A 72,089-nucleotide genomic window follows, 5' to 3' on the forward strand; every position below is an offset into this window, starting at 1 on the left:
CTGCCATAATCATTGCTAGCAAAGCTCTCTTTCAGGAGCTTTGATTAGTTGTTGCATTATTGGAATATGCCCCATCAGAGTATTTGCATATTTGATTTTTTCAGTTTTTTAGCAATATCTAATAATCATAGTATTAATTATTCTGAAAAATAATATTATGAATACATTTAATATTTAGGAGAAGCTTCTGTGTGCAGTGCAGAACTAGAATTATGTAATTTGGTTAAAAATGCGACCTGTGCCTCAATTCTTATACAAAGTAACTAGCATAAGTGAATCACTTAGAATGTCTCTATAGCATAAGTGAATCACTTAGAATGTCTCTAAGCCTCAATTTCATCTGTAAAAGTAATTCTAAAAACAATAATGTGTCAAGTATTTTTTATAAAAATTAACAGGCTGGGTGCAGTGGCTCATGCCTGTAATCCCAGCACTTTGGGAGGCTGAGGCGGGTGGATCATGAAGTCGGGAGAACAAGACCATCCTGGCTACCGCAGTGAAACCCCATCTCTACTAAAAATACAGGCGTGGTGGCGGGTGCCTGTAGTCCCAGCTACTTGGGAGGCTGAGGCAGGAGAATTGCCTGAACTTGGGAGGTGGAGCTTGCAGCGAGCCAAGATTGCACCACTGCACTCCAGCCTGGGCAACAGAGCAAGACTGTGTCTCAAAACAAAACAAAACAAAAAAATTAGCAGAGATAATATGTGTAAACTCAGTTTCGTGAAACACAGCAAACTATTCAAATATTAACTATGTTTTCCCCACATGTTTTGATACTTTTGGGGCAATACTGAGCCTTATATTTTTGTACACTAACTGCATCACACTGAACTTTAGAGATTTTTAATAAATCCTTGTTGCATTAACATATTTATAGCAAAAAGTAGTAATTTCCCTTTAGTTTGAATTAAATGTATTTTTTATTATTTAAATTTGGATTTTTAAAGTCACTTCATTTAATAACATTCTAAATGCCTAATTTTTTGACAATCAATTTTCTTGTCTACATCACACTTTCCCTTTTCTATTCCAGGAAAATGAAAATATATTTTAAAGCATACTAAAATAAAGACCTCAATATAAACATTTTTGAACATTTATACTGACTCATCATTGCTTATCTAGATGTTTAGAAGAGCTAACTATAAGAACAAATAAAAAGAAAACTAGATTAAAATATAGGAAAAATATAGATACCTGTCCAATTCTAGTGAAAGTTTTTTCTAAAAATAAAGCAGGCCAGGCATGATAGATCATGCTTGTAATCCTAGCTCTTTGAGAGGCTGAGGCGGGAGAATCGTTTGAGCCCAAGAGTCCAAGGCTGCAGTGAGCTATGATCACACCACTGTATTCCAGCCTGGGCAACAGAAAGAGATCTTGTCTCTAAATAAATAAATAGAAAAGTAGGTAAAAAAATAAATAAAAGCAAAGGAAATGTTAGCATCTTATATAACCATGGTATATTAACAAAACTAATGATTTAACATTGGTACAGTATTAAACTACAGACTGCTTTCCTACTGCATCACTTTTTTCGCTAGCACTTTTTTTTCTGTCCCAGAATCCAACCCAGGTTATCATGGTGCCTTTAGCTCTCACTGGCTCGTTAGTGTGCTGCAATCTGTGAAAGGTACTGTGTCTTTACTTGTCTTGGCTGACTTTTGTGCTTTTGAAGAGTACTGGTCAATTATTTTCTAGAATGTCTCTCAAATGGGCTTCCCTGATGTTTTCTCATGACTGAACTGGGGTAATAGGTTCTAGGGAATAAATATCACAGAGCTCATGCCCCATCTCACTGCACAAGATCAACAAGATTATTGCATGTGATGTTAACTTGTTCACTGAATAAGGTGCTGTTTCCACTGTAAAAATAGCCTCTTCATTATAATACATTTCTCAAGAGTCATTTCTCATTATACCTTCAAAATCATCCCAGATTGTTCCATAGATAAGGGTCATATCTCCCATGTGCCAGCTAAAGGGCCTAGAGTGAGAAATAATTTTCATTAAAACAAATAAATTCATTAAGATTATGAAACTCATGGTTTACAATGCGTTGGCCAACAGAAACAAATACACCATCAGAAAAATTTTTCAGAACACAATTTCCAAGAGTTTTCCAAATTTATAGAACTGTATAATACATTTTGAAGAAAAATAATAATCAAGCCACAAGGGATCTTAAGGAAGAAAATCTGATAGACAGTTTAAGAAAGTGTTGGGCCTGAGATTCTACTTCTAGGAATCTAATCTGTAGAAAGAGTCCAATGTGTGTAAATATATAAGCACATGGTTAGTTAACATAGCATTGTGCAATACACACATTTGTTAAAAACAGAAAACAAAAATAAGATTGGAAAGATCTCCAAGACATTACTAAATAAAAGACAGGAAAATGTAGATCAAGATGTGCTGTGTGATCCATTAAAATAAATAATATTTAAAAAGTATATATTAAACAGGTGGAAGGTAATACAACAAATTTAACTTCAGTTATTGAAGATGGGTGTGGGGTAAGAGAATGAATGGAAATTTTATGTTTTGCTGTCTATACATTATATCGTTTAAATCTTGAAGAACAAAAATATATCTATGGGTTACATACATTTAAAAAAATGAATGGAAGTTGCCAAGTATACCTATTGCAGAGATTTTTAAAACACATTTACCTTATATTTATATATCATTTTCATAACAACATTTTTCACAATTGCCAAAATGTGGAAACAACCCAAGTGTTCATCAGTGGATGACAAACAAAATGTGTTATAAACAAGATCAGATTTTTACAAGCACTACATTAGAAAAACAAATGAACTAAACTTAGTTCAGACTGGAGGTAGGCGTATAATTAATGCAGGCTGAGATAAGGGCCATAGCTTGAATTGTACCAAATATAATAAACTTCTGTTTGTTGATTCAACAGACTCTCAGTATATTTGCGCAATATTTCCTTTCAGCACAAAATTCAAAGTTAATAAGCACTTGGGATTTGCCTGCTGGAGCAGCAGGGCACTTTTGCAGCAGTACTCTTCAATGAGTCTTTGTACAAGAGATGTCAAGGTCTAGTGCCATTGTAAAGCTTTTGAACTGGCACTTTTCCCACACTTTCACTAGCAAATGATGCTGGGCATATTTTCATCATCTTCCCTAGTTTCTTGCCTCAGGTATAAACAGACTCATTTAATTTATGTTTACAGCCTACAGTCCCTACATTATGCTCTACATAATTAGCTCCATAAAGAAAATAATGGCAAAAATACCCAAGCCAATTAAAATGCACAGTATAAAAACTTCAATAAATAAGTAAACAAGAAAAGATTGTGAAGACAAATAATGACTTTAAATGTGTGTGTGTGCGCGCGCGTGTGTGTGTAGGGCTAATATCCTTAATAAATTGATTATAATTAATAAAAACAAAAGTACTTAATAATGAAAAGTACATCTAAAAATTTATAATTTTAATTTAAAAATGAAACGTATTATTAGAACTCCTGATTGAAGCACACAAAATTTAGAACAACAAAAATTAAAATTTATTTATTAAATTAGAAAAAATGAAGACAAATTTTATCAACCAGAGATGGAAACATTTTGGAAGATATAGACCTTCATATTTTATAAGTAGGAGTGTGATTTAGTATAAATATTTGAAAGGTCATTTTGGCATTATCCTCAATCTCTGAAGATATTTACATTCTTTGACAAAATTTTCGACTTCTATGATTATCAGAGACATATGCAAAATTTTAAGACAATTATTTTTCAATTGCAGTGTTATTTCATGATGGGAAAACTATAAGCACCCTAAGTGCCCCTAATAAGGAATTGTTTGATATCAACTATCATGTGTGTATATATCTATATATGTGTGTGTATATATGTAGAATAAAAATACTGCAACCATTAATATGTAATACATACATAATTATATGTGAAATGTTTTATTAAATGTAATAGACATGCTAATTCAGGGTTTAACTAATAAGATATGTCCAAAGTGATGTGCATACTTGTGTGTATACTTATAAATATTTAAAGTGGTAGGTTATTTAGATTTTTATTATTAGTTTTTATTTCAATAGCTTTAGGAGGAGTGATTTTTGGTTACATGAATGAATTGTATAAATGTATATACGTTTATTTATTTTTTTTTCTTTTGCTTTTGGAGTCTTAGTCATAAATTCTTCACCTGTGCCATTGTCTGAAAGTTTTTCCTAGATTTTCTTCTAGAAATCTTATGATTTCAGGTTTTAGATTTAAGTCTTTAATCTATCTTGAGTTGATTTTTGTACACAGTGAGAGATAGGGATCCAGTTTTATTCTTCTACCTGTGGCTATCCAGAGTTTCCAACATTATTCATCGAATAGGGTATTCTTTCCTCAGTTTGTGTTTTTGTATGCTTTATTAAAGATCAGTTGGTTAGCATTTGCTTTAATTCTGGGTTCTCTATTGTGTTCCATTGGTCTATGTATCTACTTTTATACCAGTACCATGCTTTTTTGATAACTATAGTTTTGTAGTATAACTTGAAGTCAGGTAATGTGATGCCTCTAGATTTGTTCTTTTTGCTTATGAATGCTTTGTCTATTCAGGCTGTTTTTTGTTTCCATGTGAATTGTAGTATTTTTTTCTAATTCTGTAAAAAATGATATAGGTATTTTGATAGAAATTGCATTGAATCTATAGATTGCTTTGGGCAGAATAGTTATTTTTATGATACTGATTCTTCCAGTCAATAAGCATGTGATGTATTCCCATTTGTTTGTATCATATATTATTTCTTTCAGCAATGTTTTGTAGTTCTCCTTGTAGAAATACTTTTACCTCCTTAGTTAAGTATAGTCCTAGGTATTTATTTTTCACAGCTGTTGTAAAAGGGATTGAGTTCTTGATTTGATTTTCAGCTTGGTACTAATTTATGTATTTTGATTTTGGAATTGAAGACTTTAATGAATTCATTTATCAGATGTAAGCATTCTTTTGGAGGATTCTTTAAGGTTTTCTAAGATGTATGACAATGTCATCAGCAAACAGAGAGAGTTTGACTACGTGTTTTCCAATTTGGATGCCCTTTGTGTTTTCCTTTTGCCTGATTGCTCTGGTCAGGACTTCCATTATTATGTTGAATAGAAGTGGTGGAAGTAGATGTCTTTGTCTTGTTCTAGTTTTTAAGGGAAATGTTTCAAATTTTCTCCATTTAGTATTATGTTGGCTGTGGGTTTGTCATACATGGCTCTTATCATTTTGAAGTATGCTCCTTCTATTCCTAGTTTGTTGAGCAATAAAGCAATGCTCGATTTTATGGAATACTTTTTCTGCATCTGTTGAGATGATCATATGTTTTTTAAAATTTTATGTGAAAAATCAAATTTATTGACAGCCATATATTGAACCATCTCTACATGCCTGGGATGAAACCTACTTCATCACAGCGAATTATCTTTTTGCTCTGCTGTTGGATTCAGTTTGATAGCATTTTGTTGAGGATTTTTGCATCTCTATTCATCTGAGATATTAGTCTGTGGTTTACTTTTTTTATTATGTCCGCTCCTGGCTTTGGTATCAAGGTGATACTGGCTTCACAGAATGAGTTAGAGAGAATTTCCTCTTTTTCAGTCTTTTGGAATGGTTTCAGTAGGATTGGTACCAATTCTTCTTTGAATGTCTGGTAGAATTCAGTTGTTAATCCACCTGGTTCTGGGCTTATTTATTTATTTATTTATTTATTTTGGTGACAATTTTATTTTATTTTTATTTCTATTTTTTAAAATTTTCTTAATTTCAATTTTTATTTTATTATTATTATTACTATTACTATTATTATTTTTGAGACAGAATCTCGCTCTGTTGCCCAGGCTAGAGTGCAGTGGCACTATGTCGGTTCACTGCAAACTCCGTCTCCAGTGTTCACCGCTCTTCTCCTGCCTCAGCCTCCCGAGTAGCTGGGACTACAGGAGCCCTCCACCCCACCCAGTTAATTTTTTGTATTTTTAGTTGAGATGGTGTTTCACCGTGTTAGCCAGGATGGTCTCAATCTCTTGACTTTGTGATCTGCCCACCTCAGCCTCCCAAAGAGTGTTAGGATTACAGGCTACAGGCGTGAGCCACCGTGCCCGGTTTTTTTTTTAAACTGATTCAATCTCATTGCTTGTCATTGGTGTGTTCAGGATTTCTGTTTCTTCCTGATTCAAGCTAAGAGGGTTGTGTGGTCCCAGAAATTTATCCATTTCCTGTAGATTTTCTAGATTGTGTGCATAGAAGTATTCATAGTAGTCTCAAACGATCTTTTGTATTTCTGTGATGTCAGTTGTAACGTACCCATTTTCATTTCTATTTGACCTCACCTGAATCTTCTCTCTTCTTAATCTAGCTGATAATCTATCAATTTTGTTTCTCTTCTTAACAACGTTTCATTTCATTGATCTTCTGTATTTTTTTTTTCAATTTCAGTTAGTTCTCCTCTGATCTTTGTTATTTCTTTTATTCTGCTAGATTTGGATTGTTTTATTCTTGTTTTTCTAGTTCCTTGAGGTGGGACATTAGGTTGTTGATTTGTAATCTTTCAGACATTTTGATATAGGCATTTAACACCATAAACTTTCCTCTTAGCACTGCTTTTGCTGTATCCCGGAGGTTTTGATAGCTTGTGTTTCTATTATCAGTCATTTCAAATAATTCTTTATTTCCATTTTGATTTCATTATTAATTCCAAAATCACTCAGGAGCAGATTGTTTAATTTCTATGTACTTTTATAGTTTTGAGGGTTCCTTTTACAGTTGATTCCTAGTTTTATTCCACTGTGGTCTGAGCAGATATTTGATATAATTTAATGTTTTTCAGATTTATTGAGACTTGTGTTGTGGATTACCATGTGATCCATGTTGGAGAATGTTCCATGAGCTGATGAGAAGAATGTATATCCTGCAGTTCTTGGGTAGAATGTTCTGTAAATATTTATGAGGTCCATTTGTGCTAGAGTGTAGTTTAAGTGCAGTGTTGCTTTGTTGACTTTCTCTTTCAATGATCTGTTGAGTGCTATTAGTGGAGTGTTGAAGTCTCCCACCATTATTGTGTTGCTGTTTTATCTTTTTTTATTTTTTTTAGGTTTAGTAGTAATTGTCTTGTGAATCTGGGAGCTTCAGAGTTAGGTGTATATATATTTATAATTATTATATCTTCTTATTGAATTGAACCCTTTATCATTGTGTAATAACCTTTTTGTTCTTCTTACTGTTGTTGCTTTAAAGTCTGTTTTATCTGATATAAGAATAGCTACTCCTTCTTGCTTTGGGTTTTCATTTGCATGGATTCTCTTTTTCTACCCATTTACCTTGAGTCTATAAGAATCCTTATATGTTAGATGCATTTCTTGAAAACAGCAAATATTTGGCTTGTGATGTATTTAATCCATTGTGCCAATCTGTATATTTTAAGTGTAGCATTTGTACCTTTTACATTCAAAATTAATACTGAGATGTAAGATATTATTCCAGTTATTGTGTTGATTGTTACCTAGTTACATTGTTTTCTTCCTTGTGCCATTGTTTTATAGGCCTGTGAATTTTATATTCTTAAGAGGTTCTATTTTGGTGCATATCAACCTTTTGTTTCATGAATTAGAACTACTTTTAGCATTTCTTGTAGGATTTTGCTGGTATTGACAAATACTCTCAGCATTTGCTTGTCTGAGAAAGACTTTATTTCTACTTTGTTTATGAAACTTAGTTTTGCTGGATACAAAATTCTTGGCTGACTTATTCTGCTTAAGGCAGCTAAAGATCAGACCTCAGTCCTTTCTGGCTTGTAAGGTTTCTGCTGAGAAGTCAGCTATTAGTCTCATAGGTTTTCCTTTATAGATTATCTGATGCTTTAGTCTCACTGCTCTTAGAATTCTTTCTTTCATGTTGACTTTAGACACACTTACAACTCTGCCTTGTTGATTTCCTTTTTGCAATGAATCTCCCAGGAATTCTTTGAACTTCTTGTATATGGACGTCTAAATCTGTAGCAAGGCCAGGGATGTTTTCCTCAATTATTCCCTCTAATACATTTTCCAAATTTTTGATCTTTGTTTTCCCTCATGAACACCAATGATTCTTATATGTGGCCATTTTACATAATCTCCTATTTCTTGGAGACTTTGTTCATTTCTTTTAGTTCTTTATGTTTTGGTTAGTCTTTATCTCATAGTTGATACAAGGATTGCATAAACTTACCATGCACGACATGATATTTTGATATATGCATACATTTTGGAATGTTACAATTGAGCTGATTAACATACATATTACCTCACATGCTCATCATTTTGGTGATAAGAACACTTACAATCTACACTTTTAGTGATTTTCAAAATACATCGTTGTTCACTGAAGTCACCACGTTTTATAATAGTTCTCTAAATACATGTAATAACTGAAATTTAAGCCATGCATGAGATGGCCCAAGGAGAGAATAAAGGCTAGCAAGGCTGACTACTACCAAACGTTCAGAAGAGAAAACCCACAGAGGAGAAAAAAGGAGGGATCAGAGAAGAGAGGGTGAAACTGGACAAGGAGAAATCAACAGAAAGGAGGCACAGACAAAATAAGTGTATGTTTCTTAAAGGTCAGATGTTTTGAATCAGTAGTTCGATCAAGGATCATGAAAAGAGAAAATGTTGGTTTTGGCAACACTGTTGAATTTGGAAAGCCTCCATGGTCGGGTGAGCAGGGATGGGGTGAAGCCATGGACAGTGAGTATTGGCGACTCTTTTGAGAGGTGGCTATGAAGGACAAGGAGTCTGGAGCCGGAGGTGGGAGTGCTTTCAGGGACCACAAGGTCCCCTTTCTCCCCAGTATTGATAGCCTTTTATTTTCTCACATGTATAACAATGACTAGGTATTTTTAACATTAGAATACACAATTGTTTTCCAAAAGTTATAAACGATGATACTATACAAAGTATCTACTCCTAAATTAAAGAGGTATGCAAAATAAGAAAGAGGTAGATAATAAATATGAGATACTTTGCAAATGCTGGCAGAACAATTTAGGAATGGGAGGCACAGGGATAATATTATAAGACAACCTTTGCAAGTATGCAGAATGAAATTAAAACTTTGTTCTATATGTAACAATTCAATAACTTTGTTCTGTTTTCTCATTTGAAAAACAGGTATAATATTGAGTAGGAGCCTCAAAAGTGCTCAGAAACTACAGGATTTTATTTAATGTTTATCCTCTGAATGGGAGACAAAAGAAAACATGAGTAGGGCCTCTCCTTATGAACTCTCTAGAGGGATGGATCTAACCAAAGAGGCCTGAGTCCTAAGACACGGTGCAGAGATTCAGTAATGTCCCATGCCCCTTCTTGGGGCCATCTGATGGACTCAGCTGTTAGCCCAGCCAACAGGGGGCCCATGGGGCCTCAGTCCTAAGGAGGGTGAATGCAAGACCCGGCAATAAGGCTGGACAGGACTCCACCCTCAGAGGTCTGGCTGGCTCCAGTCTATCCACAGTACTTAAGGGATATTAGAGGACGAAAAGTTGTCCATAGAAGATTGACCAGGCCATAGGAGTTTTACAACATGATTTCTAAACAAACGTTTTAATTACTTGAGGGATAAGACAGCTATTGCCTTCAAACAGAGGAAGTGCTCGAATACTCCACATGATTCCAGAACTCAGAATTAGGACCAATAAAAAATGATGTCCAACTACTGGAAGAATCGGTAAATAGGACACACTGCATAGCAAAGACCTCAAGCCTCTGTCACATTAAAAGCCAAAGCAGAAACTGGAGGATGGCCAGGCAGAGAAGGTAGAGATCTGACAACATATCGCATGGCCTAGTGAACTCTACTGCACTTCCTTCCAGTTCTGAGATTGCACCTGCAAGTCCGCAGGCTGCAAGTAAACACACGTCACACAAAAGACAGGTGTGCATTCTGAAACTCTGAATCAGGAGGAAAATCTCTGTAGCAGGCAGTTATAAATACTTAAAACATTGGTCTACTTGCTTCTGATGACGTTATGAAGTGAAATCAATAAATATGTGGGCGATCTGTTCATAGTTAGTGCAGTACACACTCCAGGGGTGGGACAATCAGTCTCATTTAAATATGAGATCAGTGGCTTAGTCTGAGAGGAAATACCCCCCCTGACTAACCTCAAAGACACAGAGAGTTATAGTACTTATGCCTGCCGGAGCTGCCATTGCCATAATCAAAAGCCAGCCCATACATGCTGTGAATTTCTGAGAAGTGATGGCCAAAAGCATCCCACATCATTTCAATCTCCTTGACCAGGCTTAGATATGATACTTGCATCTCTGCACTTGAAAGACCTGATCCACATCTGTCGGGGAGTTAGAAACAAGTGATCAAAAACTCAACCACGAGGAAACATGATTATAAGCATTTTCATCTTCCAATGCCTGTACTTGTAATCTCTCACTAGTTCAGAGTCTGATTTGAGTGGATTACCTATCGGGTTTCCGTAAGGTAAGTGCAGTCAAGCACGGAACGCAATCTTTCATATTATTTGCTGCCTCTGCGTCTCTTGTCTTCTCTCTTTTGATGCGTGCTTGTGAGCCGGAATGAAATGAAATGAGATAACTAAGAGGCAAATCCTACTTTCATAAAAATGTTTTCTTCTGAGTTTATTTGCCCACAGAAATTGTTTCTGTTTTAAGTATTTATGGTTAAATATATTTAATTGTCCATTTTCCTGAAATGTTGCTTGGCCTGAAATGTTGTCTTTCCTGAAATGTTGCCTGGATAACTGTAAGTGCTTCTCACCTGGTTGCCCTTTTCCTCTGTTCACTTTCACAGAGGAAGTCAGATGACATCAGTCCTCTGTGCACACCCTGCCATAACTTTATTTCCTGCAAGTGAAAGCTGGAGAACTCACCATGACTTACTGTCCATTGGGATCTGGCCCTAGTCATCCTTCTACCAAATTGCCTGCTACCCCAACCCTTGCTCCCTTCATCACAATACCAAACTAGCCTTTGGTCCTCCCTCTTTGGGGTCTTTGAGTGCCTTTCTTCACTGCGAACTGTCCTCATCTAAACATTCTCAGGGCTGAATCCCTGTCTTCACTGCGAGCCATCCTAATCCGCACATCCTCAGGGCTGAATCCCTGTCTTCACTGCTAGTCGTCCTCATTTGCACATCCTCAGGCCGAATGCCTGTCTTCACTGCCAGCCATCCTCATCGGAACATCCTCAGGGTGGAATTCCTTTCCAGCTTGGCACCTATGCCCAGGCAGCCTCTTCACACTGAGGCACTGCCACCTGGCCCCTTGTCTATGGGTTTGCTTTGCCATATCGATCGTCCTCTTTTATCATTTTGTATGACTAATGTAATGTTATTGAATACTTCCTACCCCTCTCCATTAGACTAAGAGCCTCACGAAGAGAGAGAGAGAGATCTTCTGTTTTCTTCATGAATGTTTACCAAGCTCCTAGAACAATGCATGCCCATAGCGAGCACTCAAAAACTGTTCTAAAATTAATATATTGATTACTAACTGAGAAAAAAATCCTGTTTGATGACATATCATGTTCCTACCACAGGACAAGGAATTTTGGGTGTGATGAAAGATGATAATTATGTGGATAAAATTTAGTTTATCTACATAAGCCTCAATCAAAAACAATAAAATGTGATGGAAACTACACATTACAATTGTCTGTAAGTGGGCCGAGTGTGTTTGCCTGCTCTTCACATGCAACATAAACATCTGGTAAAATTCTCCAGCAAAACCACTGCGGCCCAAATGAGCTTTTTAGCACTTGGCAGTGGTGAAAACCCTGACTCTCCACTTGGCCTTCTCTGGCCCTGCCGGAAGCCACTGAAACAATGTTTCCACATGGTCTCCACAGACACCATGAATAAAGTGGCTCCATTGTGGCTAGAGGGGAGGAAGGCTTGGATCCCCACTTGGCCTTCTCTTGACACCATCCTGGCAGGAGGTCTTGGATCCCTTGTTGCAGCCTAGCATGGGAGATATCCAGCGTCCCCACTCCTCTTCCACTCTTGTGCCTGAGTGTGTAGTCACAGTTTAGTTGCAGTGGAGCAGTTGTTATCTAAAGTGCTCTGTGTTTCTGGGCTGCCCCTTGCCTTCTCCTTTAAAGATGAGGCTTTGTTGGGGCTTTCTTGTCTGCACCCAGTAGTGTTACAACAACAACAAAAACAGAATTCACCACCAGCCATTTATAGGGTCCTGAGGTCCCTAGCTTGCCTATCTTCTTCTCTCCACCTTTCAGAGTCTTCGTTCATTGGTTTTATATAAAATTTCAAGAGTTGAAAGTTGTTTTTAGTGGTAGGAAGAGTGAAAAGTACATTCGTGCCATCATCCTGTACGGAGGAATTCCCAAACCTTTTTGCTGGAAAGATCTGAGAATATATTCTTGATACATTCTGGTAAATAGAAACACATTTTTAAAATAAAATACAAAACTACTAAAAATAAACTACCGATATATTGAAAAACACAAGAGAATGTCTGCTTGTAAAAAATATAGTTTTAGTAAAGTGAAAGATAACCTACACAGTCAGAAAATGATTTTGTAGTGTTTATTGACAATGATAACTCATAGCTGGTATGTAAAAAAGAACCACAACCAATCAGTAAGAAGAAGTTAATATATCCCATAAGAAAATAGGCCAATGGCCTAGCTCAGTGCCTTATGCCCATAATCCAAGCACTTTAGGAGGCTGAGGCAGGAGGATCCCTTCAGACCAGGAGCTTGAGACCAGCCTGGGCAACATAGCAAGATCCCATGTCTATAAAAAACTTAAAAAAAATAACTGAGCATCATGGCATATGTCTGATCCCAGCTATGCAAGAGGCTGTAGCCCGAGGAACACTGGAGCCCAGGAGTTTGAAGCTGCAATGAGCTGTGATTGTATCACTGCATTCCAGCCTGGGTAACAGAATGAGACAGAAATAAGAATAAAAAAGAAGAAAAAGAAAAAGAAAATAGGCTAATGACATAAACAGGCACTTTATGAAAAGGAAAGCCAAATAATTAATAAGCATATAAACACAATCTTCATGGATGTACCAATAAAACGACAAATACCTCTACATCCTTTTCAGAGTGATACATGCTTAAATGTTATACAATACCAAGTGATGGCCAAGATTTAGAGAACCAGATGCTCCTGTAGATTGCTACTGTGAGAAGAATTTGTTGAACCACTTTGAAAGCAGTGTGTTATTAGTTATTAGATTAAAGACATCTGTACTCTATGCCTGGAGATTCAAATATTAGGTTCATTCTTTACAAAGGCTGATTTTACCTGTGGTAGGATACATGTGTAAAAAGACTCATAGAAACACTCTTCAGAGTTTCTCAAAATGGAAAAACACCACATAGTCACCAACAATAACACAGATCATTAAAATTTTATATTTTTATGTAATAGAATATTATATATCAATGAAAATGAATGAGCTACAACTATAAGTAAAAACGTGTAAATCATACAATCACATCAGAAAAGAAAAAGGAGATCAAAAGGGATATATAGAGTATGATAATATTTATATCAACTTCAAAAACAAGCAAATCTAAGCTATATTGTTCAGGGATATAGCCATATGTGATGGTTAACTTTAGGTGTCAACTTGACTAGCTTAGGGGAGAGCCAGGTAGCTAATAATCCGAGATTGCTGGGTATGTCTGTAAGGCTGTTTCTGGAAGAGGCTGATGTTTGAATCAGTAGACTGAGTACAGGAGATCCATCTTCAACAGTGTGGGCAGGAAACATTCAATCAGCTGAGGGCCCAGAGAGAACAAAAAGGTGAGGGAAAGGCAAAGTTTCTCTCTTTTCTGAAGCTGCCCTTTTTTTTTTTTTTTTTTTTTTTTTTTTTTTTTTGAGACAGAGTCTTGCTCTGTCGCCCAGGCTGGAGTTCAGTGGCGTGATCTCGGCTCACCGGCAAGCTCCGCTTCCCAGGTTCACGCCATTCTCCTGCCTCAGCCTCCCAAGTAGCTGGGACTACAGGTGCCCGCCACCACACTCAGCTAATTTTTTTGTATTTTTGGTAGACACAGAGTTTCACCATGTTAGCCAGGATGGTTGCGATCTCCTAACCTCGTGATCCGCCCACCTCGGCCCCACAAGGTGCTGGGATTACAGGCGTGAGCCACCGCATCCAGCCCCTTCTTCTCTTAACCTTGTAGACGAGCACTCCAGGTTCTCTGGTCTTTGGACTCTGGGAGGAGCATCAACAGGCCCCAGGTTCTCCAACCTTCAACCTCAGTCTGAGAGTTACACCATTGGCTCCCTGGGTCTACAGCTAGAAAACGGTCTGTCATGGAACTTCCCAGCCTCCCTAGTCATGTGAGCCAATTCTGTTAATGATTTCCCTTCCATATCATCTATATCACCTGTCTACCATCTATATCTATAATCTATATCTATATTATCTAGATATCTATATCTACATCTATATCTGTATGTATATCTATAAGTATAGCTATCATCTCTATATATCTACATTATCTATATCATCTATATATATATATCTATATCCATATCTACATCTACAACTATATCTTTGTGGCTATCTCCTATTGCTTCTGTCTCTAGACAAGGCTGACAAATACATCACATGCAGATGGTTAAACTGTGAGGAAAATAGGGGAAATATTTTCTGTGAAAGTAATAAGAATTACTATATTTGTACTGATGAATAAATTGAGATTGGAAAAGGAAACAAGAATCTTCTCAGGAGCTTAAACTATTGTATTTTACCATGTGTGAGTGCTATACAGGTGTCAGTTTATAAATATTTGTTAAACTCTGTGTGTATGTGTGTATAAATTCACTTTTGTCAATGTTTCATGTTTCACAAACACACACAAAAGTGAACTGAAGGAAGGAAAGACTAAAAACAATAACACAAAATTAGGAAGCTATAGTCACAACCCAGTCATCAACAAAAATAGTGCATGAGCCTGGAGAATTGGATGTCAAATATTTTAAATATACCTCATTGCAGTTTTAGCAAGAACATCTTAATATTACAAGAAAACTAAATTTGCTGTATTTTTTTTTCTACTTTGATTTAGTGTGAATCACCATTATCTTTAACAACAGTCCCAGTTCAAATTAGCAAAACCAATCCCATTTACCTAAGCCTTTTGGTAATTCTCTTTTTATAAATTGAGAGGAAACTTTTCTTCTAGATTAACTAAACTTAATTTCTCATCCACAAGTCCAGGGCCTGAAAGCTGTTGCCCAGTGTGATCTTTACAAAACCTTCCAGTGAGACTGTGGATTAAAGTGGAGATCTTCTTTTAAAGAGATTTTTCTTTAACAGTGATGACTACCCTCACATCAATGTGACCCCAAATTTTAGTTATAACTAAAGATCCCCAAACAATTTTGAGATAAAATATGTATCATATTAGTGACCAATTTATATCATACCATCTTATTTCCAAAGGAAATTAGCACAGATATACTAAGTGATATTACACTTTGCAATTTGCAAAAATTATTTGTAGGTCATGTGAAAGAACTTTACTTTTCTATTTAATTATGAAGTAATATATGCCTACAGACAAGGGTACAGAACAAAAATCAAAAGCTTAAAGATTTTCCAAGAAGCAAGCACTTCTGTAATCATGAATTAAATAAAAAAATAGAATATTTGATAGCAACACAAAACTCCTCTGTAACCATTCCTAAGCCACCCACAAAGGCACCACTACCTGGCATCTTTGTTAACACTTTCTTGCCCTCTTAATTCTTCTTCAATTGTTCTTCTTCATAAGGGATTGCATAAAAGTGTATTCCCTGCAGTGATGTATGACAATCAAATTTCTTTCCTACACATCAGGTCGCCTCTTCAAGCCATTCTGCAGGGTATATATACTGGCACCTCAATGTAGTATGATTTAACTTTTCTCTGATTACAGCTGAGATTGAGCACCTTGTCAAATAGTTATTGATCCCTGGCGTGTAATTTCTTTGTGTTAATTTTCTATCTAAGTCTATGCCCCCCCATTTTTGTGTATTGAGTATTTTGTCTCTCCCTGTTGATTTGTAGGACTTTTGTTTTGGTCCTTTGTCTCTTATACGAGTTACCATTGTTTTCTTCCAGTCTGCATCTTTCCTTCTTGCTTCCTTTTAATGAGTAGAAATTCTTAACGTTAACATAGTCTAACATATCAATCTTTTCCTTTGCAATTATAGATTTTGTGTCTTTGTTTTTGTTTTTGTTTTGAGACGGAGTCTTGCTCTGTCACCAGGCTGGAATGCAGTGGTGCCATCTTGGCTCACTACAACTTCTGCCTCCTGGGTTCAAGCGATTCTCCTGCCTCAGCCTCCCGAATAGCTGTGATTACACACATGTGCCACCATACCCAGCTAATTTTTGTATTTTTAGTAGACACTGGTTTTCACCATGTTGGGCAGGATGGTCTCGATCTCCTGACCTTGTGATACCCCGACCTTCACCTTCCAAAGTGTTGTTACAGGCGTGAGCCACCGCGCCCGGCCGATTTTGTGTCTTTTTAAAAAGTCTTTCATATCTGCAAATGACGGGTGTATTTTCACATTGTCTTTGAGATGCTTTATTGTTTTGCTTTCATCTTTAGATCTGCAATCTCAGTGGAACTGTATGCATGGTATGAGATTGGAAACATATTTTCATTTCTTTCTTCTATATAGATATACCGTTATATCAGCAACATTTATTTGAAATAACTTCCATACCACTGATCTGCAAGGCCATCTTTGTCATAAATCTAGCATCCGTATATACATATGCATGAGTCTCTGTGTTAGTTTTCTACTGTTGCCATAACAAGTGACCAAAATTCACTGGCTTAAAACAACACCCATTTGTTATCTCATAGTCCAGTAGGTCAGAAGTCCAGGTACAGTGTGACTCAGCTGCTGTGTCTTCCTGAGTCTCAAGCTATTGAAATCAAGGTGTTGGCGCAGCATTCTCTTCTGCAGTCTCTGGGGAGAAATTCATTTTCAAGTTGATTCAGGTTGTAGGCCCACTCAGTTTCTTGCAGCTGTAGGATAAAGGTGGTTGTTGCTAGCTGATAATCAGGAGGGGTCCAGTCTTTGCTCCTAGAACCTGCCTGATTCCTTCTCATGCTTTCTGTGTGGCTATGATCCTGTAACAGCAGGTCGAGTCTCTCACTTCACATCTCTCTGACTTCACCTTCTGCCAAATCTCTCTGACACCAGCTGGAGAAATTTATCTGATTCTAAAGACTTATGTGATTAGATAAGAGTCCAGCTAGATAGTCCAGGAAAATCTATTTTAAGATCTATAACTTTACTTATATCTCTAAAGTTAATTTTGCCATGAAAAGTAATATATATACACAGATTTTAGATTTCAGGACCTGAATATTTTTAGGAGAGGGTTGTAAACTTCTGCCATGTTCATAAATGAGGACATATGCCTTCTAATACTATTGTTGTCAGATTTTCTTGTCACATTTATGCTGACCTCATAACACCTTCAATGTTTCTTTTTGACAGCTTCTTTTTTTTAATGTTATTTCTTCTTTAAATGCTATCTATGCAGTTTTCAGAGTTATAAACTTTTATTTATATGAAAAAATAATAATGTATGCAATTATCTTCATTAAGTTTTCAAGTATTTCTTATGTCACTTTGACAAAGTTTTAATATTTTAGAACTTTTTCGATTTTAACTGAATTTTCATGCATATTATCTTATCATTTAAACAGCTGAGGGATGTACACTGATGTCCTTTTGTTCTTTCTGAATGTTAGTCGGTGTTTGCCAGTGGAGAATGCTCTTAATTTCTGAAAAGATATCTGTTTCACATTCTTCATGGAGGACATTTTTTATGGATATAGATATACTAAATTGACAGTTATTTGCTTTCAGCACTTTAAATTTCATTTATCTTTATACTTGTAATATTTCTGTTAAAAAGGAAGTAGTAATTCTAATCACTACTCATTTGAAGATAATTCTTTTGGTTTTTCACATCTTCTGCTTGCTTTCAGGACTTTCCTAATTGTCTTTGGTTATCAAAAGTTTTACTTTGATGAATTGTGAATAATTAAAAAATGTATATTGCTTGAATCTTCAGCTCTCTCCTCTCTTTCAAATTCTATGTTTCTTAACATGCTTATTCTATGTTTCTTACTTCCTCTTCTTAATTTTCCATTCTTTTTTATCCTTGTGAGTTTTTCTGAATATTTTTGTGATCTGTTTTCCAGTTTACTAATTCTTCTTCCAGCTTTGTTCCACCTGCTATAAACCTGTCCATTAAATTCTTAATTTCATTTCATTTTCATAGCTTCCAGTTATCTACTAAAACTCTTAAAATTTTCCCTGTCTCTTTGTACATAGGAAGCATGCTCATATTAAAGCCTTTATTGGCAATCCCTATACCCAGAGTAGCTTGCGGTTTTTTTAAATTTGGTGTTTCTGCAGGGTATGTTGATGTTCCCCTTATACTTTATTACTTTTTATTTTTAGATGAGATTGTATTTGTAAAACAGGCTTCATATATGTTAAACTAGCATAAAAAACATTTTCCCGCAAGCAGTCAGTAACAAGAATTCTCATCATCAACTCAATCTTATTTTAGCAACTGGAATACAGTAGTTCCCCCATCAACACAGAGTATGTCTTAAGACCCCCAGCAGATGCCTGCAACTGTAGAGAGTATAGAACTCAATATATACTTTAGCTTTTTCTATACATATGTATCTATGACCAGGTGTGATTGAAAATTAGCATCAGAGGAGGTTAACAACAATAACTAACTGAAGAATCATAATCATGTACTCTAATAAGACTTATGTGAATGTGGTCTCTCTCTCCCTCTCTCTGTTTCTCTCTAAATATGTATTGTACTGTGCTCTCCATTTTATTTTGGTGATTATACTAGGTAATAAAATGCCTGTGTGATGTGAATAAGTGGGGTGAATGTTGCATGTACTATGATGTGGCATCAAGCTACTATTGACCTTCATAGGATATGTCAGAAGCAGGATAATCTGCTTAGGGAGATCCCAGATCATCAAGCTGTGATGATGTGGATGACTGGATGTCAGACACAGATGAGGTCAATGAAGAATGGGCAGGTAGCACACACAGCACAGACACACTGGACAAAGGATGATTCATGCGTAGGGCTGGACAGAGCAGCATGAGACTTTATTACGCTACACAAAATGGTGCACAATTTAAAACATATGAATTGTGTACAGCTGGAATTTTCCATGCGATATATATATATAGAGAGAGACTGAGTCTCGCTCCGTCTCCCAGGCTGGAGTGCGGTGGCACGACCTCGGCTCACTGCAACCTGCGCCTCCCAGATTCAAGCTATTCTCCTGCCTCAGGCTCCTGAGTAGCTGGGATTGCAGGTGCATGCCACCATACCCAGATAATTTTAGTACTTTTAGAAGAGATGGAGTTTCACCGTGTTGGCCAGGATGGTCTCAATCTCATGAGTCACTGGCCTCGGCCTCCCAAAGTGCTAGCATTACAGGCGTGAGCCACAGCACCTGGCCCCATGCGATATTTTTAAACCAAGTTTGGCTACGGGTAACACACTACTGAAAGCAAAGCTGTGCATTAAAGGGGATTCTGGTGATAGAAAGCTGAACTGTGGTTCCTAAAGGAGTGACTTGGCCTCTTCTTCTCAGCTCTCTCTCAGGATTTGGCAACTGTCCCTACATACTGGTCAGATAATTGTTAATTACCCTGTTAGCTATTTAACGTCTTTAAAAATGATTTTAAAATTTTCTGGCTTTTAAGTTGTTCTCTTTGAGAAGTTTGGTCTAAATAAACTGAACTAGGCTGTCACCAACAAAAGATGTGATTTTCCCATGGTAATCTTTCTTGGTTGACATACTCTTACATACATATTTATATGCCACCAGACTAACATATTCTCCATTTAAAATCTAGTTGTTTTGTTTGTTTGTATTGTTTTTAATCCAGACATGTAACTTTACATTTTTTTTTGTCTGATCATTTGTCTGCCTCATTTATGAGGTTAGCATTAGTCTTATGTCAAACACAGCCAATGACGGCACACAAAAAGAAAACTGCAGTACACCAGCCCTTATAAATACAGATGAAAAATCCTCAGTAAAGACTAGAAAACCACATTTAGCAGCACATTAGAAGGATCATTCACCAGCCCCAAGTGGGATTTATCCCTTGGATTCAAAGAAGATTCCACACACTTCAATCAATCAATGTGGTATAACACATTAACAAGATGAAAAAATACACAATCACTTCAATAGATGAAGAGAAAGCATCTGCAAAGCTTAGCATCTGTAAATGAATAAAACTCCCCAAAAATAGGCGTAGAAGGAAACTATCTCAACATAAGAAAGGTCACATGTGAAAATCTCACAGCTATCATCACAATCAATGGAAAAAACTAAACAATACTGAAGTTTTTCTGCTAAGATATGGTAGTCAAAGATGCTTGGACACTGTTGGTGAAAAAATATCAACTGGTACAGCCATTATGGAAAACAGTGCGGAGATTCCTCAAAAAACTAAAAATATAACTATTTTATGATCTAGAAATCTCACTTCTGGGTATATATCCTAAGGGAATGAAATGAGGATCTCAAACAGATATCTTCACTCCCATCATTTCAGCATTCTTCACAATAGCTAAATAAGGAAATAACAAATATCCCTTGACAGATTTTTAAAATGTGATTGTGTGTGTGTGTGTGTGTGTACACTGGAATATTATTTAGCCTTAGAAAAAGACACTCATAACATGGAAGAACCTGGAGGACATTATGCTAAGTGAAATAACTCTATTAAGAAAACATGAGCTAAGGACCTGAATAGACAATTCTATAAAGAAAACATAAGATGGCTCACAGGTATAGAAAAAGGTGCTTGACTTCAGTAATTACCACACAAAACAAAATAAACTTTATTTTTTTCCTTTGCTTTTACTTTGAAATAGAAGTAAACCTTATCAACTGATGAGAAGATCAAAGAGATGAGAAGATCAATAAGAAACAGAAGCATTAAGCTACCTCTGAAACTAATAAACTACCTAAAGTAGAATTGGAGGATAATGGCTATTGGCAAGAACCAGGAACATACGAGACCTTGGGAAGCTGAAGCTGGACCACACAGAACACCTATGTGGACTCAGGCATATGTGGAATATGGAATATTTGGACGTTCTTGTCAGTGATGCCTCGAGCTGCTCCTTTGAAGTACTTATTACACTCAGAATTATACACTCAATGTATAGCACCTGCTCCACTGTGAACTTAATGAGGGCAGAACTGTGTCTCATCCAGCACCCCATCCTAGGCACAGTGCATTGTCTGCCGGGGAGTTAGCAGTTCTCTCTTCACTTACATTACATTTATGTTCAGTAAATCAATCAGTTATACATAATCTCACACAAGTTTACTGTCTATAAACACTGCAATACAAATATGTGCTTACATATATTTTTAGGGGGGCACCTTAAGTCTTCGGCCATAACAACTTCAGAGATTTTCAGGTAGAACTTCTTCAATATTTAACAAAAAAATGCAAATAACTTAGATATGCTCTATATTATTTTTCGAGAGAGTCACATGCAGCCACAAGAGGAGAAACAAAATAGACTGAGGGAAAAAACAAAGTTTATTATGCTGACAGGTCCTCGGAACAGCAGGCACAGCACCATGCGGTTCCTCATAGGGAAGGCACAGGTGTGGTCAGCAGCTGAAAGACAGGACAAGAAGGCTTAGGTCAGTGCCTCATTGTGTTTCCATGGGAAAGGGAAGGCAAGGAGGCGGAAGAGTTTAGAAATGGCTAGTCTGAGTAATTGTGGCGGGCTTTGGATTATAGAGGGGATTCATGATTGCCTGATACCTGATCCTGGGATGACTAAAGCAGAGGAATGTTGCTCCCTGGGGTGTAAGGGCCAGAGAGAGGAGGGAGGGCTGGTGATTGTTTAGTTTACATATCAAAGGCTTCCAGCTCTAAAAGAGGCAGTTTCTCCCCAGCCAGAAAAAGTTTTTCAAAGATGTCAAAACATCATAATCTACAGAAAAAATTCATACCATTCACAACACAATAAACTATCTGAATTACGACATTCTGTCCTCATGACCTCACTTTAAGAAAACTACCAAAATTCACACTCTTGAGATGGTGCATCTCTGATAAAAATTTCTATCTGATTAGAGCAAAGCAAGTTTAACCAGAACCTTCAATGCCTTGGTCATTCTTGGCGATACAGATTTTATTTTTCATGTCAGCATCAATAACTTAACTATGTTAGAAACCATGATTGATTAAAGTGTGACTAATATGCAAAATATATTCTTAAATTAGACATTAATCCCATTTTCCATGAGATAAATGTTATAAGAACAGAACAATGAGATGAAAAGAGACAAATGTTAATGACATTGAAGGGCATCTCATTGGCTCCTGCGTTTCTGTTGCACGTGGATCTCTACCTTTACAGATAAATTATCTTCTGAGAGTGATTATAGAAAGCCATTGTGACCTAAATAGATAAATTTGAGTATCTGAAAGAACTTGGTTTCCTAAAGTTTTAGGAAATTGACAAGTGGAGCTCATCTGAATCTGAGGTTTGGGGAAGGATGAATCAGCAAGAAAGATGAATGACTCTGAGAAGCATGGCTAGAGAAAGATCCAGGGATCAGTGGGGAATGCGACTGCAACATTTGAACAGGCCCACACTGAGTAAGGTCATGCTTCAGGACTATGATTCATACGAACTGGGCATTACTCAAGACTTCCTGTTCCTCTAATTCACAGGATTGAGCAGATAAGCGGGCTTCGAATACACAGTACTACAGTCTCCTCTGAGGTGGGAAAAAGGCAGGATGCCTGAGCTCTTCCTCATATGGGAGGAGTTATTATTTGGCCTTTTGTTTTCTTAGCTCTCGTGTTCTTATCAAGCAATGTTTTTAATGAAAATAGTTAGGAAATAGAAAAAAAAACAACTACAAAATAAATCAATGGTACTATCACAGCAGGCCACAGATAATCATGTTAAATGTGTTGCTGTTGAAAAAGTTTAACAATCAAAGCAAGTAAAATTAAAACCAGTGGTTTCCAAACTTCCAGGTCACAAACAGGTCACAAGTTGCACAAAGGGCTCCTGTGGGCACTCCTGGTCCAGAACAGCAGAAGGCACCTTGGGCTGAGGGCACCTGCAAGGCAGCACTGTGTGTGTCTGCACCGGGATCTACACCGCACTGGCACTGCATAAGGCCCAGGACCTGAGAAACAACCGTCCTTTAAAGAAAGGACAATTCCCCAAATGATGGAGTGTAGATTTCCATCACACATGCAGCACAGGTGTTAAAACTGGGTTCTAGAAAAATTCATTTTTAATTTTCACACACATATCTCTGGATAGAGAATTTACTCACAACAAATGTTAAGATACTCTTTCTGTCTTACTATAGACATTTCCTCCTGGTTCTTTCTCAATTCTAAAACTTTATCCTCATGTGGTAGGGAAAATTTTTTCCTTTTTGTTTTCTGACTTTGGCATTGCCTATGACATGTTTTTGAGACACTGAGTGGTATAGGAATCTTATCCCTAAACAATGTGGGTGGAAGAGAAAGCTCATTCTAGAGTGAGCCATGTTGGAGGTATTCCATTTCATTATAATCTGTACCTTCAGGGGACTCTCAGTGAAACAGAAAAGCATGAAAACAATAAGTTGAGGACAAGAATTCATATATAAATAAATGCTAACTAGAGCTTCCTGCAGGTGCTTTGGGGATGCCCACAAGCAATATTTTCCAGGCCATTGGGGTCTTCAGGGTTGTCTACCCACCCCTGGCTGGCAGTCAATGGTGAAAATAAATAACAAAACTGTTCATCACACCTCAAATCAAATATTTTCTCACAGGAATGCCAAATATTTGAACAATTAAATCAAATTGTGAAGATAGTGATCTAAGGTAAGGGTCAGCAAACTTTTTCTTAAATGTCGCAATAGTAAAGGGTTTTGACTTTGTGATCATGTATGGCCTCTGTTATATACTCACATGTGTGTCCACACACTTACAACTCTTTAAAAATGTAAACTCCATTCTTAGCTCATGGGTCTAAAAATTAATCAGGCCAAGGTTGATAGTCTGCTGACTTCTAGTCTAAGGTGTAGAGGAAAGTTTGCAACTCATGAAAAATGTTGTCAACTCCCCCAGTCCCAGGGGCTTTGATGCATGTATCAGGAGCGGGTGCATTTACACTGCCTTTCCGGTGGCAGTGGATGCAGTTGATGAGGAATACTTGGTAGTGCTACAATAACAGTATAAAGAAAAAGGGCTTGATTATTCCAGGTAAGGTGGGGAAAAGCATCACGTGGAAATTGATGTGTTAGAATGTCATATTTTGAGCCTTACTTCATACAATCTAAAATAATCACAAAAAAGTATACAGACACGTAGAGTTAGCTAGAGATAGAGATGCAGATAGTGGAGATGATTGCTCAGTGAAGTTAAGGTGTACAGTGTGAAGTTGTTGTCGCAGCTGGTCTCAGCTTCCATGGGCCTTTCAAAATCTGTGCTTCTAACCAGTCTTAATTAGTCTAATATTTAAAGTGTTTTCTTCATAGAAAATCCCCTCAAGTAAATCTGCAGTTTGTAAGCAGCAAAAACAGTGGCCAATTCTAAACTTGTAAGAAACTTTACTTTGCTGGACTTACTAAAGAGAAAGTATGTTGTTATCTAAAATGGTACCTTCCTAAGAGATTTTCAGAAAAATGTTTGCCATATGTCATCTTTTTCCATATGTAATAATTTTAGAATTTATACATCCAAATAAAATGTTTCATCATTGATTGTGTACTGATTCTGGAAGGGTAGATATTCAGCCACTGCATATCAAAGCCAGGAAACATGTTTAAAGGCATCGACAGTTTGAAAGAAGGCCTAGTTTGAAAGCAGGAAGAAGTGATTATGGAAATACGCTTGTGAGGGGATAGACCCATCTCCTGGTAAGTGCTGGGTCTTTGAAGTATAGTATTAATACATTTTTTATATTGTATATGTTCTATATGAATACACCTTATAAGTGGTGTGAAGACCTCCAACTCAGTGATAACATATAAATGACATAAATGAGCTCTCTTATCATTTGATATAACAGTTTTATCAGTGCTTTATCAAGTGGGAAGAGAGCTCATTTATTACAGACTCTGTAATCCAGACAACTAGCTGATACAGGTAACAGTAAAGTCAACATTGAGACATGCTTCCAGTCATTCACTTACTTTGCATTTACTGAGCTTCAATTTCGGTCAGACTGAAGGTGCATGATGAGATTCCAAGGAAAGGTATAATGAAAACAAGTCTAATGTAATTTTTTTAAATGTGATTTGTAGCTTTTTCCAATGCAGCAAATGACTTTTCCCTAAATACTCTGTAGCGCGACTTCAAAATTTCTATTCCCTGATTTCAATACAATGCAATATGTAAACAATAAAATTTCTATTTGAACCCTAACATCTTATTTAAATGTTTATGTGTAGATCCAAAATCTTACGGTACGGGTTTCTACATCTATGAGACAGTTACTTAACCCCATTCTTGTCATCCAGCAATAGGTGTAACAGTCAAACTACTGCACAGAATTATTCACAGATTAAAGGTGTAGAGATGGTGTAAATAGTATCTAGCCCACAGCAAACACTCAAAGAAATGTTGGCTATTTATGTTAGATATTATTATTTTAATTTAAAAATTCCATATCTTGATAAAAGCTAGGGCAGGGTAGAGTAAGAATTATTTTATAGCTATGAACATATCTCTGTATTCAGATCAGCTCTTTTCAAAGCATGAAGAAATACTGAAGAAGAGAAGTAATATAATTTGGCAGTGACATTATATTTTTGAAGCTGCTATAATGGTACATATGCTCTACCATTTCATTACCATTCTATGAACAGTAAGAAACAGTTTCTAATGTATAAAATTACTCGTTCTAAAACATACTTAACCTTTAAAATGTATCTCTTAGATAACTGATAATTCCTGCTTCATTGCTGAAAACTCACTACTCTTAAAGGGCAATAGGGTCTTTTATTTAAATATATATATATGTGTGTGTGTGTGTGTGTGTGTGTGTATATATATATATATAAATTGGAAGGTGATTGTTTCTCCTAACTTATGTGATTTTGTTGTTAGGAAATATATATTTCCTCCAAGGCTCTTCCAGGATGTGTCAAAGTACGGGAGCATTTTACTAAGGTACAAGACAATTTAATATAAAAACCTTACTTGTATTTTGAATAAAGCCAATATATTGGCTTTGTCCCATGCTGTTAATTAGTTTGGTTTCTAATGAATTGAGACCCAAAGTAAAGGCATATGAAGAAACTCCTTATTCTTTATTTTTCCGATTTCCTTTTTTTATTTAAATTCTCATAAGTGGAACATTCCATAGTTAGAAACTATTTAATCTCAATATATACACATACATTATTTTTGACAAAACCCATGGAAGATAATGTGACCAGTTCTGCTGTATCAAAAAAAACCAAAAAACAAAAAACAAAAACCCATTACTATCAATGTAAATTTTACTTCTTAAAATGCAGTTTACTTACATAATATCAAATGAAAATTGCTTTTTAAAGAAAAAAATCTAAAGCTTTATGATAATCCTTTGGAGGAGAGAATAAGTGGGTATTCAGGAATTACTGTGTACATTAGGAATAAGAGAGCCATCAGGTACATACAGGTATTTAAGGACCATACAATTATTCATTCATGTAGATCATATTTCTTTAGTGCTTACTACACACTTTAAGCTGCCTAGGTATTGGTGTAGATACGAACCCATATCACTTCTGTTCTAATGAACTTTGCATTTTAATAGAAAAACAGACACCGAATAAGAATTAATTTGTGTGTAGTTTCAGGATGGAGAGGTTTGTGTTGTCAGTATAGTATAAGACAGCAGGGCCTCAATAAATCAGTGTGCTCAATAGAGGCCTGGCATGGTGGAAGTTAGCTAGGCACATGAGGGTGCAGAGTGGGTTCCGAATGGATAGAAGAGCATGTGTGAAAGACTTGAAGCAGGGGAGAGCAGTCAAGGAACTGGAAATTGCACTATGGCTAAAGGAGATCACGATGGATGGGGGTAAGTCTATGGAAATGAATGCATCCTTTTGTTTCCAAGAACATTTGCAGTTTGTTCCTAGGGTCCCAGGTAAATGACAGTACCTCCATTATCTCCCAAAACAACCACCATTTGATATTAAACTCTGTGGTCACTATATTTATTAGGGACATGACCTAGGGAAGTGAAAGTCTTTGTAGATTTCATAGAAGCATATATATATATATATATGTGTGTATATATATATATATATATATATGGAAGCATTATATATATATGTGTGTATATATATAAATGCTTTTTGTGAGTTTGGTCCTTGATGCATTTTCCAACCCTCCTTTCTCTAAAGTAGCACTGTCCAATAGAAGCAAGTGACAAATGTATTTTAAATGTTCTAGTAGCCACGTTAAAACAGTAAAAGAAAACCAAATAGTTAAATTTAACTTAAATAATATATTTCATTTAATCCAAGATGTTCAAAGTATTACCATTTTAACATATAACTGATTTTGTCATTTGTCTTGAAACGTGTTATTTACTTTACATTTGCCACAACTATTATTTAGAGCTGGCCACATTGTAGGTGCTCAATGACCTCATGGAGCTAGTAGCTGTCATATTGGACAGTACAGTATCTCATATCCCTTTTTTGCACCTTTGGTTGAACTGTGGCATTACTATAATATTTTCCACTTGGACCTATTAATCAGCCCACCTTTTTTGCTTTAGCAGTAAAGTTTTGGAGGTTGAAAAGTAATCTGTTTCTAATTATTCATCAACGGGATAGCAACAAATGATCAAATTCCAATGACATCAATGTCCACATTTTTTTCAATGTCAAGAAAAGGGACTTCTTTTCATTTACTTTTATGAATCTCACGGGCAGAGTCACACAGATAATGCCAGGATATTAATCAAAGATACAACTTGGGACCCGGCGTGATGGTTCACACTTGTAATCCCAGCACTTCAGGAGGCCGAGGTGGGCACATCACTTGAGGCCAGGAGTTGAGACCAGCCTGGTCAACGTGGCAGAATCTCATTTCTACTGAAAATACAAAAACAGCCTTTCATTGTAGTGCATGCCTGTAGTCCCATCTACTCTGGAGGCTGAGGCAGGAGAATTGCTTGAACCCGGGAGGCAGATGTTGCAGTGAGCCAAGATCATGCCACTGCACTCTAGCCTGGGTGACAGAGGTAGACCCTGTCTCAAAACACAAACAAAAAAGATACAACATGGTGAACAGAAGCAAGTGTAATACAACTTAGGACAAAGTCAAGAGTGAAAATTTGTTGATATTTTGTCTTTCACATATTGGCTATGTGACCTTGGGCAAGTTTCCCACTGAGATTAAATCTGTGAAAAATGAAAATAAAAATAGGTGTACTTGAAATGCCTGACTGAAAGAGTTGTAATGAAAATCAAATGAACGCAATGTCTATGCATGACCGTTTTATTTTTGTAGTGAATAGGTGAATAAAGGTTATTTTCAATTATTATTTAAAAATGGCAAAACTTTGCGGATGGCAGATGTAAGTTTTATCTTTAGTTTATGAAGGTCAATTTTCAGTCACCTTTTTAAAAAAATTATTATTTTATTCTTTTTGAGACGGAGTTTGGGTTTTGTTGCCCAGGCTGGAGTGCAATGGCATGATCTCGGCTCACTGCAACCTTCGCCTCCCAGGTTCAAGTGATTTTCCGGCCTCAGCCTCCCAAGTAGTTGGGATCACAGGCATGCGCCACCATGCCCAACTAATTTTGTATTTTTAGTAGAGACGGGGTTTCTCCATGTTGGTCGAGCTGGTCTCAAACTCCTAACCTCAGGTGATCCGCTCACCTCGGCCTCCCAAAGTGCTAGGATTACAAGCAGGAGCCACCACCCCCGGCCTCAGACACCTTATTAATACATTATTTCAAAGTATTTTACTCATCAAAGTACAGTTGATCCCCTTAGAACCTCAAGACAGAGAATGCAAACTAGTGAATGATCCTTGGTTAGCAGTTGTCTTTATTTACAAGGATGTTGTCCTGCAAAATTGCTTGCAGAATCTTAAGACAAAGTGATTCATTTCTTATGGAAAGATTTTATAAGTTGTATTTTACTTATTTTTTTTTTTTTTACAAATTTTACTTAATGTGTTCTTTCAAATGAAAATACCTAAATTTAGAGATAAAAATATAGTAGGGATAATTTAGGTAAACTTGTAATTCTAAATCTCATGGATCAAAATTTGCTGCATTTGTGAAATACCTGCATTGAGGAATTATCTGTGGGTATTACAGTTTCATGGTGAAGAAGACTCAAGAGTTAATTTGAATTTTTGCTCCCACCTCCCATTGTTCCCAGGCCTTATTGGTCATAGTTGAAGGAGGCCACTCTATTCTTTCAGACTCCAAAGTACCTTGGTTTGGGAGACACCTATGGCACAATAACTGGGACTTTGACCTACTCTAAATAATTCTTGACTCCTGTATTCTTCTCTCACATGCCTACTCCTTGTTTTTCCTCGTAAATGTGTATTTTTATGGTAAAATATACATAACTCACAATTTACTATTTTAACCATTTTAAAGGTACCATTCAGTGGCATTAAGTACGTTCACAATGTTGTGAATCTATCACCACTATCCATTTCTAGATTTATTCATCATTTCAAACATAAACTCTGTATTCATTCAACAAGAGATGATTAATATCTAAGTGAAGAGGAAAATGCAAATCAAACCCACAGTGAGTTGCTACTTCATACTTATTAATAGTATGGCACCTGGAGCTCATCTCATTCTTTTTGGAGGTAAATGAGGAGGTAAACCCATTTTATTCTGCTCAGTCACTGATAGAAAGCCGTCTTTGATCCTAGAGTTAACAGCCCTCCAATTTTCCCCCAGGACTAAGTGACTTCTAGGGGAGATATTCAGTTCTAAAACTGGCAAAATTTTGGGCCAATCAGGATTAATTGGTCACCATATTTTGGTCCCCGAAAAGAATACAGCTCTTAAGTTTAAAATTTGTTGACATTATTTATCATTCGTTTCTCAATCACACCATTCATTTGGCTAGGGAACAGTCCTTTGTCAGAAATGTATCTTGAGAGACGAGTTTAAAAAGTCATCCACACATGATACCTGACTCTGTCATGGACTTCTCACTTCTCAGCCTTTGACCTTGTTCTTTTCATTTGCAGAAAAGTGAACTTTAGTTTCAGGGGTACATATGCTTTTGTTACATGGGTATTATATATATCATGGTGGGAGTTGGGTTTCTAGTGTACCCATCACCCAAGTATTAGACATTGTGCCCAATAGGTCATTTTTCTACTCTCACTCCCATCCCTCCCTCCCCATTTTTGGAGTCCCCAGAGTATTTTCTCTTTATCTTTGATAAAGGTGACAAAAATAAACAATAGAGAAAAAACACTCTATTCAATAGATGGTGCTGGGAAAACTGGCCAGCCATATGCAGAAGAATGAATCTGGACCCATGTCTCTTACCATATGCAATAATTAACTCAAGATGGATTAAAGACCTAAAAATAAGACCTGAAACTATAACATTCCTAGACAAAAACCAAGGAGAAACTCTTCTGGACGTTGGTCTAGACCTTGTACTTGAGTCTGACTCAGCTCTTATAGGAAGTTACCAAGTACAGCCATTGTTATGCGCGTCTGTGTGAAGAGACCACCAAACAGGCATTGTGTGAGCAACATGGCTGTTTATTTCACCTGGGTGCAGGCGAGCTGAGTCTGAAAAGAGAGTCAGCCAAGGGAGATAAGGGTGGGGCCATTTTATAGGATTTGAGTAGGTAAAGGAAAATTACAGTCAAAGGGGGGTTGTTCTCTGGCAGGCAGGAGTGGGGGTTACAAGGTGCTTAGTGGGGGAGCTTTTTGAGCCAGGATGAGCCAGGAAAAGGAATTTCACAAGATAATATCGCTTAAGGCAAGGACCAGCCATTTTCACTTCTTTTGTGGTGGAATGTCATTGGTTAAGGCGAGGCAGGGCATTTGCACTTCTTTTGTGATTCTTCAGTTACTTCAGGCCATCTGGGCATATATGTGCAAGTCACAGGGGATGCGATGGCTTGGCTTGGGCTCAGAGGCCTGATAGCCATCCTGGTACATTGCCGTGCAAAACCATAAGGCTCTCTGCTTAACAAGGGAACAACATGTAGTTAGGCAGATTCAATGTTGCTTCAGAGCCATAATGACTGAACTGAAGTCTTAGCCCTGCTTTACTTTCAACCAGTGTTTATTTAATTTATCCTTTAGGTAATGAAATGACCACCAAAGTTCTATATTTTATTCATCATATAGCATTATTCAAAGTAGAAATTGAGAGAGTGCTGGGTAAAGGCCCTTGTAGGACACTAGCATACCAGGAAAACACAAAACTTTTTCTCTAATCCCGGTTTATCTCTTTGGCCAGAACTCAGTCTTTTCCAGCGGCGTACTAGCAGAGAGGACCAAGATCACATGACTGATTTTAACCACTGTTTCTCAATCTACACCTTATTACTCCCCAAGAAGCCTTTGTAGATATTTTTTCCAATTACGTCCACTATGAAATGTTCATGTCATTGTTCCTCATATACTTGTTTTTGTACTATATATATATATCTGTGTTTTATAAATGAAAATTGTAGGATTTTTTTTCTTCCCAAGAATCTATTACCATCTCCTTGGGTTTGATCTCACCCTGTTATGACCTCATAGTTCAGATCAATCATGATTCATGCTCTGCACCTGGGTACATTGTGAAATAAGTAAGTTAACAAAATAGCGAGGAAGAAGAGGCCCTTGGCTTACATCTAGCAGTGTTCGCCATAGGCCACCTTTGGGATCACTATTTAAATTCAGTATTTATTCACTAGTCACTAATAAACATTACTATTTATACCAAGTTTTAAATAGAAGGTGGAGATATAGTGGAAAACTAAGCAATTTAAGGCATTGTATTCTACTGAACAGTTTGATAGGACATATCCTAAAATGTTTCAGAACCAAAATGTGGTCATATTATGTATAATGGTTTGGGTGATATAAGATTTCTCTCCTACTTTCTTTGTATATATTATACATCAAGTAGTAGGACAGAAAGTGAGTTTGAAGGCAGACCTTTGTTAAAATAGAATTACAAAAATCTAACTCCTAGCGAAGTTTGAGCATTAGAGACACTGTACAACATCATCATCATCATCATCATCATCATCATTATGGCAAATCATTAAATCTTGTACAGACCTAAAGAGTCACTATTATCATTTGAGTTTTGAGAGCTCATAATCCTCCTTGCACCTTATTCAGTTAGTTGTTTGATAATTTTAGAGAATCTATAAATCAAAAAGTACTGGTCTCATTACTGAATAAAAGTTGCTGTGAACACCAGAAATAGGAACATGTGACTGATAAGAATAGTTTTTAGTTCAGCATTTGTTTTTGACCTTTAACTCTAAAACTTCAATAATGTTATTTGTTTGTCTCGTGCAACTTCTTAGAAATGTGTGACATTTTAGAATTAAGAATCACTAAAAATACCTTTCCTAAATGCTCATCTGTATAATCATTTTTACATAATAAAAAGTAAAATATTGAATTACTATTTGCCTTACAGAAATTTATAATATATGGTCTATTTTGCTTATGCTGTGTTAAAATGAACTCAGTCATCGTAAAGGTCAATTCATCTATCAACAACCATTACCAAACCTACCATTTACAAGGTTTGCACATTGAAAGACAGCATGGCTCAGGATTACTTGCTAATTGTGTTGCAGGGACAGTTTGTGAATCAAATTAAGGAAAAGGGGAGACGTCAGTGTGGGCTATGGATTCTTAAAAGAGGCTGAGATGGAAAGTCAAAATTCAGGCCATGTCTTCCTGGAATAAATCATCTGAAATGAAAAAGAAACACTTTTTAGACACGGGGAAAAAGAAAACCAAAAACAAAAACAAAGACTGCGATTTCTGTGTGTGTTTGGGATGGGAGATTGGTGAGGGCATATCCGCCTGGAGACCGTTCGGAAAGGAATGATTTTCGCATGGCACTTCTGTTCTGCCACTAAAGTGCTACTAAACACAGAGAGGTTAAAAGTCCTGCCCAAACGGGTTTTCCCTCTGTCTTCATGGAGGCAAGAATGGATTGGAGTAAGCCAGTGAGCAGTGACCTGGTACTAAGTGCCCAGCCCAATTCATTTACCACCTGCACCTCACCTGGTTCTGCTTCAAGAAAGCCTGAACATGCCCACAGGCAAGCCTTGTCTGGTAGGGGATCAAACCCTTCTTCCAAACCTACTGCACCTTTTCACGTGTTCTTTTCTCCTTATCAAGTAAAGTAGGCTTGAGGTCCTTTGAACCTTCAAATGCATATGAATATTAAGGACAGTTAGATTCCTGCATTACTCATGCTTCTGCCACTTACCCACTGAACAGTACCAGTGTGTGAAATGCTCAGGGTCTGTCTGGAACTCCTATTTTCCCCTCTCTGCCTAAAGGACTAGAATGTTCAGTTGTATATTTTAAGAGATTTGCTTTATCTTGAATCTGCAGACATTCATCACCATATGCAGCAGCTTGAAAAATAATTATATTCAAAAGACATGGAGCATACCACATCACACTGCCAAGCAGAGATTAGAAGGGAAACTTACAGGTTTTTTGGAATATCTGGATTTTGAGACACTGAAGGCCACATATCAGACATTTCCCTACACTATTTACATTATATATATGTGTATGCGAGTGTATATATATAACTTAATTTAAATTATATTATAATTATAGTTTAATATGTAATTAAACTATATATAACTTAATTTAAATTTAATACTAAAAATAAAGTAAAAAATATAAAAATGGCTTACACACATGCTAAATATCTGTTCTGTTCACTTTTATAAATATTTCCTCCTTCAACTTAACTCTGTACCCCTTGCCATACTGCACAACTCACCTTCCTGGTTGAGAACTGTCCGAAATCTCTGCCCCATGCATGAGGGATTGGGAAGAGGCTGTGATTTTTCTCCCATGCTTCCACTACCCAGTGCTGCTGTAGGTTTGTTGTCCTCCTTCTAAGTAATGTCCTGGTAAAATATTCTGAGCAATATTGAAATTAAGTTAAAATCACTGAAGACTTGCATTTTTTTTTTTGCAGTCTGAGATAGCCATATGATAATATCTTACTGCTGACTAGATATCAAAATGAAAAAAAAAAAAAAAGATTGAGTATTCATCACGACCAATAACCTTCATTTTATCTATGAGAAATCTGAGGTACGGAGCACTGTATGATTAGGTCTACAAGGACCCGATAATCAGTCGTGATTAGAGCACAATACACACTTAGTTGTTTTTCTCTAATATCTATGGTTTCTATATAAGCTAGACATATTTAATCAATGAGAAAGACAATATATTTATTTTAAAAGAAAGCGCTAGAAAGAAAGAAAGAGTGGGACAAAGTGAGAAAGCGAAACAATTATTTGTTGAAGGATGTGATTTGTTTTGTTTTGTTTTGTTTTATATTACTGACAGTAGGACTCAGAAGAGAAACGCAGGGAAGAAAGGCATGTATCTCAGATTTCCTCTGAAAAATCAGCCATAGCATGAAAATAGCAACGGTTAAACAGTTATTGAGCATTGGATGAATGATGAGTAATGTATATGTTAGTATTCATTTCATTTTGTTAACATGTTGTTACTATTTAACACATTTAAAATGCATTGTATAGCTGTAAACATATTGGAAGGAATTATGCTAAGATTTTTTCAACATCACATAATTATCCAATAGCAGGTCTCTTTGACTCTGAAGTTCTTGTTCTTCCAACTACATTCTGCTATCTCTAAAAGGAATTTCAAATCTTGGATAAATTCCTCATTGCAACCTTCAATTTCACTTTGTAAAGGTTACTATGGTGGTTGTTATTGTTGCTACTGTTTTACAAATACTATTGTACCTAAAATTTCTGTGCATTTGTCATTATGTAACTTTTAAGATATTGCATGTGATATTGGAATTTTATTGGTGTCTGGAAGAAAGGGATTAGGAGCTGGTTCTGTGGCCTTGCCTGTCGCCTCATACCTCAGAATTTGTCCCTCGATCTGATCCTTTTGGCAAAGGTAGCTCACAAAGATATGCGGATTTTTCTTATCCTAGAGCTAAGATGAATGGGAATACAACCAAGACCTTGCACCTCACTGCTGAGTCTGTTTACTTAGGAATGAATAACTAAGATGCAGCTGCACGTGGAAATGGGAACCCATCACTCACCTTAAGGGCAGTGTGACTAGCAGGCATGAAAGTTGAAGGCTCTCAGAGCCCATGGCTCCTCCAAGCCCACACTCACCTCTGCATCATCACTGGCTACCACACTGTCCCAAACACAGGGTGACGGGGATATCAGAAACAGCACTTGGAGTCACAGATGTCTGTTATGCAGTTGCTGAGTGTACTGCTCTAGTTAGTGCCTCAGATTCTTTTATAAAGCTTGATGAACTTAAGGCTGCACAGACCTATGGTGTCTCAGGGGTTTGGTTGTTAACTGGAACCCAAGACCACTGAAATGGTTGAACAGAATGTCTGTTGCAGTGACATATTTGGTGTTCACATTGAAACAGTGCATATACAGTTTGCAAAACACATCATGCCACTCGAGGAATGCACATTTTGGCTAGTTTGGAGATGTGCTAGCCCTTCTCCCGGAGGTGTTCATTAAGATAGGACCAGGCCCTGTCACTGTTCTGTCCTCAGCATTTCTTCCCAACTTTTCCTCCACTTTGATTATTGCCAAACTTTCAGATTATTAAAAATATATTTGGGTGCCTCTCACTTCCTCGACTGTTTTATTTTCAATAACGTTTTTTGTCCTTTTCCTTCACTACCTAGTCACATCCCAAATCTTGCCATTACTCTAGAAACTACACCAATGCTAAAGTCTTCATTTCAAACAAGTTACAACCCATTCCAATGTACCTGTTGAGGCGCACAGATGAATACGTCTCTGACTTCATGAAGACTCGTTTGGTGTCCTACTTCTCTTTCTACCTATCTTTAAATAAATGTAATAATAAACAACATACTATTTTTCATCTGACTTCTTTTGCTCAATATTATGTTTATGAGGTTCATTCATATTGTCGCAAATAATTACTATTTATTCATGCTCATATTTCTATAATATCCCATTTTAAAATTATTTAATAATCCTCTTCTTATTGGGAATCTGACTTATTTCCAGATTTCAGTTATTACAAAAAGTGCTGCTATGTCCATTTTTCCACATGCATTTTAGTAAACCCCATATATATGTATATACAATTCTGTTTGGTTTATTCATAGGAGGGGAATGGTAGGGTCACAGGACTTGCATATGTTCAGCTTTTGTAGGTAAAGCTTTTGTGTTTTGAAGGCCCATTTGCATAGCTTGAAGATGTTTCTAGCACCTCCAGACTTTTGCTTGATCAATGACTAAGTCATCATGGAGGTTGCAATCATATCTAATAAGTAAAATGTCCATAATACAAACAAGGAATGCCATTTGGAGGTGGTGTTGTATGAATATTCACTTACAAAATAGATAGGCTTTTTATGTAACATCCATGGAATTTCTCCTTATGTACATTTCTTTTAGTAAACATCTTCTCATTTGGTTGAAGTGTAAAAGTACATTTACTAGAAGAGTAAAATACTTCAATAATTAAAGAAGATAGTGAAAGCTGTTAATTTACCTTCAAAATGATCATTAAGATCTTCAAACACTTGAATAGGAAAACAGATTAGAGTCAATACAAATATTGAGAGTGTGTGAAATTACACAAAGGATGAGGTTGCCAAATTGGATTCACAAGATTTGAAGATCTCACCCAATACCGAGCTGGGCTAATAATTTCCAGGACAGAAGCAAACACAGGCACAGAAGAAGCAAGAGAAATCTAGCTGGCATAGCAACCCAGGTCCTTTCCTGTTGCCCTAGGATTAATTCTTAGTGACTCAAATAAAGAGATTATTTGAAAAAGTAGTGTTGGCAGCCACATTACTAATATAAAATGAATCTGTCTTAGTTATAAAATTTCACCATTGTATACTTAGGTATTCACAGAACTTACATGGCATTTTTATTAGGGAATCTTTCTCCATAAAACCATAGATTCCAGGTTAGTTTATTATAATCAATCCTAGACACTCAAGGACATACCTTTGAAAACATTCCATAAGTAAGAATTCTCTTACTAACAAATACTATTTGTATACTTAACAAAGAGAGTGTTAACATGTTTACATGAAGATATATCCTAACACCGTTCTTCTATCTTTCCTGGCTATGTTACATCTGGCAAAGCAAGAAAATGAATAGTAGTTCAGCTGCTAAGCCTTTTCTTCTCATGATATTAGCTAGTGAAGTTATGGAAGAATACTAAATATTTAAGCAAAAAAGTGTATAAAACATAAGCAACACAAGGCAGAAAGGTAGCAATTAAATTAATCATAATTGTAATGTTGTTAAAATGGTTTTGTATTTTAGCATAAAAGACATTACATGAGATAATATTTTGAAACTGTGTCTAAATTTTAGTTATTCAATTCTACTTAAGCAATATATTTTTAAATAAAAAGTCCTATTCTTAACAAAATGAGAATAATTTTCACTTTACTATTTTAAGAATTTACAAAGGAAAGAACTTCAAATCTATTAATAAAGGCCACTATAAATTATTTATTATTCAAACACAGTAATGAATTCATTGTATGAATGAGAGAAGGAAATGTTAGAGAATATTAATAATGAAATTTTTTTCTTGCAAGCTTCAAAAACACTAGACTTTTGACATTACTTTTAACTATTAATCTTTATAGTTTTGAGTCAATAGAAACTTATCAAAATGCATTATACACTTTCACTTTTTTAGTTATTAAAAACAAAGGATTTTTGAAAATGGACTAAACTATGGATCTAAGCAAAAAGTTTTCTCCTGAATAAGTAATAGAAAAACATGGTCAGAAATTGTGCTATGATGTTCACTCCCACCCACACAGACACACAGACACACACACACTAAAATGTTTAGTGATTTTTAAAAATAGATCATCAAAAAACATTGAGAACAAAATGGCTTAATGTTGAAACTAATAATGTGTCTTCTTTTAGCATACTACAATTGATCAAGTATTTATAGAATTAAATAATAAAGGGTCAACCAATTTTTATTATTTTTACTAATTGAATATTAACTGCATCATTCACGGTGTTAGGTACTGTTGTATCCCTGGGGATTAAGATGACTAAAACAAAACAAAAGCAAAAACAGACAGACATCCCTGCCTATGAAGCTTTTATTCTAGAAGACAGACTCAGATAGTATGCATAATTAAATGAATGAACTGTATGTTAAAAAAACAAAAAACAAAAAAACAAAACGCTAATAAAAGCAGGTTTCTCTTTGGGAAATCAAGGGAGGAAAAAGAGTTTTTAATTTGAAACAGGGTGGTCAGAGTAGGAACCCAATAACTGTTGCATTTAAGTTACCTATATGAATATGTAGAAGAGGTGTTTTACTGGCAGAAGGTATAGTATTTGGTAAGCCTCTGAGGTAAGACTTTGCCAGCCTTGTTAAATCAACAGTGAATAAAACTAGAGCTAGATACATTGAGTTATAGGGAGAGAAGAGAGAAGAGTCAGAAAGCTAGCAAGGAAAGACCTCTAAAAATTATACTTTCTCATACAGAATGTAGCCCATTTACTGAAAATTTCAGAAAATGAAAACAACTTGAAATGGCTAAGTATCTCTGAAAACTCAACGTATCCATAAAATAATAAGAACCTTAGAAAAATTGTCAAAGTCATCTTTATCAGAACTCCAGAAATTAACCAAAGGCTTGCAATGTTCAGAAGAGCATTTATTCAAGTAAAAGTTTCAAATGTGGATAAGAACATGGAGCTTTGTAGCATTTCAACTTGCCCTATTCCCTAGTTCCACAGTAGCCTTAAAAAACAGCCTAGGGAACATAGTATCCATGAATATGATCAGTTTTTCAGCCACTGAGCAAGGCAGGAAAGGCTTAGAGTTCTCAAAAGCCCCCTCCCCAGGAAATTGTAATGTATCTGACCTTTCTGGCAGTTCCCTAGAAATTTCTCACTGGAGGCGTTGACTTTATTTGACATGATTCGGAATTCACTCACTCAAGCAGCTTTTCACCTGGGTGTTTACAGAAAAAAAAAAAAAAAAAAAAAAAAAAAAAAACAGCAGCAATTGTTTTACATTGCAGGTATCTGAAGCAGCAATAGCAGTTAAGGCTAGCCAAGAGCTGGCCAAAACATTTAAATAGAAAATCAGATGTCCAGAGAAGTCTTTGAAAAGCTCAGATATTTTCCTGAGAATCTAGAAGATCACACTCATGTGCAGGGCTGTATGTATGTCCAATAAACACCTGAGAAAGCCTAATCTCTCACCACTGGCTGACCTTGAGGATCTGTGCAGGAAAGTAGTAACGGCTAAGGCATGGTTATAAACTGCTGGCTGCAGTATTAAGAGGGTGCCTATTCTAACTTCAGTTTCTGTACCGTGATTCAATTCTGACACCAACTACTCAGAATTAACATCAAACTCTGCAGTTTTAAGAGTACAGTCCCCAACAACGCTGACCCCACTTCAGACACCAATAGCAAATGGGGTTCACAGAACACCTACACTTCTGGCCAACTGACTACAAGTTCAGAGAGCCCCCTTGACTCTCTCTACACTTTGACAATTTACTGGAACAATACACAGAAATCAAGAAAGTATATATGTATGAACATAGTTTTATTATAAAGGATGCAAATCAGGAATTGCCAAATGAAAAGACATATGGGGTGTAATCTGGGAGAATTCCAAATAGAGAGCTTCCATGACCTCTCCTCATAAAATCAGGGTGCATCCCCTTTGCAGCGCCCATCAGAAAGCCCCACCACGCTCTTATGTCCAGACATTTTATTGGGCATGTCTATGGTCAATCAGTTTAGACTCAACATCCAGCCCTCTGTTCACTCACTGAAAATCAGATTTGCTCAAATTCCCAGCCTTCTAATCATATGTGTGGTCTTTCCATTTACCAGCCCCCATCCTGAATTGTCTTGTTAGCATAGTCAGTATATTCAGGTGTGATCCAAGGGACTTATGAATAACAAAGACATTCCTTTCATTTATGAGCCGGGAACAATATTCTTTCATTTATGAGCCTGGAACAGATATCGGAATTCTTTTTCATTATACAACACAGTTCATTACACACATTGTGTCCCTCTGTAGAGGTAAGAGATTAATTCGTTCAAGCCATTTAAGAAATATCTGTCCAATCATTAGCTGACCACCAAGCTAATCATGAGGACAGTTCATTGGGCACAAAATAAATAATAAATACTTTAGAGCAGTCATTATTGTTAATGTTGTTTGTTTGTTTAGGTACTTTTAAACAAAGAGCATTAACATTAATTACCAAAACAATAGTTAGTCCTAGGTTGGGGGAAATGTGAGTTCCAGATATACTTTATAATATTTAAAATATTAGGTTTTCAACATTTCAACAATAACAAATTAAAATGAAATAAGAAAGTTTCACCCCCCACACACACACCAAACCATTAATAGCAATTCTGGTGAGTGTGTGTGTGTGTGTGGGACATATATTGGACAAAACTTTAAATCAGGAATTTAAAATATGTTCAGATAGCTAAAATAAATCATGTTAAAGAATTAAGGAAAATTAAGAGAATAATGTATTGCCAAAAAAGGAATGAATTTAGAAATGTAGAAGCAATGTTGAAGAGCCAAATATAAACATTAGAGTTGAAAACAAACAAAATAATAGAAATAAAATATTCACTAGAAGGACTCGAGGGCAGATTTGAGCTAGCAGATTTGGTTAGGTTAGGATTAGGTCAAAGGAATCACTCAGTCTGAGGAAAGTAAAGAAAAAGGAATGAGGAAAAAATAACAGAGCATTAGGGACCTGAGGGACAGCATGAAGGCTACCAACATGTGCACAGTTGGTACTTCCAGGAGAAAATAGAGAGAAAAGAGTTGAAACACAATTTGATAAAATAATGGCTAAAAACTCTCAAGTTTGACTAAAAAAATTAAAAAAAAACATTTGTCAGCACTTAAAAGAAGCTGAGTGAACTCCATTAGATTAACTTGAAGAGATGCATACCTGGCCACATCATAATCAAAATTTCAAAAGCCAAAACAAGTAGAAATACTTAAAAATGGGAAGATAGAAGTAATTTATCACATAAAGGGATTCTCAAAGAGAATGAGTCAATTTTTCATCAGACACTATGGAGGCAAAAATGTAGTAGGATGATATATTCAATGTGCTTGAAGAAAAACAGTGTCAGTCAATAATTCTATATCCAGCAAAACTATACTTAGAAAACAGAGAAGAAAGTAAGAATTTATAGACTAATAAAAATTGAATTTGTCACCAGCACATCTTTCATACAAAAAATACTAAAGTCCTTCAGACTGAAATAAAAGGCTATTAGACAAAGTCTTGAATTCACATGAAGAAATAAGGAACACAAGGACAAGTAAATAATTATGTAAATATGGAATACAGGATAAATTTTTTTGTTTGTGACTTCTGTTTCTTTTATCTTCTACCCACTTCAAAAAATGACTACATGAAGCAATAATTATACAACTTTGTGAAAGGCTTATAATGTATAAATCTGTGATGGTGTTATAATAAAAACCAGAGGAGGAAAGTAGAAAAGGAACCATATAGGAGTAAAGTTTTGTAGACTATTGAAATTAACTAGGTATAAATTCAAAGTTTATCATTATATGTATAGATGTTAATTTTACTCCTTACTGCCTTACCACTACAAATGTAACTTTAGATTAAAAAGATACAAATAGCTTAAAAGTAAAAGGACAACAAGAACATATCATGTGAATAGTCACTAAGAGAGAGCTTGAATATCTACATTATCAGACAGTTTTCAGACACAAAAAGGATATTTTATATGAATAAAAGGACAAATTCATCAAGAAGTCATAATAATTATGGATACATATTTAGCTAATAAAAACAAAAAACAAAATATATGAAGGAAAACTGACAAAATTTAAGAAAGAAGTAGACAACAATAATAGTTATAGACTTCAATACTTCACTTTCAGTAATGGATAGAACAAGACTGATGAGCAAAAGAGAAATAGAAGACTTGAAATACACTGTCTACCAACCAGACCTAATACACGTCTATAGAATGTTGCACTGAACAACAGCAGAATGCAAATTATTCTCAAGTACACATGAAACATTCTCTAGGACAGACCATGATTTAGGTTATAAAATAAATAATAATAAATTTAAAATAAATTAAAATATATAAAGAGTGTTGTTGAAATACAATGAAATGAAAATACAAATTTAAAAGAAAAGTATGATATGCTAAAATATGGAGTACAGTAAAAAATCAACGGTTAAAAGGTAATCAATAGCTTTAAAAATAGAAACAATTAAAATCAATACCCTCATTGATCATGAAGACACTGGGGAAGAAAAGAATAGGTTAACCATAAATCAAGCATAAAAGAGTTAATAATAAAGATTAAGGAAAAATAAAATAGAGAATAGAAAAATAGAAAAATAATGGAGCTAACGTTATTCTCGAAAATGTTAATCAAATTGGCAAATCTTTAGCTAGACTGACCTTGAAAAAATGGAGAAGTTTAACAAAAGCAAAAAAAAAAAAAAGAAAGAAAAAAATGAGGTTAAAAATGATCAGAAGATGAAAAGGAAAAAGAAAAAAGTCATTGAGATTAGGAAGGAAGAAGTAAACACAGCTGTATTTCAGATGGCATGATTTTGTATATAAAAAAAATCCTACGGAATTCACTAAAAATGTTTAAATTGAAGTAGCTCAGCAAGGTTTCAGAATTAAAGATTAATATACAAAACCCAGTTGCTTTCCTTTACACTAGCATTAAAAAGATGAATATTAAATTAAGGCAGTAATTTAAAATACCCTGAAAATATTTAGCAATATAAGTGACAAAAGAATTGCCCTACTTTTGCATTGAAACATACAAAATATCATTTAAAAATATTTAAAAATACTTGCATAAATTGAAAGCCATTCCAGGGTTATGAATTGGACGATGGTATTGTTTGAATGGCAATGCTCCCCAAACCCATCTATAGTAACCACAAGTTCAGAAATAAAAATATTGGTGTACTCAACAATCTTAAATTTGCTTTTGAAAATATTCAGCAAGCACCTCCAAGAAGTGAGCACAGTTCAATTTGTGTGATTGATCTGACAAAATTCCATCAATTTCATCAACCAAACCTTCAAATCTGAAAGCTGTTGAAGAGGAGATAAATTTTTACTTTATAGAATTACAGAAAGAGTGGATGAGAAGCTTAATAACGTGGTGGCAACATCACCAGCAGCAGTAATACATACATGCTGAAGTAGCCAGAAAGTATCTTTCTCTTCCAAGAACTTCAGTTGAAAGTAAAAGTCAATTTATTATCATAGCAGCAATCGAACAGTTGGCAGTATGAATAAATTATTGTTCCTATTGCAAAAAGAAACTAAGAAACACAACTAACAATTTGGTAATACTAGTATAATAATAAGCATTAATTTTGGATAAAATTTCTGTTTTATTCTCATAAGCAGAATTTCATTTTTGATTATGCTCTTTGTTGTCAGTCCCGACTTCAAATAAATACCGATTGTCAATATCTTGTCACATAACATTTGGACAAAATATGTATATTTGGTGCCTCTCTACCCTGGATTGTAAGCTTTTATGCTTATCCTTCATCTGCTTCCTCCAGAGATATATTGTCTAAGCTGTGAACTCATTCATTTATGTAGAGTGTGAAATATATCTTCCTGAAAAGGATGATATTAAAATGTGCTAACTTCTCCCTTGATTTATGTTTCCTTCACTGTGAATAGAAATTTGAAGAAGATGATCTCTTAGAATCCCTATTTTTTTTAGAAAGAATTTCCCAGATCAAGGAATATTGATATAAATTACACTTAGTGATTTTTGTATTATTGAGTAAATTTACTCATATATGTATCCATAGGTTGGTAAAGTAAATTACAGAAAATAATAAAAAGACAATCTGTGGTTAGCATACAGGATCACAATGAATCTATTTTTAACAAGATGTCCCACATATATTCACCTTTTGCATAGCTCAAAACCCAATATCATACCCTATTCTGGTTTAGAATTAACCTATTCAAGTGGCATGATGGTGAATATTTACCTTCACTGCTTTTTTCATAAACTGCAAACTTTCACAATTAATTGTAGCTATTTAAACATAAACACACCTACATTGAATCTTAAATTTTATGTTACTTTCAATTGGTCCATTTTACTTATGACAGTTGCTTTAGGTAAAATTAATAGCAGTAGCTCACTTCTGAACTCTAATACAATGTTTCTCACCCTCTGACTGAATAATTTTATTAATTAATACATTGTTCGCTGCTTCTAAGATGGAAACTTACAATATATTATCAAAGCCCTTCAGAGACATATATCTGAGACAGGGGTTTCACATCACACTCATTTCAAGCAATGACTACAAAATCTATGTTACTTTCCCTATTTCTCATGTGATGAATGATACAAGGATCAAAATTTATTTATGAAAGTTTGGTGAATTTCTGGGATGATTAACTCATCTTTGATATGGTTTGGATGTGTGTCCCCGCCTGAATCTCATGTTAAATTGTAATCCCCGGTGTTGGGGGAGGGACCTGGTGGGAGGTGACTGGATCATGGGGGCAGATTTCTCCCTTGCTGTTCTCCTGATAGTGAGTGAGTTCTCAGGCGATCTAGTTGTTTAAAAGCACGTGGCTCTTCCCCTTTTCCCTCTCCCTCCTGCTCCAGCCATGTAAGATGTGCCTGCTTCCCTTTGCCATCTGCTATGATTGTAAGTCTCCTGAGGCCTCCCCAGTCATGCTTCCTGTATAGCCTGTGGAAGGAACTATGAGCCAATTAAACCTCTTTTCTTTATAAATTACCCAGTCTCCGTTATTTCTTTATAGCAGTCCGAGAATGAATACAGTCTTCACCCTCAGGATTTAAAAGCAATAGAGGGAAGCAGTGCATCCAGGATGGACTACTATTCTGAAAAATTTAATTCTCACCAAAAAGAAAACCCTCAGTGAGAAATTGCAGTTTCTACTTTCACCGTTTAAGTTTACTCATGATACTCTAGATCTCCTTGATAATCTGTTATCAAAAAAAAAAAAAAAAAACAAAATGGAAATTGTTCCATATTTAAAAATGTGAGATTTGATCCTATTTATGTCAGTTTCCTTCTACTGTCCTTTCCATCTGAGTAAAATCTAATATTTATTTTAACATAGTTTTTTTAAGCACAACACCACCAAAATTTGACATTGCATCTAAATTTCAGAAATGCGTAAATGTGAAAAAAAATCTCTTGTAGTTGGTATATTATAAAACATATTAAGTGAAAAAATTAATAATAGTATATTGCATTATGACCATAAAATGAGCATTTATGTTAATTATTAAATTAACATAACTTTAACAATATGTATGAGTAAACAATATTTATTATTATATTTTAAATTTTGTTGATTTCATAAATTGGTGAAATAATAAAACCTGGAAAAGTGCCTCACCATATTTTTGTTGTAATTAAGAGGTAGGATCCTGGTGATTTTCTAGTAATCACTGTAATAGTGAGACTAATGTTTCTAGTCACTATTTCCTAAAGTTTATTTTTTTTCTTTTTTTCCCTAATACCACATATCTTTAGAAATTATACCATGAAAAATTTGTAAGCACCATGTTCCTGAAACAATGTTTCTGGATAGATTTTCCCTTCCTTCCCGTTTCCAGTAACTATTCCCTCCTCCTCCATATGGCATTCACAGAATCAGCCATTCCTATAATTGCCACGGCAGCCTTGGCCATTGCCACAACTGATCAGTTCACTGTAGGAGCCTCTGGTTCCTACTGTTCCAGTTCCAGTTCCTTACCTGAATCTGTCAGATGTCTGCCATAGCAGCTGAACCATTTTACAATTTCACCAGCAAATATGAAGCATGAAGTTTCCAATTTCTTCACATACTCACCAACGTGTAATATTCCAGTTTTTAAAAATATAGCCATTCTAGTAGGTGTGAAGTGATGTCTCTGTGTGGTTTTGATTTTTATTTTCATCATGAGTAGTAATGTTGAGAATCCTTCTGTGTGCTTGTTGGCTGTTTATAGATCTTCTTTGGATACATGTATTAGGATTTTTAAAAGAAGCGCAGACACCTGGTACTAGTGATGCATTAATCTAGGCTGGGCTAGGCTATATGATAAACACAATCTCAAAAGTACAAACTTTGACACCTAAAATGTTTTAAGAAGGTAAAACTCTCACTTGCATTTCTTGGTACATGAATTTTGTATATGTTAATCTGGCTTCATTGTGGGAAAAGGTAAAGAAATTGTTCCAATAATAGTATAATACTCTATAATAGTTCTTTTTGGCTGCTTTTTGCAAGGTACAACACACACACACACACAAAAATGTGAGCTCTGCAAATAACAGTCAATATGCAAGCAGAAATAATAAAAGATTCTAGAAAAAGTGTGACAATCTAACTTTTTCAAATATGAGGAAGACCAATAACTATAGTTCTCCAAATAAACAGATCTTTCAGAAAAAGCATCTGTAAAACACAGGCTCAAGTGATTTAGGTTAAACATGAGACTGAGGGTATGCGTACTGTAATGACTGTTACTGCAAATTTGGGCATTGCTTTCTACTTATTATTCCTGGTTATGCAAACCTGAAGATTGCCCATTAACTTAGAAGAAACAGTTGTGGGTAAGGAGTATAGGTAAGAGAAAGTAACAAAAAACATCTTTGAGAATTAGAAGTTGAAAGAAACTACAGTTACGAATTAACCACAGGCAGAGACATAAAAAAGCCCACTGGGTGTTTTTTGTTTGTTTGTTTGTTTGTTTGTTTTTGTTGTTGTTTCACAATGTCCAAAGAAAGAAACTGTGAGCCTTATATAAAAAAATCCTAGACTTTCTGAGCCTAAGAATAACCCTTGGGTCTATAATTTATGATCAGAAAGTGACTTGTGAAAGTTTTGAAGCCCTCAAAGAGGGTATATGCATTTATGCTTTTTTCAGATATGGACAAGGAGGCTAGCAAAAAAATGACTGCCCAAAAGTGGAACAGATTTTGCTACAGAGAATAAAAGATAAGGATGATATTCAAAAAGGGAGAAACACTGTATAATGAACCATCATCTTTTGCCCAATGGGTAGGTGGCCATCAAAGAATTTTCCCAGGGGAATTTCCTGCTTCCCCTATATTGTTTATTGAGTGTTGGGGGTAAGGTAAGAGAATTCAGAAAACATACCTTTTTGTTATCTAGTTTTCTGGATTAAGGGTAGCCATATTTGGCCTGAGGGAGTTGCCTTCATATCACCCCAAGTTACTAAACTTTGAGCAGAATACAAAAATCAGGTTGAATTTTGTGATATCCTCCACTGGGGAGTTCTTTGGTGGTTTAAATAAATGTCCACAAATTCACTGATACTCTTCCCTTCAAAAGGTGGAGCTTGATTGTCTTCCTCTTGAGTGTTGGTGAGATGCAGTCATTTGCCCCTACGGAATAGAATTTGATGAAAGTAACCTATGTCATTTCCTAGATAAGGTCATAAAAGAAGTTGTCTTCCTACTTGCTCTCCTAGATTACTTCCTCTAGAGAGGACGACAACTGCCACGTCATGAGAACACACACAGCCCTATAAGACCACATGGTGAGGAATGGAGGCATCCTGCCAACAACCACACGTGTGTGTGTGTGTGTGTGTGTGTGTGTGTGAGGCAGAGATGAAGACTGATGGAGCCTTGGATGTCCTCTAGAGGTGACCAAGGATGAAGGCAGATGTATCAATGGACTTGGCAGTCACCATTCATTTTTGAATTTGTTACTAGATACATGATTTTAACTAAGAACTGATAAATAGGACTTTTTTGTTTGCTTATTTTCAAAATTAGCTTTGCTTTTTATTGGCTTTTTTTTTTTTTCTCCATAGAGACCTTAGTTTATGTTTAATTCAATAGACATGGACACCTTGCTTCACTTTTGACAGAAAACAGTAAAAACAATGAGAGAAGAAAAATATAAAGTAAACTAGCCAAGAAGATCAATTCATTGGAGGTGAAGAGTGATGGTTAGAGGGATTTGGATAGGCATGCACTATGACCAAATCAGTGACTTCACCAGGGGTCAAGACCAGAAAGCTGAGCTGAGCTGCAGAGGCCGGGCAGGTCCCCAAGCAGGGATCTGCAGGGCAGCAGCCACCACAGATGGACCCTTCAGGGTTTTGGTAAATAGATGACATCACCAACGTTGAGTGTAAAACATCAAATGTTTTCTACACAGCATTCCGTTTCTATTTCTTCTAAGAAAGTGAACATATTAAAAATAATATTTGTGAAGTGCTTTCCTAGTTACAAATTTCATTCAGAGATACCTCTATAATCTGAATATGAACTAATGCAATCTATTTTGTGGATTTGTATGAAATGCACTAATATGCAAAAAGGCACTGACAAAATTAAAAGCATAGTGAAGCCACGAATAAAGCCCAGCTTCCCTTTTTGGCTACAATATATAAACATAAATACAAACCAAAGTCAACAGTGGAAATATGCTGCATGGTATTTTTTTAAAACTGAAAACCATGTCTCTCCAAGGATAATATATTCTGTGGAATGAGAGGCGAAAAATACATAATAAAAGCATTAAATCCCTGTGATGAAAGAACACATTGTTTCTCCTGCACCTCTTTGAATAATTTTGCCTCCCTGCTTTAATGGTTTCCATTACTAACCCAAGAACAAAAAAGCAAGGTTCAAAGCGATCACAGGAGAGCACAACTGGCCTGCGGTGCTGTTAACAGATTTGAGTAACTCATGTCACTATTTTCCAAAATCCCAAACTGAGAATACTTGATGCAGTCTGTCAAGAAAGAACAGAAAACTGGTTATGAAGCAAGTTTGTGTTGTGTTACAAATACTCACGATTACAGTTGAGCATGCTGCACATCATGTCTTCAGTTCAGGGCTTGCTGTGAATCTGGATGAGAAATCCATCAGAAAACAAAAGAAGCATTCCAGCTCTCTCTGTATCATTGTTTTCTGTAACAATCCAAATCAATCAGTCACACTGTTTCTGGAGAACAGGGCTTGCAATTAGCCTTTGCTAAAGGAGTATTTTATATTATGAGAAACCATCAACAAATACAGAGAAAGGGCAAAGGCCTTTTCCATTTCTTCTCTGACTTCACTGTAAATCTCCACGTGTTTATGCACAGCTCCTCAGGGACCCCTCTCCTGAAGCACTTCATTGTTCTTTTCAGAAAGGATAAATGTTCTGTATGTGGGTTTGTGTAATGAGCTCGGAATGGATTGTTGCCATTAGTCATAGGCCCTATGTGAAACTCTTCATCTTGCTGAAGATATTTCGAGTTAAATTCCAAGAAATGGTCTTCGTTTGACTTCAGTATTTATGGAGAAGGAGAAGCAGTTGACCTGTGTGTCCTTGAGAAAGGTAATGGAACTGAGGACATTTGACTCCACCGGAGTGATGCGTTAATCATGGGAGTGATTCAAATGCAGAAGGAGAATACTTTCTGTTTCAGCAGAGAAAGTGCTCAAAACGGGGAGAAGGAGTTATGAAGAAATTATATCTAAAACTCTCCTTTCTTCTCAAGTTTACTGACCTACACCAAATCCCTCTCAATCCATAATATAGCCATCCCATTTGCTTTTTGCATTCTGGGTGGATTTTGGTATGTAATGAGCGCACTGGCATTTTGCAGTTGCAGGAAACTGCAGATGCCTACACAACAGTGAAACTACATAAAAACCATCTTCATTATCACCATAGCTATTTATCAAACACAATTTAAATTATTATTCATTTATTGAGCACCTTTTATGTATCATCTCATTTAATATTCACAATAACCTGACGGCTGCATACTGCTTTTGACTCAAGCTAACCTAGGTCCCACAGTGGGCAGGTGGTCCTGGGATATGATCTCAGACTCACCAGTCTCCCTGGAATGGCCCATTTTCTGCTTCTTGACATCCTGGCAGGGCTGGACCTTTTGTTTGCCAGGGGTTTGTCCTATATTCTTAAAGGGTCTAAACATTTTCCTCTTTATGCATTTGCTTGTTGTTCACTGCTCATTAGATGCTAAACACAAGTTCTCTGATTATCTTCACATATTTACTTTTCTCTCTAGTGGTCACGGAAAGCAGACATTCAAAATGCCACGTGACCTAAGAAAGAGCAAAGTTTTCTCACTAAACTGGTTATCCTCAAGTCGTCAGATACCTGTACCGCATTGATTATTAACACACCTTGGTTCACAAGGAGTGTTACCTCATCACTCCTGAAGATCTTGACGTGAGAAGCAATGTGTGACTACAATTCCTAGAGCTGGCCCTCCAGAGTATGATGGATGGATCTATGACTGACTAAGAAAGGGAGCACAGACATATTACTTAACCTCTCTGTGTTTCTGTGTCCACTTCTGTGAAAGGACAATGAGATAGCTACTGAATGAGGTTGTTATACAGTGCAAAATGCATAGCTTGAACTGGTGCTTACTACCTGGGAAATGTTGAACAAAGTAGCTCCTTTGTTTATTTCCTCTCTGTATTTCCCATACAGAATAGGTCACATGGGATTCAAGGAGACATTTGTGATAACTGCATCTGCAACAATGCTAATCATGAGTAGTTCTTTGCCACCTTAATTGAGAATAACCAGAGGTATTCTGCAGTCCTCAACTACTGCACTACCACTAATTGAAGGATACTAGGCAACCAGCTAATTAAATGACTAGCGCACAAGCCACCCAAGGCACGTGTATTCTCACAAGTTCTTGAGTAGTTATTTTTATTGGCATTATAATTTGTTGTAAATCAGAATGTGCAGGGATTATTTAAAAGTAGTTCAAAATAAGATTCGTGAATTTGAAAATATCAAGGTTCCCCTGCAAGAAAAAGACACTTTGGATTTCAGAATATTTTAATACTTAGAAAGCATTTTAATACGCATTATGTGACTTGAGCTGCTGTAAGCTGCCCTAAACCAATTAGGGCAAAAAAAGCATATATATATATGGCTACTATATATGTGCTTTCATATATGTATATTTCAAATATATATATTTATGTATACATATTTATGTATGTATCTTATATTATGTATAAATATATATTTAAAATATATATTATTTAATATATATTATATATTTATATATACATATATAAATTATAGATATATTATATATTAAATATATATTTAAAATATATATTACATATTATACATAATATATGATATATACATAAATATATATTATATATAAAATATATGCTTATATATGTAATTAAAGTAAAATTCACATAACATGAAAATAACCATTTTGAAGTGAAAATTCATTTGCATTTAGTACACTTACAATATTTTGCAACCACCAACTCTATCTAATTACAAAATATTTTTTCACCCTATAAGGAAGCCCTGTGTCTCATAAGCAGTTATTCCGTTTCTCCCCCACCTTCCTCCAGCCCCTGGATTTACCTACTCTGCATATTCTATATTGGTAGAATCATAAAATACATCATTTTTTGCATCTTTTTCAACTTAGCATGATGCTTTCAAGGTTCATGCAGGTGTTCCATGATCAGTACTTTGTTCTTTTTTATGGCTGAATAATTTCCCATTGTATGTACATGGCATAATTTGGTTATTAATTCATCCATCAATAGGCATCTCAATTGTTTCCACCTTTTGGCTGTTGTTAATATTGCTGCTTTGAATATGTGTGTGCATGTATTTGAGTATCTATTTTCAATTATGTTCATATATACCTAACAGTGTATCATAAATATTTTTTGGCCAATAATGATTATCAAAGTCACTTGAGATATAAGAGTTAATTAAAGAGGCTACAGCAAAAGAAATTTATTAAACAAATGTTCTGTTAATAGGAACTAATCCATGCACCTGTTTCATAGCTCAATGACTTACCAGCCTCCTGTCCTTTCAAGTATTTACACAATGACACTCATTCTCCATGAATCACACAATCAGATATTCTTCTTAGCCAATGGCTGGATGCAGAGCTGACCAGGGACCAAGCTGTGGACATTTATCCATAAAGGATGCATGAGAGAGGTTATAGTGGACTATTAGCCTGTTTGAGAAGAGTGGGCATGTTTCTAAACGGTAATCACCAATCCATGGCTTGAGTAGGCTTAATTTTACCAGTGAAAATCTGTCAGGCTGGATGCGCTGGCTCACGCCTGTAATCCCAACACTTTGGGAGGTCAATGCGGGCAGATCACGAGGTCAGGAGTTCAAGATCAGCCTGGTCAGCATGGTGAAACCCCACCTCTACTAAAAAAAATACAAAAAATTACATGGGCATGATTGTACATAGCTGTAATCCCACTTAGTTGGGAGGCTGAGGCAGGAGAATTGCTTGAACCCGGGAGGTGGAGGTCGCAGTGAGCCGAGATCATGCCACTGTGCTTCAGCCTGGGTGACAGAGCAAGACTCTGTCTCAAAAGAAAAGAAAGAAAAGAAAATCTGTCTACTCACCATTTTAACTAACACATTGCTAAATTTCCTCATAAAAATCCATGTTTCTTTCATTATACAAACTAGTGAAATTTCTTGAGAGATCCAGATATCGATAGTGGAAATTCTTGTTTTAGCCCCCTCTAAGGAAGCTTTTTAAAATATACTCTTCAAATCATCAGTAGTGTTAACTGACTATCCCAAGCGTTAAAGCTTGACCAAATTGGTGAGTACACATGTCACATTGATTACACTAAGTATTTTACATTATTTGTAACATAAGTCATGCAGTGTCTATGTGAGATAGGTAATGCAGCTGCGTTTGATTTTCATAGTTCAGGCAAAATGGCTCAAAAACCTGGCTTGCTCAAAGGTACATGATGAGTTTGGACACAGTTCTGCATGCCTGTGGTCCCAGCTACTTGGGAGGGTGAGGCAGGAAGATGAACCCAGGAGTTTGAGTCCAACCTGGGTAACCTACTGAGGCCCTATCTGTAAAAAATGTTTGAAAATAAAAGCAAACAAACAAAAGATTACTGAAAACATTACATGATGAGCAAACAGGAAAAGTAAGACTTTTGATTATTTGCCAAGTGGAATTTTTACTTCCACGTATTTAAAAAGTACAAAGACTCTGGTGAACCTCACTATACCTCTTATTAAAAAAAAAAAAACAAGAAATAACGACACAAAACTTATAAAATGTTATTGCCACCAAAGCCACACACAATAATTGAAAGACATAAAATTTGAAATATAACAAAGGAGTTTAATTTCAATTTTATTATTTTGCTATGTATAAGACTTTAGGCAATACTTTCAACTTATGAAGATTTATATCTCCTTACAGAATTTTGTGGATAGTAGCACCTGTGATGCTGGGTTTTCAGACATATTGTAGATGAAATATAAATAATTTTATATCACATAGTAAGCATTACAGAAGTTTGTATTATTGTAATAACTTATCATTATCTCCTTTAGAATGAGACACATGCTTATTTTTCTCATATTTTTAATACATGGCTTGATGCTTTGTTAACAAATATGTATGATAGAATTGCGGTAAATCAGAGCATCAGAGACCATAAATTAACATGGGTGGCAAATGAATTTCATGTTTAATGTTTATCCATCCTAAAAGTTTTTTCTTTAACAAGAAATTAAAAATATAACTGAAAAGAGAGCACTTTATCACTGGTGACTCAATAGATGGCTTTGACGGATTCTTATGACTTCAACCTGGATGCCATGATTTCCATCAGAATCCTTCCCAGCCAATGCAAAGAAACACACACTCTAAGTAAAACTAATCTGCTGGCTCTGAAAATATAAAGGCAAGACAAGTCTGATTTCTCCTCCCTAACATGCTTGCCCAATTTAAGCCCCAAAGAAGTCTGGAGTCACCACAAATGTACATATCAATGTCAATAAATATAGGAACCATGGCTCCTAGAAGGTATTTATTAGAAATATTTCCAGCATAGCTTCTCACGACCCTGAGTTACTAAATTCAAATTATGGAGTCATTTATAACATGAGAAAAATTATATATTAATCTACTTCAAATGAATTACTGGTATACTATACCAGTAGTGGCACATGGAAAATGAGAAAGCTATTGATAATTATCTTAAGCAATTAAGAAGCAATTTTGGCATTCATTAGCTTTTATTCATTCTTTTTATATCTAGTCTATGATTGTTGGGTTTTTAAAAATCATTTATTGTATTGCTATTATTCTTTAAAAAATATAAACCTTGGAATTATGTAATCTGTTGATGTCTTCATCCATCTGAGCTGCTATGACAGAATACCACAGACCAGGTGATTTATAGACAGAAGAAATGTATTTCTCACAGTTCTGGAGACTAGGAAGTCCAAGGCAAGGAGTCAGTAGCTTTAGTGTTTGCTGAAAGACCACTTCCTGGTTGATAGATGGCCATCTTCTCACTGTGTTCTCAAATGGCACAAAAGGCAAGGAAGTTCTCTGGGGCCTCCTTGATAAGGACACTAATCCCACAACTGCTTCAACCTCATAACCTAATCACCTCTCAAAATTCGCACCTCCAGTGCCATTGCATTGGGGATTAAGTTCCAACAAGTGAATCTGGGGAGGATATAAACATTCAGTCTATAGGAGTCCGTGATAACTACCTGCTGCTTAATTAGGGCAAAATGAAATCACCTCAAAACATAGATTTAAATCTGTCTTTCTCAAAACCTTATGAGATTTATGATTATATATAAATCCCTCAGTCCACTAAATTAATCAACTCAACTTCCTAAAACAAACATACAAAACACACAAACAAACAAACTTATCTTTCATAATTGATTCCTACTACCTCCTTTAAACTTGAAGTCTAGTCAATGTTGACTGTGTCCACAATTCTATCTCCATGCTCACTCTTTCACCTATGGAAATATGCTCTCCCATGGTTTGTATTTCTACTACTTTCCTGAAATAGCTCTAACTGACAAGGACTACCAAGCTCACTAAAATATTAATTATAACAACCACAAAAAGCACTTCTAAAGCATCTTCTTATTGGCAATTAAACAACTTAATAGTGCACAAATATTATTTCCTTTTGAAAACATTTTTTGTGCATACAGTTCTATTAAAATTACCTTTTATTCTTTCTGCTTTTGATTTATTATACTTTCTAAATTGATTTTTTTCTTATAAAACAAGAGTTAGCCTTTCAATCTCTCATTACTACTGATTATTCATATTATTTTACGCAGTATATATACACATATGTATGTGTTTTTGTGTATTTATATATACATATATGTATATATGTATGTGTGTGTGTGTGTGTGTGTGTGTGTATATGTATTTGAGACAGGGGTCCTGTTGTGCTTTCCAGCAGGACCCCTGAACTCCTAGGTTCAAGCAATGCTCCTGTCTTAGCCTCCTCATTACCTGGCATTACAGGCACATGCTACATGATAGTCTCTATTTATGTAATTTAATTAACTCAAGACTTTTACTTTAGAATGTTTTTCTTCTTTCTGAAGTACAACATTTAAAAGTTTACTACTAAAGAAAAATTAGATATAGATTCATTTATTAATGATTTTTTTCTGATTCTAAAGTACACTTATTTGTCCCAGTTACTTGAAGGATAATTTTTGTCGGTGTAAAATTTAAGGTTACAGTAATTTTCTATTGATATTATATGGGGATTTTAAAAAATTTCTTTAGACCTATCTGCCCAAATACTATTTTTTCTGCTAGGTTAGTAAACAATTTAATCAAATTTTAAAATTTCTAATTTCAACTATGTTTACCTATAGTTAAAATTGGCTAGAATTTATTTCTAGTCACTCTATATAGTTGTGTTGCTAAAACTTCACATAGGTTGGTAGTACCTTTTTTAAACAATATTTGTCATAATCTTCTGCATTTTACTTTTGGTATAACATATTCTTGTTATAGTATTTATCTGGCAATTTCGGTGCTTAAAATGCTTTGCTTTCTGATTCTGCAATTTCTTTTAATTGTTGATTAACATTTATGTCCGCTTAGAAACAAAAATTATTTCAGCAGAATTATGCAGTAGCAGTAGGAGCACCTTTCCAATTTTGAATTTGTTAAAATTTTAGGATTATTAATTCTTAAAATTGTTTGCCTGTATTATTTTTCATTTTAAGGGTTGTACATTAAAATAACCATTTAATTTTTATTCAGAATATTTGGTGTTTTGATACCAACATGGCTGCTTTTAGAGATATGTTTTTATTCATCCATTCTGTGTTGCTATAAATAAATACCTGAGACTGGGTAATTTATAAATAAAAGAGGTTTATTTCAGCTCATGATTCTGCATGGCATCAGTATCTGCTTAGCTTCTCATGAGACCTCAGGAAGCTTTTATTTATGGCAGAAGGTGAAGTGAAAGCAGGTGTGTCCTCTGGCCAAAGAGGAAGCAAGGGGTGGGGGTTGCCACACTCTTTTTTTTCTTTACAATCAGATCTCATAGTAACTAATAGAGAATTCATTAATTACTGTGGGGAGGTCATCAAGCCGCTCATGAGAAACCTACCCTCATGACCTAAACATCTCCCTCTCGACCCCACTTTCAACATTGGGGAATCACATTTTGCCATGAGATTTGAAAGGGACAAATATTCAAACTATATCATGTACTACATTGTATTCCCAGAAATATAGCTACACAATATCATTTAATAGCTTTGCATTTATTTTCACGTATCATAACTGTTTACCTTGTTTTCATTATTTAAATTTGTGTCCTACACGTTATCATTATTCTCAATAGTCATAAAAGAAATTAACTGTTAGAGTTTGCATTTCCACTCCTAATCATGTGTTAAAATTGAATTTCTACTGTTACAGCATTAAGAAGCGGGACCTTTAAGAGGAGATTGAGTCATAATTACACCACTCTTATAAACAAATTAATGCTGCTATCATGGGAGTGGGTTAGAGCACGAGTGGGTTCCTGGTAAGGAGAATGAGTCTGGCCCAATTTGCCATGTCTGTCATGTGTGCTCACTTTTCCTTCCACCTTCCACTTCCCAGCACAGAGTAGATGATGCAATGTGAAGGCACTTGGCAGGTGGTAGCACCATGCTGTTGGACTTCCAGCCTCCAGAACCATGAGCCAAATAAACTGTTATTGTTTGAAAACTATCCAATCTTTGGTATTCTGCTACAGCAGGAAAGTATGCAAGACAGAAATTTGAGACATGTATGGCCTTAATTCATGGCTGATGTCACCTTTACATTCTCTGAAGATTCAGATGACAAAATAATAAAAAATAATAATAAGAATAATACTAAAAATAATAGCAATCCAAAAAACTATGAAAAGTCAAGCTGAATTTTGTGAAATTTTAACTTGATAAGGATTCAGAAATCTACTAAACAGAGAAAGTCTAATAAACACATAATATTTTGAGCCTACCACACAAGAGTATGAGTATAATTTTATGAAACAGAGCCAAAGAGGAGGTAGACTAAGCCTAACAAAATGGCAAACCTGATGGGATTAAGTTTAGTCTCAGAGGAGTTTTGTAATCAAGAACCTTAACCTGTTAAGATGAATTTTCCATAGAAAAATAATCCCACATGAAGCCTCTTTTCACTTTGGCCATATTTTTCTGCCTTTTGCAACACTGTAAATCTACTGGTATGATAGAGAACAAGACAGGGCCCTCCAAATGAAGTGAAAAAATCCATAGAAAGAGATGACAGGTAACACAAATGCTGGAATAAGCACACAAAGTCTTTAAAACAACCATGGTTGATATATTCAAAAATCAGAGAAAAGAGAACAGAAAAGATTAAAAGATGGAGAACTTTTTCAAATAATTGTAATTTATAAAAAAGAATTGAATTGAAATTAAAACATTTAAGTTTACAATCTCCACGATTACGAAATTATTGGCTAGGCATGGTGGCTCACGCGTGTAATCTCAGCACTTTGGGAGGCCAAGGCAGATGGATCACCAGGTCAGGAGATCAGATCATCCTGGTTAACATGGTGAAACCTTGTGTCTACTAAAATTACAAAAAATTAGCCGGGCGTGGTGGCAGGCACCTGTAGTCCCAGCTACTCGGGAGGCTGAGGCAGGAGAACGGCGTGAACCCAGAAGGCGGAGATTGCAGGGAGCCGAGATCACACCACTGCACTCCAGCCTGGGCAACAGAGTGAGACTTTGCATAAAAAAAAAAAAAAAAAAAAAAAAGAAAGAAAGAAATTATTGGTTGCTTTAATAGCCAGAACAAACACACAGATCAAAATGCAAACTTAAATATTAGAAGAAACATAAAATTATCTTTCAAAACAAAAACACAAAGGAAATAAAGAAGGGAAAATTCAGGAAAGACAATAAGACACATGTTGCCTGGAGTAGAAGCATCTAAATTGTGTAATGAATGCCCAAAAAGGTGAGAAGGAAAGCATAGCTGAGAGGTTTTCAAAGCTGGGAAAAGACATCAGCCCATCAGAAGGGAGCAAAGAAAAATAAATTAAATGAAAACCATATATAAGCAAATCACAATTGAAATGCTGTAAAACTAAAGACCAAGAGAAAATGATAAAAGCAGCCAGAGAAAAAGAAACATTTGTAACAGAAGTAATGGAATTCAGGGAAAAAAATAAATGCCATCTTTAAAATGCTGAAATTAATTTACTTATTTTATATTTAATGAAATTATCCACCAAAACAGGAAACAAAGGTGGTTTTAGAAAATAAAATAACAAGTCTTTGTCATCACCAGTGATGCACGAAATAAATACGCAAAGAGGGTCTTTGAGGGGAAAAGGAAAAGGTAATTATAAATGAAAAAAGTAGAAATACAAAAGGAATGTAGATTAGTATGGACAGTAAATTGTGAGAAAACATACATATTATTTTTTCCACAGAGTCATAATAGTGATGGCTTATTTTGAGGATTTAAATATATGAATAATTAAGCTGAAGATGCCAATGAAACAAAAGGTGATGGGATGTTAAGGGAAATAAGCTGTTCTGAAATTCTAAGTTTTTTCATTTAGAAATTCTAAAAATATTGGGTTTTATTAGTCAAGAATGAATGCTGTATTTTCCAGTGCAACGACTAAATTAAATTTGTAAAATGAAAAAAAAAAGCAACTTTAAGAGAGATTCCAGATTCATTATCATAGTTTGGGTACACAAAGAAATTGGATGTAGAGGATCAGAGAAAGCAATAAGTCAGATAGGCTCCAAGCTGTTGGCCTGAGCAACTGGAAAGATAGAGGAAACTGTGAGTGTAGTAGGCTTGATGGTGTGGGGAGATGGGATGTTCGATTGGGATATGTCTACACACACAACAGAAATATAGGTTTTTGTTTTTTTTTTTTTAACTGGAAATTCACATTGACTGGACTCACCCCTTGTCTCTCCTTTTTCTTATATTTTATATGACTGACACATCCTTTCTTCATATGGTTGACTTGGAATTTTTTTCTAACATTTTAATCCAATTTTGAGCATTTTTGACTGTGTCCTCAATTTGCTCACATCACACTTTAACTCTCAGGGATAAGCTCAATTTTCCAGACTCAGGAGCAGCTTCAAAATGCCCCTCTATACCATGCTTAGCAATTTGGTTAAAATTATGGAGTAGTATAGATTTTTATTAATTAAGGCTGGAATTAAATTACAAACTCTTTCTCCAGATTTTGTGAGTTAAGTATTTAATATTCTCAGGAAGAAACAGTATCTCCTTTTCTATTGATAATTTAAAAACTGGTATGACTTTAATTCTGCTTATTGTATTACATGCCAAATGACAATACAAATTCTTGTTAATTCTAAAAAAGTTGAGACAATTTATCAATGGAATAATTTTGAAAAATTTTGCTCTGACAAAAATAAGCTAACTTTTTTTTTTTTTTTTTTTTTTTTTTTTGAGGCAGGGTCTCCCTGGGTCACCCAAGCTGGAATGCAATGGTACGACCCCAGCTCACTGCAGTCTCAACCTCCCAGGCACAAGCAATCCTCCCAACTCAGTGTCCCGAGTAGCTGGGATGGACTACAAGCATGCACCACCACATCCAGCTAATTTTGTTTATTTTTTATTTTGTAGAGACAGTCTCCCTATATTGCCCAGGCTGGTCTCTAACTCCTGGCTTTAAGCAATTCTCCCCGCTCGGCCTCCCAAAGTGCAGATTATAGGTGTGAGCCACAACAGCTGGCCAAAACTTTTAAATTTGTGTTTCAATCATATTACATGAGGCAAGATAAGAAAATGTATTATCAATATAAATTATTGCATGCTATATTTACATAGCCAAATTATATTTAAAACTACGTATTTCAGTAATGTTTATCTAAAATTAATTTCACATTCTACACCTGTCACAATTAATTCTAGTAACTAGGCAATCAGGCTGAAAACAATTTCATCAAATCAATTGGTTTGCATTAATGTGTACTTAAAAATTATGTGTTTACTCAAAACTGAAAATCAATGGTTTAAATATCATATGAATCAAATAAACATTTGTTTTACCTTTTCTCTCCAAAAATATGTTGATGGCTAAGTATAAACAGAGTCTATTTAAGAGCACAAAAATACCTTGAATACTTTGTTTAATGCTCATTAACATAAATCAGGGAATTAAAGAAAAATGTTTCTGATTAGAGGCTAATGTTGGATTTTTGTCGCACTATTTTGAAATTCAATGACCAAATAAGTTTTGTTTTCTGCATACTTTGAAAACCATTTTAGAATACTTATACTAATGTGTTTTTTTCAGGATTTGAGGAATACTTAGACATATTCCAAAAGCGGGATACTTACAACACTGGAGCAGTTGGTAAAATGCATATACATTGACTAGGAAATTTATCTCTAAAGGATCATTTTGAATGGCAATTTTAACATTGCAAAAACCCATCAGTTAACTATCAAATAGAGGGAATTATAGCTTGTGGTAAGCATAGCCAGGGTCTGATTTTTGTTTTCTTTTCTTTTCTCAATTTCTCCCTTTTTCAGAAAAAAAGCCTAAAGAAAGACTGGTCGTGCTTGCGATCTCAAGCCAGGCCTCAGGATGAACAGGACTGTGACTTGTTAGTTAAGAGTGTCTACGAAATTCTCCAAGGTACTATGATAACAGCTAGGGTTGGCTCAGAAGACTCTATTCAGATATGTGATGTTGGGAAATGATGGCAACGAGAACTCTGGTGTGGCACATAATCAAGCCTGATGAGATTCTCCAGTTGGAATTTAGAGAAGAGCCCTGGAGAAAAGGTTCTTTTTCTAGGCAGAGCTACCTAGAAGATTAGAGACATAAAGAGCTTTTAGAGAAGTTCAAATTACACCTGAATAAGATTTCTAAATCAGTTGCATTCATCATGCATAAAAACAGTGGTCAAGAAGAGGAATACTATATTTGGGAACAAATTGCTCTAGTGATTTTAGTTATAAAAAGTCTATATGATAAGACACTATAATGTGTTACTTTTATGGGTCTACTTGATTAGGCCATAGGGTACCCAGATATTTAGTTAACCATCATTTTGGGGTGTGTCTGTGATGGTGTTTCTGGGTGAGATTAACAGTTGAATAGGTATACTGAGTCAAGCAGAATGCCCTCCTCAGTGTATTCAGACCTCATCCAAATTGTTGAAGGTCTAAATAAAATAAAAGTCTGAGTAAGAAAGAATTTTTCTTTCTGCCTTTCTATCTTCAATCTGGTACATGAATCTTCTTTTTAAGACTTAGACTCAGGCTCACAATGAGCTCTTCTGGTCCTCAGACCTTTGGATTCGGACTACAGCTGTATCATCAGCTCTCCTGGGTCTCTGGCTTTCCCACTACACATCTGGGACTTCTTAGTCTTCAAAATCACATAATTCAGAGACAGAGAGAGAGAGTGTGTTTTGTTTTGATTTTTCCTACTGTGGTCTTAAGATCTCTTTCAAGAGAGTGACTATAAACTCTAGACCTGATAGGGCTCCAGGGCATTGGTTACCGGTGTTTAGAATGTGCCTTACATGGGATAATTTTTATTCTGGCAGACAGCCAGATGCCTAAGTGTCTGACATGTGACCATATGTTTCTCCTTTAAAAAACTTGTTTCTAGTGGCAGAAGCCCTTGGGTCTGTTACCTTATCTGTGCCGGTTTATTCCTGCCACTCTCTAGAAGAATGCTGACAAGGGAAGGGGTTAGCTTGGCTGCATCAGTCATATGAGACACAGGAGGCAGCTCAGCAAAATAGATGAAATGACAGAAGCAGCATTATTTGCAGGCCCTCAAGAGAAGAGGGAGCCTCCGAAGGCTGATAGAAAGCAGGAAACCATCTAGAACCTGCATGCTTAATCAGTGGGTGGAGAGCAAGAGAGAGGGATGCACCTGTAGGCTCAAACTTTTTTGGGGGGTGCAGGGTGCTATCTCACACCTGATTTTTCATGGGAAGTTCTAACTGGTAGTTTAGAACCCACAGGCGTGAGTTCCTTGTAGTTACACTGTGTCTGAGAGGCGGTTTTTGTGGCATTCTCGGGCAGCCCGCACAAGGCATGAGGGTCACAGGTGAGTCACGTAGGCTGTATCAAGCTGTCCCACAGGGAGGTGGTCACCAGGAGGTGGTTGTACAAGGCAAGCACCACACTGAGGAACTGGGAGGAGGCAGAGAACTGGAAACTGTCAAGGATGCCTGAGCCTTGATTCTGTAGATAAAAGTCAAATTTACATTCACAATGGATACAATGAAAAATATTTTGAAGCCGCACATAGTGGCTCATGCCTATAATCCCAGCACTTTGGGAGGCTGAGGCAGGTGGATCACGTGAGGTCAGGAGTTTGAGACTAGCCTGGCCAAAGTGGCGAAACCGTGTCTCTAATAAAAATACAAAGATTAGCCGGGCCTAGTGGTATGTGCCTGTAATCCCAGCTACTAGAGAGGCTGAGGAAGGAGAATCTCTTGAACCCAGGAGGCAGAGGTTGCGGTGGGCCAAGATCACACCACTGCACTCCAGCCTGAGCAACAGAGCAAGACTATCTCAAAAATAAAAAAAAATAGAAAAAATATTTTTAGAAACATTTATTAGTTGTTAGCACACATATAATTATGTAATATATCCTCCAAGAAAGACAGTTGATGAGTATATGAATATGAGGAAATCACGCCTCAAAATAAAATATGAGAAAATTTATCCTACAGGGAAATCCCATAGTTAGAGTAAGAGGACTTTGCGGAAAAAAATAGAAGAGTTTTTCAGAATTTATTTTTCCACCGAAATGAAGGAGGCACCCTCCCTGCCTGCCAGAAAGCACAAGGTAAGCTAGAAGTCCCATGACTGTTCCAATGTAGATGTGTGTTCAGGGGAAATTATGTCTCATTTTTATTAGAGCACGCACACAGCAGGCATACCAAATAAATGCATTGCAAAATATGCCTAAGGAATGTGGGACATCCTTCCAGTAAAGCTCAAGCTGGAAATCCTATGAACCTCCTCATATGGGAATGCTTTCAAAAATACCAGTTGTCACTGACCATCAGACTGTCAGTGAAAAAGCCTTACAAATGTAATAAGTGTGAGTAGTCTTTCAGTCAAAAGTAAAGCCTCATTATCCATCTGGGAACTCACAAAGCAAAAATAATAAAAATATAATACGTTATGTCATTTTTTTGCAATGGCTTTCCAACATATTGAATATCTTTATTGTAAAAAAAAATCTGAAATCATTCAAGAAACTACCTCCATGCCATTATAACAACATAATGTTAATTGTGATGGAATGTTCAGCATTTTAAAGAACATGATGCATAATTATTTATCTACTATGCTAGCAAATGTTAGCATAAGAGGGTAAGGTTATTGCTGCTTTACTACATAATAAAGCATGGATTTTTTGTTTGTTTTTATGTTTCCCATTGTTCGTTCCTACATTCTAATGTTCTGTGACTTATGTTATCGCTTCTTTTTTGTTTGACGAATTTCCTTTAGCTCTTATTTCAGGATAGGTTTATTTTTGTTTGTTTTTCTTCATCTGAGCATATCTTTATTTCCTCTTTAGTCTAGAGGGATACTTAAGCTAGAATTGGTTTTGTAATTGACAGTACTTTCAGCACTGAAAAGATAGAATCTGCCAGCATTTGAATTAACATTGCGCTATAGGTAATGTTTCCTTACTTTATGGCAACTTTCAAGATATTCTTTTTTTTTTTTTTTTTTTTGAGATGGTCGCTCTGTCGCCCAGGCTGGAGTGCAGTGGCGCGCTATCTCGGCTCACTGCAAGCTCCGCCTCCCTGGTTCACGCCATTCTCCTGCCTCGGCCTCCCGAGTAGCTGGGACTACAGGCGCCCGTCACCACGCCTGGCTAATTTTTTGTATTTTTAGTAGAGACGGGGTTTCACTGTGTTAGCCAGGATGGTCTGGGTCTCCTGACCTTGTGATCCGCCTGCCTTGGCCTCCCAAAGTGCTGGGATTACAGGCGTGAGCCACCGCGCCCGGCCGATATTACTGTTATTATTTTTTTTAGTTTTCAGAAGTTTAATTATGTTATGTCTTGGCATAGATTTCTTTAAATCTAACCTATTTGGAATCTCTTCAACTTCTTGTAATTGTAGGTCCATTGCTTTCACCAAATTCGAGAAATGTTTAGCCGTTATTTGTTCAACTGTTTTCTAAGCCTCATATTATTTCCCTTTAACTTACAAGGCTGCAATGAAACAAACGTTGCATTATTTATTATGATTCCTGAAACCTTGTTTACTTTTTTTCATACTATTTTCTTTTCCTGGTCGAGATTATGTAAATTGTATTGATCTGTCATTAGGTTCACCACTTCTATAATCTCACCTCTACTAATGATTAAATCTGAGTTTTTACTTTGGTTATTGTAAACTTCAATTTTTAAAAGAATGTCCATTTTTAATAACTTTTATATTTTTGCAGTATTTTTTCAATTTTTTGTTTCAAAAAATGTGTATCTGCTTATTAAAACATATTTCCAATAACCGCTTTAAAGCTTTAAAATTGTTGCCAGATATTTTCAAGTCTGATTCATCTTGACATTGGTATGATTTGCTTGCTTTTTTTTTTTTCACTCAACTTGTGATTGTATTGGTTCCTGGGCATGACAGGTGATTTTCAATTGTATCCTGGACATTTTGGTTATTATGTTAGAAGACTCTGTATCTTATTAAATCTTTATTTTAACATGCTTATTCTCTTCAGGTTTAGTCTTTCTAGGTGCTGGTCTATGTGGCATGGTTCCAGTGAAAATTTAATTGTCAAGTCCTCTGTAGCGCCATTTGTCTGTTCAGTTTATTTGACTCTGCTGTGATACCCACTGGTAGTGCTGGTAGTGACTGGGGGTTAGAGGGTGGTTTATGCAGGCTGGGCCATCTGGTACTTCTAGATGGGGAAAGGTAGTCACCACACTGGGGGAATGAAGAGTACTTCCCAAGCTGGAATATGGGTGATGTTGGATCTGTATCCATACTCCCTGACTAGTATGCCTTCCTATTGAGTGAGGAGTATTTTGTGTGGTGTGGAGAGTGCATCACTGAGCTGTATGCTGTTGATGAGCCCCTGATCTATTCCTGTTGTTACTGCTTCAAGGCTAGGGCAGGCTGGTGCTATTTTTGAGACTTCCATTGAATCTAGGGAAGCAACAAGCTTCCTTATGTCACCCTGTGTTGCTACATTGGACCTGGATCATATTATGTTTTCTAGGGGAAAGTAAATTGCCCTATTGCCCCATTGTATTTTCAATACTGTAGTCCCTAACAAATTGTCCATTTTCTTCCCACCTCAGAGTACTTCTTTGACTTCTTCTTATATTAGTTCCAGGATTTATGGCTGTTCTTAGTCAGGAGAAAGCAGGGAGAAATGAGTCTACTCCATCTTCTCAAGATTGGATATCGTAACATTTTTATGAATTGTCCATACAACTGTTTCCTCACATTTGCAGTTGCACACTTTCTTAAAATAAATTCTATGTTTTAGATCAGTTTCTGATTCACAGAAAACTTGAATAGATATCAGAAAGTTTTCATTTACCCCCGTACCTCCTACACAGACACCGCCTCCCCCACGTCAATGTCTCCCACCAGAGTGACACATTTGCTATAATGGTTGAAACTACATCGATACATCATTATCAGCCAAAGCCAATAGTTTACATTAGTGTTCTCTCCTGGTGTTGTACATTCTGTGGCTTTTGACAGAAGTATAATGACACGTGTCCTCCATTATACTGTCATATACAGTATGTCTCACTGCCATAACTTCTCCTGTGGGCCACCTTTTCATCCTTCTTTCTCCTATGCCCTGGCATCCACTGAGATTTCTAGCATCTGCATGGTTTTGCCTTTTCCAGAATGTCATATATTTGGAATCCTACAGTTCACAGGTTTTTCAGAGTGACTTCTTTGTGACTCTGTACTTTTTGATCGCTTCTTCAGGTAGCTACAATGCCATAATTCAATTTTCTACAAAGATAAAAGAAAACTAACCCAGTATTTACTCTGGATATAGAGAATCACATATTTTTTTAAAGACAGTTTCGCTCTTATCACCCAGGACGGAGTGCAATGGCACGATCTCAGCTCACTGCAACCTCCGCCTCCTGGGTTCAAGTAATTCTCCTGCCTCAGCCTCCTGAATAGCTGGGATTGCAAGCATGCACCATCATACCAGGTTAATTTTTGTATTTTTAGTAGAGATGGAGTTTCACCACGTTTGCCAGGCTAGTATCAAACTCCTGACCTCAGGTGATCACCTTCCTAGGCCTCCCTAAGTGGATTAACAGTTGAATAAGTGTACTGAGTCAAGCAGAAAGGCCTCCTCAGTGTATTCAGACCTCATCCAAATTGTTGAAGGTCTAAATGAAATAAAAGTCTGAGTAAGAAAGAATTTTTCTTTCTGCCTTTCTATCTTCAATCTGGTACATGAATCTTCTTTTGCTTTAAGACTTGGACTCAGGCTCACAATGAGCTCTTCTGGTCCTCAGACTTTGCATTTGGACTACAGCTGTATCATCAGCTCTCCTGGGTCTCTGGCTTTCCCACTACAGATCTGGGACTTCTTAGTCTTCAAAATAACATAATTCGGGGAGAGAGAGAGAGAGCAAGAAAGAGAGTGTGTTTTGTTTTGATTTTTCCTACTGTGGTCTTAAGATCTCTTTCAAGAGAGTGACTATAAACTCTAGCCCTGATAGGGCTCCAGGGCATTGGTTACTGGTGTTTAGAATGTGCCTTAGATGGGATAATTCTATTCTGGCAGACAGCCAGATGCCTAAGTATCTGACATGTGACCATGTGTTTCTCCTTTAAAAAACTTGTTTCTAGTGGCGGAAGCCCTTGGGTCTGTTACCTTATCACAGTTATTGAATATTCCAAAATTGAAATGCAAGGAGAAACAAGGATGAAAAAGACAGAACAGAATATTCAATAACTGTGGGCCAATTACAAAAGATATAATATATGCATATTGGGAACATCAGAAGAAGAAAGAAAGTGAGGAGCAGAGTAAGTATTTGAAGCAATGATGAGGGAGAATTTCTCAAAATTAATGATAAACACAAAACCACAGATTCAGGATGTTCAGAAAACACCAAGCAGGATCAGTACCAAAACATCTACACTTAGGCATATCATATTTACCCGGTTTACAGTTTGTTTCTAATATGATAATTTACAAGGGTTTCTTTCAGCCTCAAAGTGTTTAGAATATTTTTCAAAATATCTTTCAGATGAATTCTAGGTCAGTTTAGGTTTTCCTGTGTAGTAACTAGTGATAAATGTTTCTAGCATTGATAATGCTAATTAACGAGCTTGTCATCAAGACGTCAATACATCAGTGTCTGTGTTAGGTGGCCTGTGGTGAGTTTTATGTTGTCTGCATTGACATAAGTACTTCATGTAATTCAGCAAGAAATTTAAATATTTTCCAATATTTCATATGGCACAACCTTATTCATTATGTATGTCTGAAATTCACTTATTACTTTAAATGAATTTTCATTGTTGTAGTAATTTTGCTCTTAATGTCAGAATAGCATTAATCAATTAATTACTCCTTTTTTAAGTGCTTCAAAAATCATTAATTTTTAGATAAATTTCCTTTCATTAATATAGTACATAAATCTAAAAATGTTGAAAAAATTATCTTCATATTCTTCCAAGTTAGAAGATTCTAATTTCTCACTTGTTTTATTATAAAGTTTCTATATGTATTTCCAAATTATAGTCAAATGTCATAATACCAACTCAAATTCCCTTTCTCAAGATTTCAGAGATGCTTCTGACCAGTCTAATTCTTTATGACATAAGTGGAGTGGAATGAAAATGAATTAATAACCTTAACCCATTTGTGCTTAAATATCAGTTGCAAATATAAATCCATATGGCCATGAGAACACAAAGCTATCCCTATGCCCCCACTCCCAGAGCTTTTGAAGAGATTGGTGTATATGAGGGGCTTTGATATTTTAGCTTGGAAGGAAGCATGGTGAGTATGAGAGAGAGAAAGGTTGGTATGTTGGAAAGAAATCAAAAATTGGTTATATAAATATGGGGAGTTAATTAAGATTGAAAGCCTACTGGGTCCTGTAGTTCATGTCTTCATCCTCTAAGCATGAGGAATCTATTGACTGGGTAAAAACTGCAGAAAGACACAGTCTGGTGTATGTTTTCAGGGAATGCTTAAGGCTATCAATTGTTTGAAAGGGTGACAAGGTGAAAATACATTAATGAAAAGGCACAAGATGACTATAACATGGACCAGACTATGAGTGGAGGAGATGTAGATAACTAGGGTAGATCTTAAAAATGTTGAGGTGAAATGAATAGAATTTGGAGATGGAGAAATTATAAGGGATGGTGAAAAAGGGGAATTTAAAAATATCGATACAAGAAAGTCATTGGAATTTGGGTATAAAGAAGATGTGGCAAGGTAATTAAAGGAGGAAATTTTAAGATATTTATGTCAAAGACATTTGAGCCAGAGTGACTTTATCTTGAATACCAGCTAGAGAAGATGCGGATGGGACTTGCTGGGGTGCATTCCCAGGAGGTTAGGCATTCTTAGTCACAGGATGGAGATTGGCAGGCCTGGTATCACAAGATACGGGTTATAAAGACCCTGCTGAGAAACAGGATGTGGTAAAGAAGCTGGCCAAAGCCCACCAAAACCAAGATGGTGAAGAAAGGGACTTCTGGTCATCCTCACTGCTCATTATACACTAATTATCATGCATCGGCTGCTGAAAGACACTCCCACCAGTGCCATGAAAGTTTACAAAAGCCTTGGCAATGTCTGGAATTTACCTTATATCGTCTAAAAAGGGGAGGAACCCTCAGTTCCTGGGAACTGCCTGTCCCTTTCCCAGAGAACTCATGAACATTTCACCTCTTGTTTACCATATGAACAAGAAATAACCATAAAAATCACCAACAAGCCGTCCTCTGTGCTGCTCTATGAAGTAGCCCTTCTTTTGTTTCTTTACCTCTCCAATAAACTTGCTTTCACGTTACTGTATAGACTCCCTCCAAATTCTTTACTGCATGAGATCTAAGAACCCCCTTTTGGGGTCTGGATGGGGATTCCTTTTTGGTAACATTAATACTAGCTTTCTGGTATACGCAACTTCAATGAATGGTGGGTGTTCCCCTGACATTAGAATTCTGGAAGTTATTGGCTTAAATCGGTGCCTTTGGTTTTGAATAGATTAACTTTGAGGTACATTTGAGACAGAAAATATATCAACTCCCACATTTAAGCTACAATGAGGAAGATAATGTTTTTAATCATGATTTTCAAATCCCATTAGCTTTTTAAATCTTTTATCTTTAAATAATATTTATGTATTCTTATTATTTTCTCAAGTTATGTATTGAATGACAGTTTTCTGAATTCTGACACTAAAAGTCCCAATTATTTTGATGAATCTTGGCAATGTCTTTTTTGTCTCTTTATTCCTATAATTTCTATTTATAATTTATACTTTTTAAAATACACAACATTTAGGAAGACTTGGTGTAGCTTAGTTGACTACGCTATTGTTGGATGAAATAATTTAAACATAAATTACTTTTCTAAAGTTCTCAAAGTCATCAAAATATTTTAATTTTCTAAAAATTATTTTTAGGTCTGATAATTATAAAAACGTGTAGTGATAAATCACCAATGTGCATTTCCTTATATTTTACATACCGTTTTTAAATGCATGGTGCAGAAGTAAATACGATTTAAAAATGGTTTTCTGGTCACATAGCTAATAAGCAAATATTTTTCAACTATCCATAAATTACTAAAGCTTCCAATGAACAGAACTACCTTAAACACTGTACTTATGTACCTGAAATAAACGTTCATTGATTTTTTCTAATTCCAAGCAATCCTGGGTTCTCCGCGTTTCTCAAAATTGCTTTTGCAGCTGTGGCCAACACAGCCCTTGACCTACAGATTCCCCAGAGCACCCTTTTAGTTCTGGTTTTCCTGGAACTTGAGAGGATTTGTATTGCAATCATGTATTCTGTTTACTGCAGACATGCACATCAACAGATATAAGTGGTGTGTGAGCCCCAGTGAAACCTGACACTTACTATCACACCCTCGCCAGTGCTAAGAAATTCAGGAGCTCTGGCTATGTGTGTGTATTGTGTTGTATATTAGGAAGCATGGTGGTAGGAGGGACAGAGGATGGCACCAGCTGGAATTAAGGTCTTGTGGTGCCTCTTGCTCCACTGGAGTCTCCTGCACATGACTTTCTGTCAGCAGCACCTCATCCACGCCATTCTGCAGATGTTTGCTGTACTTAGAGCTCAGGCCTTGGCATACCTACATAACTAGAAAAATTAAATTAATATTTTATGACAGATGGGGTTGTCAGTGAACTTGGATGGAAGCACAGACATACACCATTCACACGGAATGGTAATAAATAGCCTACGGTATCCTAACACATTGTAGGGGGAAAAGTCCCAACATTTTATAAACCATTAGAAGCATAACTTAGGAGACTGCATCCTCTCCTACAATGAGAGGTGATGCCACTCAGCCCTCACATCACGATAATCATTAAAACTAAGATTATCCTCTCCCCTCCCCCCAAAAAATAATTCTATACAAACACACACTCACTTGTAACAGCAAACTTTGCTTTGAAGATAGTTTGTCTGACACTTTTCAGCAAGTTAAGAAATTTGTAAAATCAATGAAAAATAAGAGGTTGATGATTACAGAAAATTAGAAAACTATGTCTTTTGTTACATGAGCTCTCAAGCATGGAAATATAGTAGAAATATATATATATATATATGTATGTATGTATGTATATTTAGTCTATGGATACTTGATTCCTTGACCTGCATGTATCTCTTTCTTATCCTGACACAGATTCTGACAGAGCTCAGAAATATACATGGATTGATGACATGAGCGAAAACTATAAATTTTACTTCTAAGTCGCTCATGGGAAATGGCTAAGTTAAGCTAATTAACTTAACACAATACCCCACGTACATATCATTTCCTTTTTGGTGCAAACACTTACAAATATATTTTTAAGTATAATTTTCGAGTATACAATATATTGTTATTAACTATAGTCACCATGTTATGCAATAGCTCTCTTGAACTCATTCGTCCTATCTTCTTGAAACTTCACATCCTTTCACCAACACTCCTCAATCCCTTCCCTCCCCAACCACCATTCTCTGCTTCTATGAGTTCACCTTTTCGTATTCTACATCTAAGTAGCTCATACAGTATTTGCCTTTCTATGTTTGCCATATTTTGGTTAATGTCTTCCAGGTTCATTCACATTGCTGCAAAATGACAGA

General features: G+C 36.0%; 1 long non-coding RNA gene across 1 annotated transcript; it reads right to left on the minus strand.

The window, feature by feature from the left end:
- Positions 1 to 31,159: 31,159 nt before the first annotated feature.
- Positions 31,160 to 51,319, minus strand: LOC103882828. The gene is made up of 3 exons (XR_644779.4): positions 49,208 to 51,319; positions 34,064 to 34,206; positions 31,160 to 33,005 (listed from the first exon to the last, which is right to left on the minus strand). It is a non-coding gene; the product is annotated as an uncharacterized LOC103882828 (long non-coding RNA).
- Positions 51,320 to 72,089: the final 20,770 nt, after the last annotated feature.

This window comes from Papio anubis, chromosome 4 (genome assembly GCF_008728515.1).
Source record: "Papio anubis isolate 15944 chromosome 4, Panubis1.0, whole genome shotgun sequence".
NCBI classification, from domain to species: Eukaryota; Metazoa; Chordata; class Mammalia; order Primates; family Cercopithecidae; genus Papio; species Papio anubis.